We start from the raw sequence: 71,543 nt of genomic DNA on the forward strand, positions 1-71,543 counted from the left end.
GATTACTGCTTCTAAACATGTTTGAATAATATTTCTTAGAATTTTATTGTTTATACGTTTTATATAATGATTTATGCTTTTTATTCAAACATTAATAAGATACTTCATTAGTATTAATGTTTAGCACGGTAGGATACAAAATTCTAAATGTCTAAAATGTAAAGCGTAATAATAAATATTTTTTAAAGGTCAAAATTGTTGAAGTAAAAACCTACAGGGTGTTGTGGGACATAGTGCTTTTAGTTCTTTCCCACATGTAACCAAGCACCGAACTCATAAAAAAATTTCTAATTATGGCGTGCATACGCCTCAACTATATTCCTATTTAAAAAAAAATAGGTGGCGACTCTCTAGTCATGAGGTTATTCTTAATCAAAAAAGTTAAAAAGACTTATGTCAATCTCTCATTAAAATCCCAATCTTAGACGAGATTCGACGGAAATGTTAGTTATGAGGTTGACTATAAAGTCTATTTTTTAATCACTTTATTTTTCGATATTATCAAAAGAATAAATTTCCCACATAAAAATAAATAAAAAGAGCCGTTTAAACCGTGTAAGTTGAACTTTTTTATAGTGTACACTTACATTTCTTTTCACTACACTATCTAACATTTCTCTTTATTGTCTAACATTTCTAACATTTACCATATTAAAACTAGGTCAGCATTCAAGATTTGATTTATCCAATAGAGTTTATAATGAAAGTATAATAGGCTAAAAGAATAATACTTTATAAATCAGAAAAAAATATGTTCAAAATACTCCATTGAACATACAAAATCAACTTGTTAACCATGCTACAAACACCAATTTGCAGTCTTAATAGCTGATATATCAAATACAAACTAGAAAACTTTAAGTATAAAAGGAAAAGTTAAAAGTAAAAGATTATCAGTTTTGAATTAGTTGCTTAGTTTCTAATAGCTTCATTTCTTACAATTTTGAGGTTGAAGAACGGAGAACGCCGAACGGAGATTGAAAATCGAAAATCGTAGAGAACGGGAATGGGCTATGGTTTAAAGAGTCGCGCGATAGGCTAGGGCTAGGGTTTGTGAGAAGGGGAGGAGAGGAAGAAAAAGAAAAAGGCGTTTGTTTTTGTAACGTTTGCTGCCATCCCTATATCACTATTCATAAGAAAATAAAAAGATTTATCCAATTCATTCGCGACTCAATTAGGAAACAATAACACGAGACTTCAAATGACGTCGTTTAATTTACATTTTTCATATTTCAAGTTAGTTAGGATTGCTTTAATTTTTTTTTTTGGATACTATTGTATTGTATATTAGTATATGAATAATCTTTATGTAAGTTTAATTTGAATATATGACTCAAATTAAAAATTTGTGTAATTTAAAAGCGTCAATTTCAATTATATGTTTTCTTCATTCAACATAGGGAAATTTGAGGAAATGACCCCAAACTAATGCCAAATAGCCGATGGTGCGGGCCCATGATTTTTATAGCGCTGGTGACCCCCAAACAATTTTCTGTCGAAAATACCCCCGTTGCGTCACGCACCCTCCCGTTGCGTGACGCACCTGAGGGCATTGTGAAAAGTCCACAATGCCCTTACTATATAATAAAAAAATTGTCAGTTCTTTTCATTCTTTCTTTCTTCTTCCCTTTCTTCACTTCACTTCTCCTCCTTCTATCTAAAAAACCCAACCACCGACCGACGAAGACGACGGCGGAATCCTCTCTTCCTTCACAATGTCTCTTTCTGCTGCTACAGGTATTCTTCTCCTTCTTCATTTATCTCTTGGATTGCTTTGTTTGTTAGGGTGTAGTGATTAGGGAATGAGTAGGTGGAATGCCACCGTCGCGGCGGAAACTGGGTGCGTCACGCAGTTGCGTCACGTAGTTGCGTAACGCAGTTGCGTCACGTAGTTGCGTTACGCAGATGCATAACGCACCCCATACACTTTACTTGCATTTCATTGTTACGGTGTCTCTCGATTGATACTATCATTTTTTCAATTGCAGCTGAAGTATTTGCTGACGTATTTGTTGTGTACAATGGAGAGTGGCAAACTGCAGCCAATGGTACCAGGTCTTTCTCTGCACAATCATGCAAAACCATGGATATACCTCAATGTACTACATTTGCTCAATTAGTTGATACAATCTATGAGACGATTAACGTGCAAAAGTCTGCATATGATTTAGTGATTAAAGTCATGTATGATCCTTCTGCAAAACTTCCCCCTGTTGTTATTGAGGGAGATAAAGATGTGGGCATGTATTTATCACGGTTGATATCGGGTCGAAGTTCGTCATCTTCGTCACCACTTTGTGTCTCATTAGTAGAGAAGTACCCAAGTCAAGATACTACACTACCAATTATTACTCAAAAAAGTATACCCGGCGTTGTTTCTCGAGTTGTTTCTCAACAGATTTTATTTGAAAGTGATAATGAAGGAGGAGGAGAAGAAGATGAACGAGCTCATCATGAACTGATTAATCATGAACGCGTTATTGACTTTAATTATGAACGGGTTAGTGATTTCCAAGCTACTACTAGTCCTGCATCAGTAGTTGCACGCACGCTACACCGGTCAATACCTACACCAATGGGTACACCATCTAGTGCAAGAGGGTCAATGGGTACACCATCTAGTGCAAGAGCGTCAATGGGTACACCATCTAGTGCAAGAGCGTCAATGGGTACACCATCTAGTGCAAGAGCGTCAATGGGTACACCATCTAGTGCAAGAGCGTCAATGGGTACACCATCGACAGACCCTACAGACGTATCACCGACAGACCCTTCATTTGCATTGGCGTTAACTAGTGAAACCGTATTGGAAGTCGGTACGTTATTTGATACTAAAAAAGAACTTCAACTGACGCTATATAAATATGCGATGACTTATCATTTTGAATTCAAAGTGAAAAAGTCTCGAGAACATCTTTGGTATGTGAAATGTATGGATGAGACATGCAAGTGGAGCTTACGTGCTGTGAAAGGTAAGTTTTCCGAGATGTTTGAGATTCGGAAATTCAATCGACAACACTCATGCTCAGTTTTGTCGAGGCCGGAAAAAAAAATGCAAACACCGGCATGGGTTATTGGGCAGTGCATGAAGGGTAAGTACATGGACCATCACCATAACCACTTGCCTAAAAAAATAATTGAAGACATGCAGTCAGATTATGGGATGTTTTTGACTTATAATAAAGCTTGGAGGGCAAGGGAAACGGCTTTAACGGCGGTGCGAGGAACGGTAGAGGATTCCTATGGAAAATTGCCTTCATACCTATACATGTTGGAGAAGAATAATCCGGGTACCATAACAGATATTCAGACAGACGAGCACGGGCACTTCAAATATATGTTCATGTCTCTAGGCCTCTCAATTAGGGGTTTCAAAGCATTCTGTCGTCCCGTATTGTGTGTTGATGCAAGTTTTCTCAAGCACAAGGTGGGAGGTCAACTATTGGTGGCTGTTGCATTGGATGCCAATGAGCAACTGTATCCTGTTGCATTCGGCGTTGTTGATTCAGAGAATAATAACTCGTGGACTTATTTCATGCAAAAACTTAGAGAAGCAATTGGATTAGTTGATGATCTCGTCTTCGTATCCGATAGACACCCAAGTATAGCCAATGCCTTGTGTGTTGTTTTTCCAGAAGCAGACCACGGTGCGTGCACATATCACATAAAGATGAATATTAATGCCAAATTCAAAACTGATAATTGTCATGTCGAGTTTGATTTGGCTTCTCGTGCGTACACTATCCCCCAATTTAATCGGTTTTTTGACAAGATCAGGGTTAAAGATCATAGGATTGCTGCCTATTTGGAAGAGATTGGGTTTCAAAGATGGAGTAGAGCATATTTCCCCGGTAAGCGATACAATCAACTCACAAGCAATTATGCAGAGAGTTTGAATAGTCAGTGCAGGGAAGCCAGAAAGTATCCAATTTCAGCAATGCTTGAGTCTTTAAGAACAACATTACAAGGGTGGTTTAATGATAGAAGAGAAAAAGCGTCCAACCACCAAGAATTTTTATCTCCAACGTATGAAAAGTTATTATGTGATGGTTTTGAGAAAGCAAGATTCTATACCGTATCATCCCTTAACCGATTTGAGTTGTATGTGCATGATAATGAGGCACATTATAAAGTCAATTTGAAGGATAAGGACTGCACTTGTAGGGTATTTGAAGTCTCCGGTCTTCCTTGTACACATGCACTGGCTGCTGCCCGTCACAGGAATGTGGTTCCTTACGACTTATGCTCAAGGTATTTAATCGTTTTGAACTTATTTATTTAACCTATTTTTAATCGTTTTATTTTCCTTCTCATAGGTATTATACAACTGTATCTTGGTTGAATGCATATGCGGAGACATGTTATCCGGTTGGTGATGAAGAGAATTGGGATCTTCCCGATATTATCAAACAACGCGTGTGTCTAAAACCACCTGTGAAGGTTAAGAAAGGTCGGCCACAAACTAAACGTAGGACATCCCAAGGTGAGGTCCGTAAGGTCCCGAGACGATGCAGTTCATGTGCAGGTCTAGGACATAATAGAGCAACATGCAAAGCAGTGATGCCTGCACCGTCTACCGCAAGAGCATCATCTCAGCAGCATGAGCCCTCATCATCTCAGCAGCATGTGCCCTCATCATCTCAGCAGCATGTGCCCTCATCATCTCAGCAGCATGTGCCATCATCATCTCAGCAGAATGAGCCATCATCATCTCAACTGTACGAGCCCTCATCTCAGCTCTACGAGCCATCATCTCAATCTTACGAGCCATTAGCTTAGAATGAACTTGTTAGTGTTGTGTTGTGGTGTTAATGTTGTTTTTGTAGACTTATTACCATATGTCTTGTGTGGAGGTGTTAATGTTGTTTTTGCATCAAGGATTCAAGGATTCAAGGATTCAGTAAAGTGTATTGTATTGTAACAAAGATTCATTTCTGGTATTGTAACAAAGATTCATTTCTGGTGTTTTTGTAGTTTTCTGGTGTGTAATACAGGGACAGGGTTTTTGTACCAAGTGTTTTTCTAGACGCAGCTGCTTGACGAAACTGCTTGACGCAGCTGCTTGACGAAACTACTTGACGCAGCTGCTTGACGAAACTGCTTGACGCAGCTGCTTGACGAAACTGCTTGACGAAACTGCTTGACGCAGCTGCTTGACGAAACTGCTTGACGCAGCTGCTTGACGAAACTGCTTGACGAAACATGGTTTACATGTGCAGAACCTATTACATTAGACATGGTATATATAACTGTGTACTTCAGGCATTTAATTAATTAGAATAACATATATATCATAAACAACATTTGATATCATTAAATCAACCATATTACAAAGGTTTGAGATTAACATTACAAAAATTTGATATCAGTACAGTACAAAAGTTTCATAAATAACCTATGGATCTACAAGTCCATGAAATAACCTCACTGCCCACTTTTCTCTCCAAGCTTTCATCTCATTTGAGGTCACTTCTGCTAGATTCAGACCTGCAGTCAAGTACTCAATATACATTAGTACAAATACACCACAATCTCCACTCTTAGTTGCTTTGGGAACTTCTGACTCTGGACGTCTTGTGTATGGCAAAACGGAATCAGGGTTGAGCAGAGGAAATCTTTTTTTATCTTCAAGAGGCAATGCCTTGTCAAATATAACCGGAATCATTTGGCACATCGGTAGCAGAAACTCATCAAGATTAGCATAACATCCAGGATCGCAGTCATATACGTCTACGCGCCATTGCTGTAGACGGACAACACAAAGTATCCAGTGGACGTCTTTGATGTTGAAAGGAATATATATATCATCGCATACTTTCCAACTATTCCTATAGTTGCTTTCATCGCCCAAGAAGTATTCGAAAAAGTTCTCAATGTCAAACTCAATACGACTTTTGTTAAACGCAGCGTACTCAGCAGTGAACCTGGTGTGGAGCCAACAATCTCCAATAAAGAAGTTCTTCTTATATGTCTTTGGATATACCCAAGCTCTTCTTCTCAGAATGAAGCAACCTGCATCGATTTCCTACACAAGAGAAACACATTTAAAATACAATCTGCAAATCTAAAATTATTCTAACATAAATATTACTTACATCATCAGTCAGCCAGGTGAACCTTTTTAGCATTCGGCGAAATAATGCCTTATCACCTTCTATAGTATGGAGCTCAATTCTGTTGTTGTCAGTCTTTGGATCTTTAAGCCATGTTTGCAATTGATGAAGAAGTTGATCGTCATATTTTAGAAGTGGATTGACGGTGATAGGATCTTTTAACTTGGGCTGTTTCAGATTGGGGTCGGTGAAATCTGGATCATTCTTCGGCCTCCTATTCCTTCTCGTGACCAATATGACTTTCTTAGGAAGAGGAGGAGGAGTATTCACTATTTCCAGTTCATCTTCGTCATTTTCGTCTTTCTTCTTCCCAACCTTCTTCCCCACCTTTTTCTGAAAAGTCTTTTGTATAGGTTTTCTCTTCACTTCTTCTTTCTTCTTCACTTCTTCTTTCTTCTCCACTTCTTCTTTCTTCTCCACTTCTTCTTTCTTCTCCCCTTCTTCTTTCTTCTCCCCTTCTTCTTCAATCTCCCCTTCTTCTTTCTTCTCCCCTTCTTCTTCAATCTCCCCTTCTTCTTTCTTCTCCACTTCTTCAACAGCCTCAACATTCTGGACAACAGCCTCAACAATCTCATTCTCAATCTTCTTCTGCTCCAATTCAACATTGTCTTGCTCCAATTCAACATTATTAACCTTCTCATTCTCCTTTTGCTCCTCTTCTTCATCGAGAATGTCATTCAGACCAATGGCATTCTCATCTTCTTTGTCACGAATGTCATTCTGCTTTTCTTCCTCTTCTTCAACACGAATATCATTCTGCTTTTCTTCCTCTTCATTGTCACGATTGTCATTCAGACCGATGTCATTCTCCTTCTGCTCCTGCTACAAAAGTGAAAAGAATTTAAATTAAGGATGCGTCAAGCAGCTGCGTCAAGCAGCTGCGTCAAGCAGCTGCGTCAAGCAGCTGCGTCAAGCAGCTGCGTCAAGCAGCTGCGTCAAGCAGCTGCGTCAAGCAAGCAGCTGCGTCAAGCAGCTGCGTCAAGCAGCGGGGTCAAAGACATAAAGTAGTAAAAAAACAGAAAGCTCTAACAGAATTACCTGGTTGGTGACATGGCTGGCGAACTGGTGGCTTAGACTGAGAATCATCTTTTCAAACCTCGTAAAGTAGTTTTGTTGATTCAATTTGATGTCTCTTATGTCTCTCTTGATTTCTTCGACATCTTTCTTTATCTCTTCGACATCCTTCTTTATCACTTCGGCATCCTTTATCTGAACATGAGATGCTGGTGCCGGTTCACGTGCAGGTGATGATGGAGGTGTTGAAGTTGTGGATGGGGGACTCATGTTACGCAGGCTACGACGCTTGATGGCTTTGCTGGGGGGGGATATATCATCATATTCAACATTCCTCTTCCTCTTGGAAGGTTGGACAGTAGTAGGTTCTTCATCAACATCTTCATCATCATCATCTTCAGCAACATCTTCATCAGCCTTTCTCTTTTTTCCCCCATCAGTAACTCCCTCAAACAAATCATCGTATGAATTGTTAATGTGTTCAAAATCCTCCCCACTGTACAAACTCGTCTCCTCGGAGGACTCTTGCATCTTAGAAAACACAGCGCTGTTAAAGGCAGATTGCATCTCCTGAAATGTATTCTTCCTTTTCGATTGATACAACAGTATCCTTGGGCGAAAAGGGCCATCAACGTCTTTCCTTGTGGCGAATTTAGGGACCAAGTTTTGAATGATCTCATAGCTCCACACTTGTAGTGCTAGTACAAACCCATACACGTTATAAGCAAAAGAATTAGTAACTCCACTCCCTTTCCTGGACATATATACGGACCTGTGGTGTTTCATGTCCTGGTCAAGACCTCTCATGGTGAATCTAAAGGACACCTTCCCCCATGGAAATCGGAGGAAATCTTCAACATCTTCAACCATATGGATGATTTTGAGATTTAAAAGCCGTTTTGGGTCATATGAGAAGAGGTACTGGTTAATCAAGCAGATCAACCCGATCTTCCATGCGTCTTCCTTATCGGTGCATTTCATGAAAATAGATTCCAAATCCATCATTCGAATTGACGTATTCCTTTTGAAATATTTTATCAGCAAGGGTGGACAACCTCGGCATTCATCTTTGTATTCAGGCAATCTGTCGAAGTTGAGGCCTGTAATCAATGCGTACTCTTTCAGACCAAAAGTATATTCCTCCCCATTAAAGTTGAAAATCATCCTATTCAAATTGGCCTTCACCTTCCGAACCAGCAACTGATGTAAAATGGTCCCTGAGAACAACAAGTCTGGGACTCCTCTCAATAAATACTGAAATTGAGAATTTAGAGCCCTCTCCATAAGACCCAGCGCTTCAAACCTATCAGATACTTTTTTCAAGGCTAGGACAGATTTCAATGAAATCCTACCAGGAAAATCATGAACCGTGAAGTCTGCCATCTACAAAAGGGAAAAGAAAAACAACAATGTTTGTGAAAACATTTCACAACAAATATAAACAAACGAGAAGAAAAGCAACCGTCAAAATAGCTAGAAACAACTGTTAGATGCGTCAAGCAGCTGCTTGACGCAGCTGCTTGACGCAGCTGCTTGACGCAACCCAACCCATAAACCGTGCATGAACCATTTGAAATCAAGAAGCATCCTACCCTAATTCCTAACATAAAACATGCATGAACCGTTTGAAAGCAGGAAGCAACCTACCCTAAAACCCTAACATAAAACATGCATGAACTATTTGAAAGCAAGAAGCAACCCTAAAAACATAACATAAAACATGCATGAAGCATTTGCAAGCATGTAGCAACCCTAAACCCTAACATAAACCATGAATGAACCATTTGCAAACAAGAAGCAACCAACCCTAAACCCTAACATAAACCATGAATGAACCATTTGCAAACAAGAAGCAACCAACCCTAAAACCTAACATGAACATAAACAAACATAACTAAAACTAACCTCATGAAGTCAATGAATGAACGAGAAGATGAAGACGAAGACGAGCAGGAAGAGACGTCGAGGCAGGTGCGTCGTCGAGGCAGGTGCGTCGTCGGGTGCGAGAGAGAGAGAGAGCCTGAATAGTGGTCGAGGCTTATTTGGGTTTTTATATAAAATAAAAATAAATGTGACGCATCGTATCCTACTTGACGCATCCGAGATGACGCATCCGAGATGACGCATCCGAGTTGACGCATCGTATCCTGCTTGACGCATCCGAGATGACGCATCCGAGTTGACGCATCGTATCCTACTTGACGCATCCGAGTTGACGCATCGTATCCTGCTTGACGCATCCGAGATGACGCATCCGAGTTGACGCATCGTATCCTACTTGACGCATCCGAGATGACGCATCCGAGATGACGCATCCGAGTTGACGCATCCGAGTTGACGCATCCGAGTTGACGCATCCGAGATGACGCATCCTTCTTGACGCATCCATCTTGACGCACCCTGCGTGACGCATCCTACGTGACGCATCCTACCAAACAAACAACCTGCATTCAACGAATCAGCGAATCAATGAGGAACGTTCTGTAAATGAAATATACACGAACTGAATAGGAAATCAAAACAAACAATAACGAAATAAAGACAAAATATAGTGGAATGGTCGAATGAAATGTCAATTTGTTCGAAATCCTCAGCGCTGTGCAAACTCGTCTCCATTGGATGTTCTTCGAAGCTATAGGCCGTTGAATATGTTCGAAATCCTCTTCGATTCGTCCTCCAATGGAATGGCCGCTGAAAAAGAAGAGAAAATCTTCTCCGCCACCATTAGGGTTTCACGGCGGAGAAGACGGATGAGAGAGAAACTGAAACGAAAATGAAAAAAAAATTAAGTCTTTATAGGGTTCAGGGTGCGTCACGCACCTGGAGGGTGCGTGACGCATGGGTAAAATGGTCATTAAAAAATTTGGGGGTCACCAGCGCTATAAAAATCATGGGCCCGCACCATCGGCTATTTGGCATTAGTTTGGGGTCATTTCCTCAAATTTCCCTTCAACATAAGGGTATTATTTTATTGTAGAATATACCAATATCTCAATATTATATTTTAATAAAACATTAAACTAAAATTATATCAATACTTTAAAATAACATAAACAAATAGTAGTTTAATAAATACAGGACGAGTTTTGAACAATTAAATAATAAAAATATATAAGAAACTAACAATTTTTGACTATACAGAGTTAAAAGGGTAACAAATAATATTTTTTTTGTTTAAAAATTCAAAACGCCGATAATTTATTATTTACGTGATATGTATAAATAAATAAATAAAAGATATGTGTGACTAATTTAATTACCGGATTTTAGCACTTCGTTATTACCAGAGTAATGATAAAGATCGAGAATTTTGTGTCATAAATGATGTTGGGAATGATGTGGGACACACGAGTGAACTTAAAAAATGAATTTTTTCTCTCATTTTAAATTTTAAGTTCACTCACGTATTGTCATATCATTTCCGACACTATTTATAATATCAAATTTTCGTTTTCTATCATTATTCTTTTAATAATAAGGGAATAAATTGTGAATTTTGAAAGAAAATATCCAAAATTATCTCAATTAGCCTCTCAACAAATTCCTAAAATTTTAGACGGAATGAGAAGGAGCTTCGGATTTGACAATTTACGACCTCGTTTTAGTAACGCATTCAGCATAATTTTAAAACCCGACCCAGTCATCAACCCGGTGAAAGGATTGTGTCACTGGGTTACTAATTCAACTAATGGGTCAACTAGTTCAACTAGTGAGTTTCATATAATAATAAAATAATACAAAATAACAAAATTCCATCAAATTGTTTATACAATAATAGTCAAAATACAGATCAAATTTCAAAATATTGTTTCGTAATTACAATTTGTTGATTGCCTCTATTAGAGACAACACAATTACAATAAACACAAACATAAGTCATAGATTAACACAATTAAAATAAATATCAACTACTAATTATTCGCAAAACGCTCACAGCCTCACACCATTCACCAAAATCATCAATCACTTCATTGCCTTCAATAGTGACATCAATATTGTTCTCTTCGTCTTCTTCCTCAGTAACTAGTTATCCAAATTTACAATCTCAAAATTTACATATACAACGAAATTTATAAAATGAAATTTTAGTAACTTATATTATTGATAAACTAATAAGTAATATAAGAAAAAAATTAATCACCATTATGTGGAGAGATAAACTGAGAGAGTGATAAGTAGAAAAGTAGGATAAACTCGCTGAATTAACCCGGGTTGTTGGATTTCCGGTCTAACCGACGGGTTGATAGAGTTTAACTAAGTTGATTGCATCTTCAATTTTTTCATCAACCTAGCCCGGTCATTGGATTTGCCGGTCTAACCGGTGGAACGGACCGAATTTCAAAACTATGATATTCTGTCTCATTTTTTCAAATCTAGTTCGAACATTAAATTGTGTCACTCCAAATATTATAATTTAAGTTTTTAAGTAAAATTTATTCGATTTAGTATTTTGTTTTTTTATTCAATTTGGTTTCATAAACGGGTCAGGGTCGGTTGCTATCACCTAACCCATATGTTAATAACAGTAGAAAAAATTAGCATACTCAACCGACAGTGAGGCTCTTCTTCTTCTCTCAGATCTCAAGTAGATAACTTTTGCAGCAATCTATCAAGTATCTTGTTCAATAATCTCAAATTTCTCATCCTTAATCCTTATAGACACCTACAAGATCATTTCTTAATGCTTTTCGTTTGATTCTATCCTGTCTAGGGCAGATCAAATCTCAGGACCGGCGGCATTAATACTGAAAAAGATAAATTGAAGCTGAATGTAGTAAGTAATTCCATGTTGTTTCATTACAGTGAGTAAACTTTTCAACTGAGACAGCCACTCAGTTCTTCTCTTGCTTAATCATCGATGGAAAGAGCTTCTTCGTCTTCAGATGTGGAAGAAGATCGAGAAAACCTAATCGATTCTAACCACAGACATTCTCAAAGTAAGTCACCAAAGAACTCCACTTTCCAAATCGACGATTTCGCCGATCCAATTCGTCCCACTCGACGTCTCACCTCCTTCAACAAATGGTACCTCTTAGCAATTTTTCTTCCTATCTTCATATCAATCCTCTATTTTACCACCGATATCAAGACTGTGTTCCAAACAAGCGTTTCTGATGTCAAATTCGATACTTCTGTTAGTCGCATTCGTGAGGCAGAGTTACAGTCTCTGTTTTTGTTGAGGCAGCAACAGTTAGGGCTTTTGAAAATGTGGAATCAGACCTTAGCATCCGGATCCAATTCTTCCAATATCAATCCTCAATTTGAAGATCTGAGATCCGCTGTTCTTAATCAGATTTCTCTTAATAAGGAAATCCAGAAAGTACTTCTTTCATCGCATGATTTCGAAGGGTACTCTACAGATTCGGCTGATAATGATAATAATAATATCACAGATCCTACCCTCCTCCCTGGTTTATCAAACCTAGATAGATGCAGACACGTTGATCAAACTGAAACCCTCTCCAAAAGGAAAACGATAGAATGGAAACCAAATTCTAACAAGTATCTCTTTGCAATATGTGTATCGGGTCAGATGTCAAATCATTTGATTTGCTTGGAGAAGAACATGTTCTTTGCTGCTTTACTCAATCGAATTTTGGTTATACCCAGTTCAAAAGTCGATTATCAGTTCAATCGGGTGCTCGACATAGACCACATAAACAACTGCCTCGGTACAAAAGCTGTAGTCACCTTCGAAGAGTTTGCCGAACAGAAGAAGAATCACTTGCATATAGATAGGTTCATCTGTTACGTTTCAATACCAAAACTTTGCTTTGTTGATGACGAGCATGTTAAGAAGTTGAAGTCACTAGGCATTTCAATGAACAAGATGGAGGCAGCTTGGGTTGAGGATGTTAAGAAGCCAGTAAAGAGGACAATGCAAGATGTTTTGACAAAATTCTCTTCGAACGACGATGTTATTGCAATTGGAGACGTTTTCTTTGCTGATTTAGAGCGAGAAATGGTGTCACAGCCTGGTGGTCCTCTAGCTCACAAATGCAAGACTCTAATTGAACCTAGCCGACTTATTATCCTAACTGCACAACGATTCATTCAGACATTCTTGGGTCAGAGGTTCATTTCTCTTCATTTTAGACGTCATGGATTCTTGAAGTTTTGGTAGGTTTTCTTTCTTTATTTCTGTTCATGATCATGTTCATGTTCATTGAGTCTCTGACTAAAGTTTCTTCTTATGCAGTAATGCTAAAACACCAAGTTGCTTCTTCCCTATTCCTCAAGCTGCTGACTGCATTAAACGTGTTATTGAAAGAGCTGATGTTCCTGTAATATTTCTATCGACGGATGCTGCAGAAAGTGAAACTGGTTTGCTGCAATCGCTGGTTGTTATTGACGGGAAAATAGTGCCACTTGTTAAACGGCCAGCTCTTAATGCTGCTGAGAAATGGAATGCTTTGCTATACAGACATGGCTTACAGGATGATCCACAGGTAGATTTTTTATGGGTTTTGCAGCATATTGAATATAATTTGCTTGAGTTAAGGCCTTTAATCTTGTTTGATGAAAAAGTGAATTGTTTTGATTATTTGAGTTAAACCAACAAATTAAGGGTACTTAGTATTTTCTTTGATGATTCGAATAATTTAATGGAGCTAGGGATTGCTGATGGAATGTTGGAGCTTGTTTGAACTTCGATTATTTTCCAAATAATAGTATTTAAGGTTTGGGTAAAACAAAACAGATTGCTTGTTTTGGTATAAACCTCTAACTGAAAACTGATCATAAATCAATTTTTTGTATGATTTTCCATTGTGATCGTGATTGTGATAGATTTTGTTACAGAATGATAGTTTTCCAAATAGGCATATGTGTTATTTAGGCTCTTACCTTAAATTGTGGATGATTTGAATGATGAGATTAAGAAAGTGATTGTTTAATGGGAGGGGGTGGATTATTTGAAAATCAAATAAGTTCTTGGTTTATTTGGGGCTTGTTCGATGTTGAGCTATTTAGAAATAACATGTTTTGGGTGGCAAAATGGTTTAATTGAGTAAAATGACCAAACTACCCTTTTGCGGTTCTTCCATCATTATTTGACATTTTGATTTTATGAATTCTGATTCTGAAGGTGGAGGCTATGTTGGATAAGACTATATGTGCTTTGTCTTCGGTTTTCCTTGGAGCCCCGGGATCCACATTTACAGATGACATTCTGAGGCTTCGTAAAGACTGGGGTTCGGCTTCAATTTGCGACGAGTCTCTATGTCAAGGGGAACAACCAAATTTTATTGCAGAAGATGAATGAGTTATTTTTTCTTCTACACAAATATTGATTTTTCTTTTTGTAGAAAACTACATTCTTATGTATAATAGAACTATAATCTTTTCCTTGTGATTTTTATTCTTCATTAGTTTCATGATTCCCATTGATTGTTTGATTCATTTGGATGGATGGTTTGAAAATTTCAAGCTCTCATAAAATGGGATGATAGTGTATTTTGTAATACTATTTGATTTTTTATTCATTAAATTTATATATTTATATAATAACAAAGTTTTTACAATATTAGTAAGGATGGAAATTATAATTTGTCCAATTTTCGATCTGAAGTGTCTGGTTATGGTGGTTTTTTTTTAGTTTGATCCATAGTTTCATTAGATTTAATACTAAGAACCCAATTAAATATATAAAATTATCAATATATTTATTTATTTTTTATATTTTATAAAAAAAATTATAAATTTTTAATATATTACTTTTTTTTTTTTAATAGTATGCTATAAATTATGTCTCGAGTAAATTTTCTAAAACGAGAATGATAGTAAACAAAATCTCCAAAATAAAATTTTCGCCGCATTTTCATTTATATGTAAGAATTATTTCATTAAATACTTACAACTATAAATAACCATTGCAATTGTAAAATTTGCATGCCCATAATGATTGAAAGAACTAAATATAGTCAATAATAAAATGATTAATAATAAAGGAAAAAAGCTCAATTAGACTAGCTCACTTAGACGTATGTACTAATAAAAAGGTCATTTAAACATATGTACTATTAAAAATTGGCTCATTTAGCCTTTTTTAATAACCATGGTTAACTTTTATTTTTAAATTTATATATTTATTAATTAAATATTAATATATTTTCTCTCTCTTTCTTTTTCATTAAATAATTTATTTTATTCTTAATTTTTTTTTATTTTAATATTAATTTCTCTTTTATATTTCATCTTTTGTTTTATTAATTTTTATTTCTTATATTTCTTAAATTCTTATTTTTTAAAAACAATTTAACAACTTATTTATGAATTTTATGTTTTCCTGTAATTTTGTTTGTGAAGGGTTTTTTCTTATTTAATTTAATATAATAAAAATAAAAAAGAATTTTTTTCTTATTTAGTTTAATACAAATAAAAATGAAATTAATAATTTTTTATTTAATTTTTATTCACGACTTATATTAGTAGTAAAAGAATTGTTTTGTCTAATATTTGATTATTACTCTTTTGGTGTTTGATGAATAAGTTTTTATTATTATTCAATTCTTAATTATTAATTAATTTATTTTTGTGTTTAAGGATTTTTATTGTTGAAAGAATTTTCATTGTTATATTCAATTATTGGGATCAAACAATTTTAAAATAATTAATAATTAATGTGAATATAAAAAAATATATAAAAAAGAAGAAAAAATATAGAGTTCAAATAATTAATGATGAATGCTCATATATATAAAATAAAATTAAAATAATCAATCATAAATACTCATATAGAAATAATAAAAAATTAGAAATAAAAATAAAAATAGAGGGTTCATTTATTAGTAATAAATGAAATAATAAATGAAAAGGGAAGAGAGAGAAAATATATTAATATTTAATTAATAAATATTTAAATTTAAAAATAAAAGTTAACCATGGTTACTAAAAGAGGCTAAATGAGCCAATTTTTGATAGTACGTACGTTTAAATGAACTTTTATTAGTACATACGTCTAAGTGAGCTAGTTGTACAAGTACATACGTCTAAGTGAGCTTTTTTCCAATAATAAATACTATTTTTATCACAATTTTATAGGTTTGAAAAAGTAATAATTTCATATAAATATAAAACTTGAAGGGTAAATTTAAAAATCTTATACAACTTTTAGGGAAATTGTAGATTTACTAAGCTTACATAAATTTCCCATTAATATACCATCTTCAATTTCTCATCATTTTTAAATTTATTGAAATGTTACTTGTATTATTATTTAACAAAATAAAATCATGATACTTATTTATTAAGTTTTAGAGAAATGATAAGAGAGAATTAAAAGATGCAATGAGAAAATGAGGTGATAAGTTATTTATATATCTAATTATAACAATTTTTTTCTTTCCAATTTTAAGAAGTTAACCATTTAAGACATTAAAGTAAGGATATTAATGGGGGCAGATTGAGATAGGGACGCTCCATTCTACTTCAGGTATTTATTTTTACTATCATTCTAGTCCAGTTCGATTTTAAATTTTTTTTCGTAAAACACCCTTATATCTTATTTAAAAAATATAAAAAAATATTTAATAAAATTATATATACGAATTTTTTAATATAATATATATTACATTATATAAATATATGAATGAAGTTAAATATTTAATTGTGTTTATATGACTTGAACAGAAACGAGGTGAGGAATACAAATACCCTACTCACCCAATTCCCGATCAAACCGTAAAAAATCGTCTCGAAAATCAAGTGCGGTCCCCTACTTCATGACATCAAATTACTAAGAAAAATAAAGTATGAGGACTAATAAAATATTAAAAATAGTTGAAGGATTCATTTATATTAATTGGATTTTGACTTTCTAGGCTTCTAGCTCTTCTTCTCCGAGCCGCCGGACAGTCTATCGCTATCCGGAAGCGGCGCTCATATTATTATAGTTTGTTATTACAGAACGGGGAAGAAGACGCCATAACCGCTTCCTTCATTCTCCTTGAACCCTAGCCTAACCTTGATTTCTCGTCTCCATTCATTCGTCCTCAGATTCCATCGAAATCGTCAGTCATGAAAGCTAGATTGGTCGTCTTCCCAATCCGAGGAAGGAACTGGTGTTTTAGTAGATCCATCGATCGTCATACTTCTCAACAATCATCGAATAACGTTCCTTCAACGCTCACTGATCTCTGGAAGAAACTCTCATCAGGCGATGGAAAATCTGAGTTGTCTAACAACACCGAACTCGTCATTGATTTCGTCTCCAACAAGGTTTCATTACTCTTCCTCTCTGTTCTTATCCTTACTTGTAAATAACTGTTTCTTATGTTGATAGATGAATGGAGCTTGGACTGGTCTTGAAAATGCACCTCCTGGAAGTGTCAAATCTAAGATTCACGGGTGAGTTTTACTAATTACTTGATATCTGTGTAAATGCTTGAAATGTGGTATGATTTTGATACATTTTGTTGTCAGTATTGGAGTGCGGCTTCTATCTCGTGTAAAGCCATCTGAGATTTTCCTGAAATCTATAACTAAGGAGGTTTCGAATGTCCAGATTACATATCCTACCAGGTATGTATCGTTCAATTTCTCCATCCCAGCTATGTTGATTCATGAATTCATTAACTATAATGACTTATTGCAGTCTGAATGATCGGCTCGTACGCAGAAGATTAAGGCATATTGCCTTAAGGTAATTCAACCATTTCATAATAGTGATGTTTATGATAATAACTTCTTACAATTGGAAACTAGTGTCTTATCATTACATTGATGTTTAGATGCAAAATGTGCTCTGATGGGTTAACTCTCTGAATCAAACCAATGGCCATGATGCAACCTGAAACATTTAAATGATTGTTGTTTTATGTTGAAAACGAGAAAGCAAATCTTGATGTTTTGATCATTACATATAAGTGTAAGGACTACCATGAGTTGTTTAGTAAGGTTGAATGAGAGTACTGAATTTGTTTCCTTCCACTATTGTGTTAGAGTTCAAACTCTAGGGTTTAAGCAATCCAACAAAAGGAGCGAGAAACCAAGAGAAATCAGGACGGAAAGTATAGAACCTTCCATAAACTTCAGTCCATAGTTAAAATGATAACATAAGCCTTTATTATATATAATAGGGTATTCCTAACTAACAGATAACTGTACTTCTAATTATAATTATCTTAACAACTAATTAAATATACTAATCGTAATACTATTTCTAAAAAAACCCTAATACTATTAATTCCTGTCACGTGTTATTGTGTGTTGGCCCTTCAGAACCCTAATTTCTGTTCCTCATGCAATTCACATAGGCAAACTAAAGTAAGACTGTGTTTGGATGCTTGGAATTAAAATTAGAAGTATGGTTATAATTCTTATTCCATTTCTATAAGATAAGAATTGACATTGAATTACAATTCAATTCCTATGTTTGAAAAAATTGTGTAATTATAATTCTTAATGATTGTTTGATTTTTTTCTTACTTACAAAAAAAGAGAGAAAAATAGAAGTAAGAAAAAACAAATCAAGAAATAAGCATCTAAACGCATATAACCTCATTTCAGCTAGTTAACAAATAGTTGGAAACATATAACTCCGTTGTAAAACCATTTCCATGATACACTAACATTAGTAAGCATCAGTCTTTAGCTGCTAGAAGAGGAAGAGCCTACTGAGAGACCTTGTTATGAAACAACGGCCGGAAGGGTTATAAATGAAGAACATTTGATGGGTGTTTGAGGAACATGATGTTGAATATGTGATTAAGAATTGAAATTCAAACTAACATACATATACTTGTTTTAATTCCATCATAATTCAAATTTAAATCCAATTCCTTATTTGAAATCCTTAAAACAAGCTACATAATTGAAAATTGCCCCCCTCCAAATCCATTGTCATGTCAATTAACCTCTAACCCACCCCACCCTAAAAAGATTTGTGTGTATATATAAGCTGACGGACTTTTCCTATCGCTACTTTCTTGTTCTTATTTGATAGCCTTTGTATAATATATACATGAATCGTAGGCATCTCCCGGCATGAACTTTACTGATGTATACCATACTGCTGAATCTACCAGGGGTGCTGTCATTCACAGAAAATACTTATATGGATCAGTTACATTACTTCCAATGACTTCAGTATTTATGGTAAACCCAGTTCTTTATGCTTTTCCAAAATTTCTGAAATTTATTTTTCTCATTGTTTGAGCACATGTGCTTAGTAACTCAAAAGTGATTAAATTAGTTTGTTCTGTTTCAATGATCTCTGGATTCATTTGATGTAGGTTCTACCTTTGCCTAACATTCTATTCTTTTGGGTCCTGTTTCGTGCATATTCTCATTGGAGAGCTCTACAGGTGAGTATCACATTCTTTTGGGTTCTGAACTTTATAATTATACAAAATAACACAAACTTTGTTAGAAGGTACAAATGACAATGTTAAATTGTCGCATTCACGAAATAATCTCCATTTATAGTTTTTTAAAAATCACTGCTGCCCTCATCCCCAAATGCACATATGATAATTATTATGACAATTATACAATACATTAAATTATAACTCATTTGTAGTATATATGAGGATTTATTCTAACCCCCTCTTAGCTGTTATATGATGTGTTTAAGTTGAAATGAATATAATTCAATGGAAACTATAAATGGAGATTGAGAAAGATTATTTAAGAATGGAGGGATTTATACTACAAATTATTTTCAGGAGCTTATTTTCACCTTTAGTCAAAATTCAGAGGCATTCCATTATTGCATTAGTTATTACTCAAATCTTATTTTATTCCGAAATAAGAACCAAATTGTAATTCAATTCCAATTATACCCATCTATAGACATGGATTACTTAGCTGAGAAAACTAGTTGATCAATCTTTCTTGTCCCGTGGAGCTGCATTAATTGATCTATACATTTATGTGAATTTCTCTCTAATGGGTTGCTTATAATAATTTCAAGGGAAGTGAAAGACTAGTCCTGTTGGTTAGCGATGATAAAAGTATTGATGATGGGACTGGAAATGTTAAAGAACAAGCGAATCATCCTCTATGGGTAAGGAACTGCGATGCTATACATGTTAAGAGTTATCATTGAAAGTCTATTATTGTGACTAATCCTCATATTTAGGCTTTGATAACATAATTAAATGCTTATTTGAATAACTCGGTAATCTAGTAAGGACTTCTTCGGATTGGGTTATTTAAATGACCTCCAAATAACTCACAATCTTCTTATCCATTCAAATCATCAACCAAAATACAAAAATACCTTATATTTTAACATATATATATATATAGGTAATCTAGTAAGGACTTATTCGGATTGGGTTATTTAAATGACCTCCAAATAATTCACAATCTTCTCATCCATTCAAATCATCAACCAAAATACAAAAATACCTTATATTTTAACATATATATATATATCTTCATTATACATATATACCCTTTTAACATTTTTTACCACACAATTGACACCTTCAACCTTGAAAATTAATCAAATTCCGTCATAATCAGAAAAATACTCTTTTGAATACTTTCTCAACATTAGTTTCATATGTTATCAATTCAACTTATTTTTCAATCTTAACATTGGGCACTTAATTCTGTTTGATCAAACACACTCGTGAAACATTATAATTTGGTTTGATTTAGTTTGATTTGGTTACACTATGAGTCCTCGTGTTTGCAATTGATATATGATGATGATGATCAGGTGTTGCAAGCATCGGATGAGCTTGAGAAACTTATTAAGAGTGGAGATGCCGCCTCAGGCGATGGGCTTAGCAAATGCATAATATCAAATATCTGCAAGACCTATGATTTGAACACCATTGATGTTCTAAAGTACATGAATTCTATGTAGTTTTGAGTTTGTTCTGTTATGATTATATGGCTAGTTGGGATTTAGAAAAGTAATGGGCTAAATGAAAACAATATCATCTTTTTGTAGATTTAGTAGTTTAAATAGGGATGGTAGTCACTAAATATCCATCTTTGCTTCATAACTCAATAAATTGTTATGGCCACTTTTTGGTTTTGGTTTTGTCCATGTTTGTTAAGAGCTAGGTCCCGATGTTTTGGCCCCTTTTTTTAGGTCCGAAGTGACTTGGGTTCCCAATTCTTGAATTCAGAACTTGTTATGTTATTTATCTCATTACAACGTTTTACGACATCACAATTTATTATTATTGTGTGTTCCGGTTTATATTAGTTGTCTATTCATTATAGTAATTTAGACACATTATGTACATAATTATCTAAGAAGTAATTATGCTATTATATTCCTAAGGCTCAATTACTTGCTTTACTTTTTATGAATCATCTATTAAGTAACTCATTTTAAAAATATAGAAATTTACATTTCTTTGAAAATTTGAAGGAAGTCAAATTTTAAATTCTATTTAAATGCATCAACACCAATTATCAATTACAACTGTCTTCTAATACATATTGCTCGTCAAATCAACCACTAATTCTAATGAATTTCTTCATCTCATGACATCAAACTTTTACATGTCTCTTATCTTTCGGTAAATTATCCACTAATATGAAAATAATGAAAATAATATGAAAATAATGAAAATAAAATTATTTTAATTAGAAATGATAAATTAGTTCAATCTTATAAGATAAGTATTTTTAATAATTTAGAAAAAGTTTGTTTTTAATTATGTTGTCTTATTATATATATAAAATAATATATAATATAAAAATTATTTATGAAACAATATATATTTCATTAGTGAGAATATATATATATAATATATATATGATAAGATATAAAATAAAAATAAATTATTTAAAAGAGATGTAAAAAAATTATATTGAGAAAAGATATATATTTATATAAATTATTGATGAAAAATAATATAATATAATGATATTTTATTTTAAATAGTAAATTTAGTTATGACGTATAAATTTTTGAAGCCTTGAACTTTATAGAGAAACTTTAATAAATTATTTTGGAAACAATACTTTAAACATGTATTAACAATTTATTTGATTGATTCTAGTCAAAATTCAGATCCACAAAAAATATTTCTAATTGGGCCTATTATCATAGATGGATTAATTTACTTGACATCCATAGACTAATTAGTTAGTCCATGGACTAATTCGGTCTTGTTATAATAATTAAAGGGCTAATTTGCATCTTCTTCTTTTTCTTGCTTCAAAAGTCTGCAGTCATTCATCGTCTTCCCGTCGATAACCATCAGCACAGCAAAGCAAAGCAAAGCAAAGCAAAGCAAAGCTTGCTTCTTTCCCGTTTCATTCATTCATTCGCCGGCATCTTTCATTCTCCTTAGGTACGTGCTCCGACGACCGCCTCTATTTCTTCTTCACGTTTTCTAGATCTCTTTTTCTTTAATCGAATTTTATTAATATAGTTTTTCACCCAATTTGCACTTGATTGAAGCGAAGATAATCAATATTCAATGGCTCCTGAACCCGAAGATGAGATCAAGGACGAGAAGAACCCTAGACCACTCGACGAGGATGATATCGCTCTTCTCAAGACCTATGTATGTTTTCCTCTTCTAACCCTAATTTATTTACTCTTCAATGCCCATCCTTTGTTTATTGCTGTTTTTCCTCTCCTTTTTCTATTTTAAGCTTTGAAATCATAGATGATAGTAACTAAGTAATTGCTTCTTTTTTTTAACATCAATACTGGGTTTCAACTAAGTAATTGCTATTTTTGATTCGGTTCTTGGTTTTTAGGGATTGGGACCTTATTCTTCAAGCATAAAGAAAGCAGAGAAGGAAATTAAGGAAATGGCTAAGAAAGTGAATGATCTGTGTGGTATATCTCTCTCACTGTATATGATTGTTGTTTTGATTTGTATATGCTCATGGAACATAGTATTCTCTCTCCTTCTGTGAATGTGAATTTAGCAGCTGCATGACTGAGTAATACATTCTTATGATTGTGCCTTAAAAACTTCATGTAATCTTTAAACTACAGGTATCAAGGAGTCTGACACAGGCTTGGCTGCACCTAGTCAATGGGACCTTGTTTCTGATAAGCAAATGATGCAAGAAGAGCAACCTCTCCAGGTGGATTTTGATATAGATTTTCAATACTAGTTCTTTAAGCTTTGTTCTTGTTCTTCCATAAATGATATTGGCCGTTGGTGACAGGTTGCAAGGTGCACAAAAATAATAAACCCCAACACTGAAGATGCTAAATATGTCATAAATGTTAAGCAGATTGCTAAGGTGCAACACATTTTCCTATAACGGTTCCTCATTTTCAATTAAAGATTTATCTTTAACTTCGGAGATAGTTGATATATGTAATCACTATCCTTGTGGTACAATGGTTGAAGATTTGAGTTCTCACTTTGGTGCTAGGGGTCAATCTGTAAGGGTAGTAGTACTAGCCTTGTGGTACAATGGTTGAAGATTTGAGTTCTCACCTTGGTGCTAGGGGTCAATCTGTAAGGGTAGTAGTAGATAATTAGTAGCAGTATAAGGATGGTAGGATAGTATGGAAAAAGTTGATTATTTAGAGTTATGTGGGTTAAATGACTAAATTATTCTTTGTATTTAATATTTTAACCTATAAAAAATTAAGAAAGAGTATTTTAGTTGATGATTTGATTGATGAAGGGGTTATTTGGATTAACCCTTCATCAAACAATGCTTATGTTAGTGGGTTAATAGTTTAGTGGAGTATGTATTATTTGGAGTAATAAATATAGTATTGAATATGGTTTATAATGTAATTCTTCGTCTTAGGCTGGTACTTAACACAATCTATGTTGCATACCTTCCTTAGCGTGGGATTGCTATAATTTTGGGTTAGGAATAGAGTTAGTTTATCCAAGTAGTAGAGACAGAACAATTAAGTTTTAACCTTGAACACGATCATTGGTTTTATTAATAAAGGAAAATACTTGGAAGCTTAAGTGATTCACTTCTGGGGTTAGCTCCCATTTCTGTCTTTTTTATGTGGGAACATTGTTGGATTCTTTGGATTGTATCATATTAAGGCGAATGTATTTCTATTGTACTACATTGGCCTATCATGTGGTGAGATTACAAAGAAAACTATGTTTACCAGAATGGAGATGTTTCACTGTCACTAAATTGTCTTGTATGTTGAGATGCATGATTATGCCTGTTAAAATTTTATTTTCTGAAGCTGTTGTCAACCCAATATAAAGAATGCAGAACTTATCACTTGATCTAAAAGAGCGAGTGCTTATTTTAATTTGATAACTGTTATTTAAAATCACTTTATTATTTTAGATTCAGCTCAAATTTAACTAAAATATCTGACTTAATTCGGTAAGCCATGAATGACTTCACTCGGTAATATAGTAAGACCGTTTAAAGACAACCTTAATCCTTGAAAATTAATAAAAATATGTCACTATAAGGGTAAGATAGGCTTTATGTATTTTCCGACAATTAGTTCCACAACTTCCTTATCAAGTACTTCAAATTTAGACATTAGACATTTTTATTTTTCAACATTTATTTTTCACACACTTAACTAGTTAGGCATTTAGAATTTGATATTTAATTTTCCGCCATTAATGTGTTCCTTTTCTGTCACAGTTTGTTGTTGGATTAGGTGATAAAGTTTCCCCAACTGATATTGAAGAAGGGATGCGTGTTGGGTATGTTCATTTGCCATCTACTCAAGGTTATGAAGTTTATGTGGGGTTATACTGACTTTTGTTTCGGTATTGTACAGAGTTGATCGCAATAAGTATCAGATTCAGATTCCTTTGCCTCCAAAGATTGACCCTAGTGTAACCATGATGACAGTGGAGGAAAAACCAGATGTCACATACAATGATGTTGGTGGATGCAAAGAGCAGATTGAAAAAATGAGAGAGGTTTGCATCCTAACTGATTTTATATTTTTATTTAAGTGCTTATTTGAATAAGTTTCTCTTACTCAATATCACTTAGGTATTTAGAGTCAACTAAAAAATGTGAGTGACTTAATTTGGTAATATAGTAACAATAAGAGGCAAAAGACAACTTTAACCCTGAACATTTATCAACTTACATCATGACAAGGGTAAAATAGTCTTGAAGTACTTTCCCGACTTCCGTTCCTACATTTTATTAAAACAACTTGCATACAAAGTACTTAAAATTTTGATATTTTTCTGGTTTATTCATCATTATTTATTTTAATGTACTTAACTCATTCAACACTTAAATTATATTTCAACACTTAATTTCAGTTTTTTTTCATAAAAATGACGTTTTTCATTTGTTCTTCTCAGGTTGTTGAATTGCCTATGCTTCATCCTGAGAAGTTTGTGAAACTTGGAATTGACCCTCCTAAAGGAGTGCTGTGCTATGGTCCCCCTGGTACTGGTAAAACACTTTTAGCCAGGGCTGTGGCAAACAGGACAGATGCTTGTTTCATCCGTGTTATTGGGAGTGAGCTTGTCCAGAAATATGTTGGTGAGGGTGCTCGAATGGTTCGTGAACTGTTTCAGGTAAATCACAGCAACAATATCGAAACAAAAATTTGCAACTATTTTAGAATCTGATTCTCACATTTATTTTTCTTTTCTTGCAGATGGCGCGTTCCAAAAAGGCATGTATTGTATTTTTTGATGAGGTAGATGCTATTGGAGGTGCCCGGTTTGACGATGGTGCTGGTGGGGACAATGAGGTCCAAAGAACAATGCTTGAAATTGTCAACCAACTTGATGGGTTTGATGCTCGTGGAAATATTAAAGTTCTGATGGCAACAAACAGGTTAAATTAACTGTAGTTGCATTATTAGTACTTGTTTCTTTGTGTATTATCCTAGTCATTAAACATTACTCATGATGCTTTTGTTCATGATAAAATCATCATACTTAACCCATTCAATATAGCTCAAGTCACTCAAAGCACCTTGATTCAAGTGGGTGCCATGGATTATGTGCTATCCTAATTATTTTGTTTATATATTCAGAAATTTCATCATTGGTATATATGGGTGATACTTTTGTTGTTGATATATCCAAACATATAGTGGGCTTTTCTTGATATAGTTACAGTTTGAATCTACGGTTGTGTTTTCTCTGTAGCTAAGATGCTTTTAATTTGCATTTTCAGACCTGATACATTGGACCCAGCTCTACTACGTCCTGGGCGTCTAGATCGTAAAGTTGAGTTTGGTCTTCCAGATATGGAGAGTAGAACACAAATATTTAAGATCCATACGCGAACTATGAATTGTGAAAGGGACATACGCTTTGAGCTCTTGGCCCGACTCTGCCCCAATTCTACTGGTACGATACTTTCGCATCTACTGATAAAATTGAAAGTGATTTTGACGGTTCTTTTCTGGATTTTATACAGGAGCCGATATCAGGAGTGTGTGTACGGAGGCTGGAATGTATGCGATTAGAGCGAGGAGGAAGACTGTAACCGAGAAGGACTTCTTGGATGCCGTGAACAAAGTCATCAAGGGTTATCAGAAATTCAGTGCCACTCCCAAGTACATGGTCTACAATTGATCGTGTTACATTTATTGTTTTTTTACTTAATTCAGTCCCGAGTCTAAGATGTTTGTTTATTACCCCCATTTGGTTATGATGGCGGTTGTTGGTTCTTTCGATTGAGGAAAAGAATTGTACCGAGTTACTTGAGATGTTAAACAGCTTTAAGATTCGGGTTGTTTATTGGTGATTGGTTGGTGTTTTCAATTAACTAGGCAGTAGTTTTCCCAAGTTTATAGGATTGATTCGAAAACACTAATGTACCGGGATCTGGATATGATTAAGAATCGCCAATGAATTTATGGTCTTTTTTCAGATACAATAAGCTCCTATATTGATGATGCACACTTTTATGAACAATTCTTCCAAATTAGTATTTCTAAGTCAAACCATTGTCTTATTTTCCTTTATGTATCTTGAATTTATTTAAGAGACAATATTATCATGACAAAAGGGGAAATATTTGAGAAGCTTCTTTACAGGAAAAAGGATTCAATAATTATTGGCAAGAATTTTAGTTACATAAACTAATATTATCAAAGAATATTGCTATCACTTGGCATACTAAAAGGAAAAGAGGGTCCATTAAGAATTGAATCACCAAAGCAATAAAGATGAAAGAAGAAACCATCTATAAAAGTATTTTTTAAGGCACAAACAGGTGATGATTTGATTGGATTGGAAGTTCGTTTTAAGGCTGTTCAACAACTTCACTACCAGGGCGGCGCATATTGAAGCTGTCACCAGACGATGCACTAGCATGTTCACTTCCGATTGTTCTTTTGCTCATGTTAGCCCTTTGAACCAGTAAAACCAAAGCTTGCACCACTTCTGACATCGGTGGCCTGAATTCAGGCTCCGACTGCACACAGACACAAAGACAGTTAATGAGAATCAAGCAACCAACAAATCTGAGTCACTAAATTCAGATACCACTTTATTTTCCAATGTGATCCTATCTTAGTGAAAAATCTGACAGAAATAATGAATGTACCTGAACGCAAAGGGCAATGACATCTGCAAATCGAGATAGAGATTTAACTGGATACAGTCCTTTGAGTGCGGGATCGACCATCTTGGATAGTGAATCAATGTCATGGAGTTGTGGAGCAGCCCATCGAACCAAAGATTGTTCACTTCTCGGTCTAAAACTGTGTCACAAAGATTATATTTAACTCTCCACGTCAGAAATTTGACAAAAGAAAGAGAAAACAAATATGATGATTTCAGTTCCATTATATATATATACCTATCGTAAGGCTTTCGACCAGAAAGAAGCTCCAACATAACCACCCCAAAACTGTATACGTCGCTCTTTATAGTATATTGTCCAGACATTTCAACCTCGGGCGCTCTATACCCAGACCCATCGTTATCATTCAGGGCCTGTTAAACCAACAATTGTTAGATATTACTTTAATTCAATAATTGCTAACATCTTTCATAATTCAATTTTTAATGAAATCTTAATTTTCAGTATGGTAAAACATATTTAGAAATGATAAATAATAATAACACATGAAATCTGGAGTGTGAGGACCCAAACAATTCAATTCATATATAATCCGGCTTGAAGGGGATTTTCTTTTGTCTTGTCACTACTTGGGACATTAGATACTTAGTATAGGAAAATCTTGTTGTGTGGACACTTTTGATTTTTTCATTTTGTTGATAGCTTATAGTTTTACTTGCCTTTTGAGATCTAAGCCTGTTGATTTATTTCTCATCTGAAAGGTTTTGCTTTATGTGGGTTATTTGAGATTAAATTCCAATAACCCACTATCCAATCAACAATCACATAATGAACGGAAGACGTTTTAAGTGGGAATCGAACTCGAGACCTTTGGTCTCTTAGGCTTAACCAAATACTAAATAACCTCTTTTTTTTATAAAATAATCAATATAATTAAACCCACCTCTTATTTACCCAAATAACCTAGATGTAACTTGAAAATAATCACTTGGTTATTCAAATAACCCTAGATCAAACAAGGCCTATAATCACTTGGCAATACCTTTCCAGAAAAATAGAAAAGAAATCCTACAAAAGTTACCAGATCTGCATAAGGATTGGGAAAATGGTGTAAAAAGTTACCAGATCTGCATCTGGTACAAGATTTGCTAATCCAGAAGCTGACAGATGTGGATTAAGGTCTTTGTCCAATAATATATTAGCTGATTTGAAGTTCTTGTGAACAACTGATGGTGAGCAAACTTCATGGAGGTATCTGACAAAAAAATCAAAAAGTTATCAAGCCAAATTCACAAGACTCAGAAAAGAAAAGAAAAATCACAAGAAACCTCCTCGAAACTTACTCTAATGCTCGAGCAGTTCCAAGGGCGATCTTTACTCGTCCGTTCCATGTCAGTGGCTTTGTATAATCATCATCTGATAGATGCAAGAAATCATGCAGAGAACCATTTTTGTGGAACTCATAAACCAGCAGGTGTTGCCCATGCTCTGAACAGTAACCTACCAATTCGGTTATATTTGGATGTTGCAATCTTGAAATGTCTGACACTATCTCAAGGAAATCTTCAGATGAATCAATTGGAAGAGCGGAAGAGGTGTTTATTTTCTCCACGGCAAGAACCTGCAAAGAGAACCGTTTAACTCCTCGAGTTATGGAAATCTATCAGACCTTTGAAATGACAAATTTTATATTGCCCCATTTGGAAACACTTTTCTTTGTCAGATATCACATTCAGAAATTTAGTGAAGGAGGCCCATTGTTTACGTAATAGTAGATACCTTTCCATCATCAAAATGAGCCCGATAAACACGTCCAGTGGATCCTTCACTGATTAGGTATTCTGTACTGAAGCTTCCTGTTGCAATCTGCAAGTCAGCAATTGAAAATTTTGTAGTATTCACTGGAGGTGCAAAGGCTTTCTTAGGAATCATAGGTTTCTCCAAGACATCTTCGTCAAATGATTGACCACCCTCGGAAGGAGGAGGCTTGATACTTAATGAAGGTTCATATCGTTTTGTCTCGATGGAGGATGAACCTTGAATGGCCTTCAGTTCTGCAAAAAGTTTTTAGAAAAAAATATTAAGAATTAACCATTCAAGCAGTTTAACAATGATAAACCACTATATGGTCTAAATCTAGAAAGGAAATAGCAAACGAAATTATGGATCCAGATCCAAAAGCGTTTAGTGCATGAAATAGCACAACATTTTCAATCACCATAGAATTCGGACTGTTAGTAAATCTCTTCACCACAATCTTTTTTAACCCTAACCGAGCCCAGAGCAATTCTATCACCTAAACATCTTTGTTTTGAAAAAAAACACAACTAAGAGAGAACCTCTTGGTTACATATTTCTTAAAACCAAAATTAGAATTAATGCACCCTAAACAACTTTTTTAGGCATATCTAGATCTGGGCCGGACTAAATTCATATACATCCCATTTACAAACAGGATCCCACACGAATGAAATAATAGATATGGCACACTTTATTTTCGCCTTCTTTTCGTTTTGTATAAGAGGGATTTACACATGTGATAAGACTATAGATAAAATTTGCAAGTATTTATTACCTTCATGTGATGAAAGTGGAGCAAAAGGCTCATTTTCATGCTTTTCTATATCGGCAGATGAACTTTTACTAGCCCGTCTCCTTATTATGACAAAGATTACAATCATTGCCACAACAACTAACAGAGATATTACTATACCAGCTACAGCTCCACCACCTATACCCGATTTCTTTCCACGGAAAGATGAGTTGTTATTGCGGTTTCTATCATTCTTTGGAAGCGGAGGAGTGCCAGGTGGTGGTGGGGGTGCAGCACCTGAATTCCATGAATTACCACCCTTTCTGTTAATAAAAAAAACATAGGAACATAAGAGTTATTCTCGACAACACAAAATAAAAATAATAAGATGAAATGCTTACTGGAGGTTTATGCCTTTCAGCTGTTCTGGAACCCATCCAGTAAACTGATTATTCTCAACATTCCTGAATGAGTAATATGACTCAGTATTTAATTTTCAATGAGAATGGAAGTTTTTTTACAAGTTTTTTTTTGCTAGCACAAAATCCCACCGCCATGACCCTCCACGACTTTTAATCAAGGTGTTTCCAGTGAGAATCTAACTTGAGGCCTCAACCTCTTAAATTCAAGACTCTTACCATCTGAGTTGCCTTGGGTGAGATGGAAAGTTAAGTGTTGCCTTGGCAGTTGATAAATTGGAACTTACAAGTTTCTAAGTGGAAGGTTGGCTAATACATTTATCTTTCCCGTGAATTGGTTGTTCTGCAAATACCTGGGAATTTATAAGATAACATTGACGCCAACAATCAGATTGAACTTCAACAAATCATGAGTGAATTATACGCAAGTCACAACTTTACTCACAAATTTGTCAAACTAGTGAGGGAGCTAAAACTTCCTGGAAGATCACCTGTGAAGGAATTGAAAGAGAGATCCCTAGAACAGAGAAATCAAATGTCAAGTGGATCAAAAACAAAAAGGTGCAATCATTTGAACATAAAAGGGAGCCAAACTGATTATCACTTTTAACCCATTTGTGGATAGAGTTAGAAATACAATAAATGGATGATGTAGATTACATGCTTTAATCATATCTATTCTGGAGCTCATTTCGACTTTTAACCCATTTGTGGATAGAGTTAGAAATACTATATGATGATGTAGATTACATGCTTTAACCCTATTCTGGAGCTAGTACTGAGGCTTGCAGAAAGTGTTTTCTGTATTATAAATAACCATACTCAAGATTTTTTTAGAAAAAGAAAACATGAAACGCGTTTGTATTATGTGTTATTCCAATGCAAAGACAATGATTATATACATGGATCTTACATTGTGGAGAGTGCAGAAAGTTGTCCAAATATATCAGTCAATTGATTAAGTTGATTGCGGCCAAGGTTCCTATAGTCAATGAAATAAAAAACAATAGTTGATCTATTTGCATAAATTAAAGAGAGAAAAAAAAAATCTTGGAAGAATTTCAATACAGGTATTTCAGAGAAGTCATTTGAGATATAGAATAAGGGACGCCTCCATTGAATCCACATCCAGCAAGGTTTCTGCAGATTAAAAAAGATTGATAAAATCTAACATCAAATGAGGAATCTTATCACGCCCCCCAAAACTTAACCCAAATTAAAATAACTTACAATTGCTCCACGTTTGGTGGAAGTTGATAAGGTATTTGGTTTCCAAGGTAATTGTTGCTTATGTCACTGCAGGATTGATCAAATTACATATTATTTGTAGTTACAGAAACCAAAAATTATCAAAATTCATTGATATATATATGACTTTTAATAATCTTACAAAATTTGTACTCCCGTCATACTTGCTAACTGGTATCCCAATCCATTCGATCCACTAAGCCCCAAACCTGATAATTTTCTGTTTGAAAATAACAATACAAGATCAAAATCATCAATGGTGTTAAGTTACAAATCGAAATGATGTAAGAAAAAAGAAAACCCCAGAAAGTTCACATTGCAGTTACTCTAGAACCCGAACATCCTATTCCTTTCCAAGACTCTCCACAAGGATCACCACCAGTTGATGTCCACTTAGTTAGCTGCCCTGGAGAATTTAAGCTACTGTACAATGACCTAAGAGCATTAGCTGCAAAATTTACACACAAACAAGTATCAACTGTCATGACCCATTGGCAAAGGCATACGGAGAAGTCAACAAGACATGTACACAGAGAACCAGCCTTAATTGAAACTTCCTATAGAAGACTCTAGAAGATGAATATAACAGTTATAACACCATTGAGAAGTTTAGAAGATAGGCAAACATATGGTGTAAAATCTATCTCTTCTCCTTTAATGATCATTAAAGGAGAATCATTAAAGAAGAAGAGATCAATTTACACCATATGTTTGAATCTAGATTACTGTTCAGCTTGAGTCTCAATCTCAACAAAAACAAAGAAGGTATAGTAGATAGTACACTGTTCAGTATAAGAAAGATAAAATGAGATCAGAATGATCCAACAAGACGATGTAAAAAACAAACAACACCCTCAAAATCATTTCACACTATATAGATCTTGAATATCTAGAACTAATACTATCTATCAATCGATGGCAAGAAAGAAGCAAAACGAAGGAAGGATAAGTGGACTAGATCCCAGCTCCAGTAACAGATCGATAAATTTCCAGTAAAAATGAATGAGTTCTGCTTGATATAGATCAAATTAATTGTGATAATCAGTAGTTAGTAGATGAATGAATCATTAATAGAGATTGGATTGTGACAGTCTCACGTGTCGAGGCTTCAAGTACATAGTACGTACGTACCGTCAGTTTGATCTGTTTCGCCATTGATGGAGGAAGGCCCGCACATTAAAATGGCGATGAATATCGACACCGCCAACGCCGTATCGTCTCTCATCGATAGCCACATCTTGCTTTCTCTCTCTTTCCCGTTGTTGGTTTGATTGATTGATTAGAGAATTTTGAACTCCATTAATCTTTGCCGAAAACAGTAGTCTAATGATACGCTTCTTCTTCTTCTTCTTCTGCGTGTCCCCACTTTAAGTAAAGCTGTCAACCATTAATTTACAGCTCTTCTTGGAAATTCGAATCCGGAAATTCTTATTTCAAAAGACAATTTGACCGTTTATTACCTTTTTCGTCACTCTGAATTTACTAGTTTGAATTTAGGGTTCCAGTTGTAAGAGAGACATGGATAGAAAAAACTCGACCTTCAATGGAATGGAATGGAAGCAATCTCTATTCACAAACGGTGAAAACAAATCTCTCACTCTCTTTCTCTCACTCTTTCTTCTGTTATCTGTTATTCTTTTTTCTCTCTCATTAATTAATAAAGATGGGGTTTGACTTTCTTTTACATATTAATGTATAATTAATTGTATATAATCATTCTCATGATACATGATATAAACAATTTCAAATAATTTTTTTATTAAACATAAAGTTTAATAAATTATTTAAAAAAAAACAATGTTGTAAAAAAATTAAAAGGTGAATAAAAAAATGATGAGGTTGACAAATGTGTTTGGGAGTTTAGAATTTGTGATATTCCATTAACATACTTTTTTGGTATGTCATTAGATATTAAATTACAATCCAAGATTTTTTAGAACTCGATTATCACTAAAATAGAACGTAAACTGTTTAGATAAAAAAAACAAAATAATCTTGAAAGGAGATAAATTAATACTCATTAAGAGGGGTGAGCATTGAGTGGATTAATCTGAAATCCAATCCGATTCGAATCTGAAATACTAATTCATATTGAAAATTTCAAATTGGATTAAGATCGATCAGATTGAATCCGAATCGAATTAAATTCGAATTGAATTAGGATTATCCAAACTATCTAAATAAAAAATATATTTTTCAATTTATTTTTTTCTTTAAATTACATTTCACCTCAATATAATATATTTTTTACTTATTTCGTTTAGTCAACAAGATTTATTCATTTATAACATTAAAAAGTTTAATACTTATAATTAAACATATTGAACATTAAATAATAAAATAAATTAAGTAATTAGATTTTCTTAATCCAAGAGATGAGATTTTGACGGACTAATCCGAACCAAATCCGAATTACAAAATTAGATTAACTATTTCGGTTTAGATTAAATTCGGATTGAGTTTAATTCAGATTAGATTGGAATAATCTAATAAATATAAAATTATTGAATAATTTCAAGTTGACATTTACAAATATATAAATATTTTTTATTATTATTTTGGATTGTCCAAAACACATTCAATCCAATCCATATTTAATCTGTATTAATTAGTAAAATGGTTTGGATTGCGAATTAGATAAATTTAGTTTGTATTTAATACGAATCGGATAAAATTGTTTGGTTTTACCCGTATGCTCACCCTTATATGTCTTTATTCATTATTTCCAAGAATGTGGCGGTAGAAATAAAGAGAATAATGTGTAAATTTCTACAGAGATATTCTAACTCATCGTTTTGTTATTTAGTTAGTTGGTATAAAGTTAATTATTTTAAACATCAAGAAAGTTTGGATATTCGAGATCTTATTTCCTTTAATAAGGATTTTCTATCAAAATAGTGTTGTAGATTTGCCACATAATTGAATAGACTTTGGGCATCGATGATCAAATGTAAGTATAGTTACGATTGATCTAGTTGGTTCACAAAAATGTCTAATTATCCAGCGGGGTGTAATATTTGGATGAAAATTTATTCTATGTAGAAAAGTTTTCGTGGTAAACCCAACCGACGATTTCCAACAAGTCTTTCATCATTTTAGAGCAAAAGCGGAAATCAAGCTGTCTTTCTCTTTATGGATAACCAATCTATTTTGATTCATTGTGGGGGTTATTTTTCGATTAGTTTTTGGGACGACATTTGGTGTAGTGTCAAAAATCTAACTACGACATATCATGAGCTTGTTTTCACTGCTATATGTAAAAGTGACACAGTTAAGGACATATTTGATCCTCGATCTAGTAGTTTCCCTAGCCGAATTAGATATAGAAGGAGATTAAACATTATGGAGAGTTTGTCCCATAATAGAATTTTACTTGTCTGAACAAGACGTTATGCGTTGACAAGACATTGATAGTTTTCATGCGGGGCATTGCTAAATGTTGTTCGCTAAGATGAATTCATATAATTTTGCTGGGAGAAACTTTGCGAGTCAAAGATTTCATTTCGTTCTTTGAATGAAACGTTATTCACGGTGGAAATCTTACGGATGATATGTGCATGAAAAAAGTTATATTATGGTTAGTCGTATGTGTCACGAGTAAGTTGAATCGACAACTTACTTACTTTTGCATTGTCGATGGGTGATTAGTATATGAAGTCTTTTATGGAGTATTATTAGGATTCATTGGGTGATTCCCGGGTCTTTAAGTAGTTGTTGGGAAATTTAGATTGATGTAGCTAATATGACAGGCATACATAATTGGGTTATCATCTCAATTATTTTTTGGTGGACTATCTAGTTGGAGAGAAATCGTCGATTTTTTTTACTGATTGTAGTTGTTCGATGCGTATCATGTCTCATTGGACTTGGACCCTTGCAATAGCTCATGATGTCTCAAATGAAAAGCTTGGTTGTCTAATTATATTAATTGGTTGTGGGATTAAAAGACAAGTTGGTCTTATCTCGTAAAAAACAAGGTCAATCTTTAAGTGGTCCATACATTGGGAGCATTTGTCTTTCGGGGAATCAATTCCTTTTGGAATTGGGTAAGGATACTAGAAAGTGTCCAAGTCCAATAGCGCCTCCTGTCTTTTCTCAAATATCCTCCTGCTTCTCTACTACACCGGGAGAGCATGACCTCTTCTTCTATCTTATCTATTGCCTTACTCCTGGTAACGTTGTAATATCCAACCTTGATTATCGCAGTTGTCGAGCTTATTTTGGAGTAAGTTGTTGAGGGCTTTGCAATAGCAACAAAGCACCTTCTAAGGGTTTGGAAGGTCTCTATTGGGCATATGTTAACAACTGTCCATGTCCCTCTTCCCTATCGGTCGAGTACTTCGTCTCTGGGACAAAGTCGAGCTTTGTACTTGGAGCGATAGAGATGGAAGCGCTTCGGGAATTAGAATCCCTAGACTGAATAAGAACTCTGAAATGATCTCGATAACTATGAAAATTAAGGTCAGCTCGGTTGATTGATTCAAAAACCGTTCTGTGAGAATCAAATGTTTCTTTTTTCATGGGTGAGGATACTTTAATGGTAACTACTATTTATGGTTTTTTGAGGGATGAACAAAGAAGAAGGCTCGTTCGAAGAGGTTCCATATCAAACGAGAGCATTAAACAAAGTCAATTTCAATCATTCTTAGATCGAACCAATTCACAAGCCTAATTCCACTTTTCAATTACATCTACCTCAATTTTGACTTACCACAATTATGACCCCACTTTTATTCGAATCGCGATTCTTACCACTAGACTATTTTGGTAGTAAAAAAAAAAAATAATTAATTATTATATATATAATATTTTTATTATAATATTAATTAATATATTTTGAATGAATATGAATTTTATTTCATATAATAACTCTTCTATTAATAAATTATTATATATATTTATAATATTAATTAATATATTTTGAATGTATAATGTTATTTAAATAAAAGATATATTCAATTAATAGTGAAACCTTAATAATCATAATGATTTGAAAGGTGTGATTAGTTTAATTTAACTTATTAATTACTTATTCCATTCATTATATTCACTAATCCATATAATATGGATTATAATATAAAGATGAGTTTGACTCTTTTTTTCATATAATTAATGAAGTATATATAATTATTCTCTATGATCTATGTAATAACAATTTTAAATATTTTTTTATTAAACAAAAAGTTAAATAATTTATTTACAAAGTTATGATTTACAATGATTTTGAAAAAGTAATATTTAAAAAAAAAATTAATATATATAATGATAAAATAATAAATAATAATTTAAAATATATAATATATTAATTAATAAATAAATAATGTAAAAATAATGAAAAAATATTTAATTATCTTAAAATTATTTAAATAATGTCAACTAAAGAATAGTAATGAATAATATATATAATCATTCTTATGATTATGTAATAATAATTTAAAATAAAATTTTAATTAAAAAATAATATATATATATATATATATATATATATATATATATATATATATATATATATATATAATATTATTAATATATTTTGAGTGTATGCACTTATAGTATAGATGATGATTTTAATGTTCCAATCCTAATAATAATAATGATTTGAAATATGTGATTAGTTTAATTTAATTAATTTATTACTTAATGCATTTTTTTCACTAATCCATTTAAAGCATAATTATTTCCCTAAGTGTTTCTTTTAATTTACTGGATTCAGATGGTCCAAACTTTGATAATAGGTAATTCACAAACATGATTTATAAGATGTCAAAAAGGCAATCATTAGGAAAAATGTAATGATTTTTTTTTTTTTTTTTTGTTAATCCTTGTAATAATCACAGAAGTAGCAATAATTTGATATTGGTTGGCTTGTTCTAACCTCTTATGTTTATGATCATAATTCAATATATATATATATATTATGTTTTAAAAAATTATAAGAACCAAAAAATATTTTTGATAATAATTTATTAAATATATTTTTATATTAAATAAAATAAAAATTGTAATATAATATGATTCAAGATTTATAAAAAAAATATTAAACTAAATATGTTAAGAATAACATTTAATCTGATATTACGATTCATAAAATAATTTGTAACATAATTTATTAAATAATATTATACCAAATAAAAAAATACTAACTTTAAATTTAAACTTACTTTTTAATTTTTAATAGGATCATAATTATGTTTGATAAATCAACTCTTAAATACTCATAAATTTTATTAATTTTTTTTAAATAAATACATGATTGAGAAGACATGTCATTGTCACATAGTATTAAATGTAGTTGAATTAAAAAAAATAAAAAATTCAATTTTCATTTATAAAATATGAAAATCAAGAGCTACTTTAATATTTGATATTTTTTATTATTAAATATTAAAATTTTAATTATTTAATCACATAATTTATTAATTAAATTATCAAAATATTATTATTTTAATTTTAAAAAATTTAAATTTTAAATAAAAAAGAATTATAAGAATTCAACTTATCAAAATAACATATTTTCAATGAAACTAATATTTCTTTTAAGTCTAATAAAATCATAAATGACCTAATATCAAACAATATTAAATAGTCTAAAATTAAATAGGCTATTTAAAGTGAAAAAAGTCTCTATTAAAATACCCAAATCTCAAATTTATTCCCCACTAAAAACATTGATTTTAAAAGGAAATAAATTAATAAATAAAATATTTTAAATAATGTATTGTCAAATTATTAAAAAGAAAAAGAATAGTCAGACATACTTATTTAAAATCTAAATTATCAAAATTTAAAATTTATTGAAAACAAGTTAACAACTGATCATCAATAGTGTGACAAATTGAAGCAAAATAAAATAAAAATAGAAGCACATGCAAAGCCACAGCCACAGCCACAAGCATTACATTCTATTATTTAATTATGATTTCTTTTTTATAGTGTGGATTATATAAAATCTCAAGTCTACAAGCTGTCACTTATAACTTTCTCAAATAATGAAGGGTTCATTTTTGTTTACTTTATTATATATGAATAATAAATATATGGTTTAATTTGATTTACATAGCATTTAATCAATAACTCATATAAATGTAATAAAATATTTTAATATCTTTAATATATCAAATACGTCAATCAAGCCGACTTAGATGATCTATTTTTGTTGATAACAACATCTAACAATTCTCCAGCTCATTAATTACATAAATTAAAAAAAATGAAATTCCCAGCTCATCTGACGCTGATTGTTTGATTTTTACCCTATTTTAATTTATATAATTTATATAATTTTAGTTTTTAATGTAGTCGAATTTGCATAAATATTTGTATGATGGTGACTGCACAAATTGTAGAAGTTGGGAAGGCGTCTAGTCACTAAAATGTATGTTTAATTTGACTAAACACTAAAACGCAATAAACCCTAGCGGGGTTATGGTGGTCGGCCGATCCTCGTAGTAGGCGAGGAAACTTAGACTCGTCCCTTTGGTGATGATCCCTAACTATAATGTGATATTTGAATGTCATTTTATTTATATTTTATAACTTCACAAGGAAGACTCATAGTTCATTGGTATTGTGATACACCACGATTACTCTTGGTTAGAAATTTGATTCTTCACATCAGGTTCTTTCACAAAAAAAAGAAAAAGAAAAATCACAATATACTATCAATTTACATAACACATTTGCAATTAATTGTTAATTTAACCTATAAATATTTATTGGATCCATATTTGTTTAAACATGTCATGTGAATCTTAAAATTTTCAATTCAAACTTAAAAGTTAATATTGAAGAACTTTTTTCCACCAACTATGTGTTGTGTATATGGACACACAAGATATTATGTTTATGTTAATATTTGTTCAAGTTTAAGTGTGTCTGGTTACAGAAAATAAATGGTATAGTTGGAATTTATGGGGTCACTAGTATAATAAATAATTGTGCAAATGTCATTTTTATTTAATATAGGCCAAAATAATGTCATCTAATATGAAATTAGAATTATTTAAACCATAATAACTGGCATGATGTCGGTTATATGTAATGATAATTGTCCCCCCATCAAGAGAGAGAAACTATTGACATACTCATCATTGGAAGATTTATTCCATCTAAAGAAAGTCTAAGGAAAAATGATATTAAAGATCATTTCCATTCTAAAAAGAGAGATTCATTATTATAATTAAGGTGTGTTTACACTTTCAGATTTTAATTTTTCACCATTTAAATTATGATCTAATTAAGATAATTCTAACCATTGGTATCAGAATCGTCCTAATTAATATTGTAAGAATATATATAATTCGGCTTAAGATATATATGTATGGATTTATGATTATTTGAAATAGATTAGATTGTATATATAATTCGGCTTAAGATATATATGTATGGATTTATGATTATTTGAAATAGATTAGATTGTATGATGTTATTATTCACAAAGAGATATTCACTAGTTAAGTTATTATTATTATTAAGATAAGATCCCTAAAATGATATTTATATATGCATGAATTTAGATAATTTTAAAACATGTATTTGGATTATATATATATATTGGTTTTGATAATTTCAAACCATAACCATAATATTATGAATATATATTGATTTTGATAATTTCAAAATATATATATATATATATATTATATTATATTATGATTATGATGTAATGATACATGGCCCAAAAGCTTTGGTTATATAGGGATTTTTTTTTTCATTTTTGGATTCTTTCTAATACACCCATCTACGTTGTTATGATGTTCCATGTGTGGGGCGTCAGAGACTATTGCCCCGTGAGTAGCCAAGTCAAAGAGGTTGAAGTTCGAGGGGCAGAGCTTTTTGGTTTTAAGTTATAGCAGCCCTGAGCATATATATATATATATATATATTCTGAATTTTTAGATTAAATTTTTAATGTTATGTATATTTTTCGTTAAGGAATTAAATAATATATAATATATATTATAAATTAAAGAGAGAATTAAATAATAATGTTGATTTTTAGGTATATATAAATAATATATATTTATATAAATTTAAATGAATAAAAAATTCATCTATCATTTATTTTTATTTTAGGATTAAAAGATTAAGGTTAATGATTATTAATAAATTAGGGCATACTTGGTATGTGTTTTTTGACTCAGGAATGGGAAAGGGAATGAAATAAGATGTTTGGTTGGTGGTTTTGATTCCAGGATATTTATTTGATTCCCGAATACTCAGGAATCATCCAATCCTCTCTAAATTGGGAGGAATGAATCCCATTCCGGAGCATACACTTTCTCTCCCATTATATCCACTCTCCTATTTTCTCTCTTATAATTATAATAACATATATATATTTTATAATTATATTATACATTATTTTATAATTAACATAATAATAAATTTTATTTATTTATAAATAAATAATTTTAATTATTTAAATAATATTAAGGAATCATTTAAAATAAAATTTTAGTAATAATTACAATAACTAATAATAATATAATTAATTTTATATAATTAATTTTAAATATTATATATTAATAATAAAATTAAAATTAATTAATTAAAATATAAAAATATAAAACTAAAAATAAAATAACAATTTTATATAAAAAATATTAAAAAATTAAATATGAAATATTTTAATAAAAATTATTATTAAAAAAATTATACCATGTTATAATACATGATTAAATAAAATATTATATTTAATTTAAAGTATATAATATTTGAAAGACTTTGTCTTATATTATTTATATTTAATAGATAATTATTTATTTATAATTAGTAAAAAATTGAAATATTCAATATTTTTTTTGTTATAAGTATTTTTATTTTGAAAAAATATTAGATGTTTATATTTTATTAAATTATGTCACTTAAATATTTTATATATATATAAATAATACTATTTTATATTTTTAATTTAATAAAATAAAAATAAAATTAATCATAATTTTAATAACAAAATTATATTTATAACTTTTCTCTTATAAATCCAAATGTTATCAATGGTAATGGGAATGATTAAAACTCTTAACCAAACACTACATTTCTATCAATCATACCCATTCCCATTCCACACACCTATCAATCTCAATCCTATTCTCATTCCTTTATTTGAACCAAGCACACCCTTAATGAATAATTGGATTTACACGTAAGAATATTTAAAATTTGGTCAAATAAAATTTTATTTTATTTAATTAATATAAAATATTATAAATTTCAAATTAAAGAATTAAAATTTAGCTTACAGTATAATTTTATTTTTTATAATAACATAATTACATGTTTCTTTGGTAAATTATATATTATTAATTTTGATTATATACAATAATATGATATTTAAATTCAAATTAATGATATTATTGTTCATTATTTGGATTGTATTGATTGATACAAATAATCATCAAATGACAATGTTTGCTGAAATTGATTCAAGCAAATTTTGAATGATGATATTGTGTAATTAATGTGATTATATTATTTGGTCTAACGACTGATAATTAATTGATAGAATTAAATTAATACTTGTGATGGTAAATATGTAATAATTACAAAATCTTATTTATGTGAATAATTAATTTATCCAAAAATAGATTAATTATTTGAGATATCTTATTATTAATGTTTGATAATTACATCAAAATACTATTAACAATTAATATTACTGTCCAAAGACTTGATACTAATGTTGCATTAAGTATTTTGAGATACGATAAATCATTATTTGAATTTAGTTGTTAAGTTTATAAAAGTGAGCAACTATATATTTTATTGAATATTCTAAGTGATTAAGGGTTATAATTTTTATTATGTCAAGTTAAAGATAATTTTGTTTAGAAGAGACTACAATATTGTTTTTTTAGGATATTGAGTTTGAAGGGAGAAATGATTTTATCTTTAAAAGTGATTTAGATCAATAATTTCTATTGAGGAAGATTTGATTTATCTCTCAAGTATTTTTTGACATTGATAAGGATTTTATTCATATTGATGATAATGTTAAAAAATCAAGAATAACAAGACAATATTGATCAAATTCATTAAGTACAAACTCAACAATCTCAAAATCAAGTGTCTTTCTGACAATTCAGATTAATTGAACTACTCTTTTTTTTGGAAAAACGGTTAAAACAATTTCATTAAAATCCCAAAAGTGGGAGGGTCAAGAATCAAAGCTAGACAAACTCTAACTATGATTAAAAGATGACAATCAAACGACCCTAAAAAATCTGATTAGTAGCAATCAAACATACGAAAAACTGATATTACAAACAAAAATTACAAACTATATCAAATTCTAATTATTTCAATCAGAATTTTTATTTTCATACTAACCTAATGTTTCAACAGGTTGTCTTCCTCTTTCCTTTGTCTTTCCTCTTCCCTTCCCATTCCTCTTGCAATGAAAGAGGATGAACTAAAGAGGTTGATGAATACTGCATATTCTTATTTTGATTTTTTCATTTATATGAACTTGTTCTGATTTGATAGAAAAAATTATTCTTCAGGATTTCTAAGCTTTTCACCTTGTTGTTCTCAACTTGAATTTCGAGATCATTGTCTTTATTTTCTTCAGCTTTAGCTTTAGAATCCTCAACAACTTTGAATTCCACTATATCAACCTTGTAATTCTCTTTTTCCTCTTGATTAGCCTGAGTATTTTCTTCTCCGTTTTCATCAGCAACCACTTCAACTTGATTTGATTGAGAATTCTCAATTATCTCTTCAACATGATTAGGTTGAGGTTCCACCTCCTTCTTCGTACTGTTTTCTTCTTGTACACAATTTTCTTTATCTTCTGTTTCTTGATCTTTAACCACATTTTACTATTTAATAATAGGCACTTATGTTTTATTTTCCTGCATCTTTACTTTATGGCCTTTATGAATTTTCTGATCTTCTTTTTTAGCCAAATCACAATTTGGGCTTGCATGCTGGAAGGTATTGCAAAAGGTGCATCTGTATGGCCTCCACTCATAAGTGATTTCTATGACAATAGATTTTCCTTTTCTGTCTACTACTGTCATACTATTCGGTAGTGTGTTTCTAAGATGCACCTCAATGCTAATTCTAGAAAATGATAGGTGCTCTCCTCCTTCAGTAATTGAGTCCATGTATAATGGTGTACCCAATAAACCTGCAAAATGACTAAGAGTTTCTACATTATACATTTGTGTAGGGATATTCCAAAGTTTAAACCATATCTGAGCTGTTTCTTTAGGCTTGCTTAAAAGGTTCAAAATTTCAGACCATCTTTCCAACTTCATGCAGTTGGATCCAATATATGTATGCCCCTTTTCATAATTTCATCTAGATTTGATCACTTCTTAAATTTCAGAGAGTAGAGATTATGTATATTTGCTGAAATTTGTTGAAAGATGAAATTTTACTAGTAAATTCTCATTTACCTAATTCTTATTATGAGTGTAAGAAATTTATTACAAATATTAGTCTTACATATGAAAAGATCGACGTCTGTAATAATAATTGTATGCTTTACCGTAAGTAGGATAATGATTTGCAACATTGTAAGGTGTGTGGAACCTCGAGATGGAAGATTGATAAGTCAAGTGGTGTAGTTTGGAAAAACTAGAATGAAAAACAAATTTTAGCTAAGGTGCTACATTATTTTTTATTGACACTAAGGCTGCAAAGGCTATACATGTCTTCAAAAACGGCTCCACTGATGAGATGGCACAAAGATAGTCGAGTAGACGACGAATTCTTGAGACATCCCGCAGATTCTATGACCTGGAAGTCGTTTGATGAACACTCCACCGATTTCTCTTCAGAGCCCCAAAACGTAAGACTTTGTTTGGCTAGTGATGGTTTTCAGTCATTTATTAATGAAAAACAATCGTACAACATTTGGCCAATTGTTATAATACCTTACAATGTACTAGCAACGATATGCATGGACTCAAGTAACTTCATGTATCCATGTTGATTCCCGGTCCTAAGAGTCCCCTAATGATGCGATTGATATTTTTTTACAACCGTTAACTGAGGAATTGCAGGCCTTATGGAATACAGGTGCTCGAACTTATGACGCATCCACTTCAGAGTATTTTAACATGCATGCTGCATTGTTATGGACTATTAACGATTTCCCTGCATATGCAAATCTATCCGGTTGGAGTACTAAGGGAAAATTTGTGTGTCCATGTTGTAATAATGGTACCGTTTCAATGAGATTGACAAATTGGAAAAAAGGACGGTAATATAGAATATCGAATCACCCCTCCATTATTCTTAGGTACGGAAGCCTATATGCAAGCTCGGGGTTTAAAAGACGTTGTTTTAAGTTCAAAAAAATAAAATTACGTCATGATGTGCAAGGAGATAATTGAAACAAATTATATATATGATTTACTCTACCATACTGGAAAAGTCTATTGTAGAGACATAATCTAGATGTCATGCATATTGAGAAAAATATTTGCGATAGAATTTTCGGAACAATGATGGATGTGAAAGATAAGACGAAAGATGGACTAGAAGCTCGAAAAGATTTATAATTGATGGGCATAAAACACTCGTTACATCTCGTTGAGGTCGATGGAGTTCTTCAATATCCCGCTGCCCCATATGCACTTTCTCCTAGTCAAAAGAAAAAATTCTGTGAATTTTTGAAAAAAATTAAAGATGTCGGAAGGATTATGTTCTAACATTACGGGCTGTGTTGACTTGGATGAAAAAGGATTATGTTCTAACATTGTGGGCTGTGTTGATGTGGCTTACTTCCGGAAGATGTCTACGATGCGGTTGTGAATCTATCGAAGTTTTTCCAGTTATTATGTTGTAAGTCGTTGAATAAACGTGACTTGGAATAACTTTAACTTGATATTGTTATAACGCTATGCAAGCTCGGAAAAATATTTCAGCCATCTTTTTTCGAGATAATGGTTCATTTCCCGTACATCTGGTGTTTGAGGCTTTTCTTGGAGGACACGTACACTATCGATGGATGTATCCTATTGAGCAGTATATGGGTATATTGAAGAATTATCTTAAAAATAAAATTTTTTCAAGGGTTCAATTAGTGAGAGTTATCTGGTGAATGAAAGTATTAGCTTATATGCAAGATATTTGGAAGATCAAGATCCTCCACGTACATTAGTGCGAAATTCAACTCTATCTGTATTTATATGTTTGGAAGAGTTATCAAAGGGAATTAGTTACACGTACGAACCAGGTGATCGAGAGAGGGCTCATTCATACATATTAAAGAACTGTCTAGAGGCATAATTTATTCGCAAGTATCTTTCAATTTACATGCACGCACTCAAACTTTTCATTCAAATTGATATGTAGTGAGTTCAACCGAGAATATGATAATCATTTCATATCAATTAATGAGCGCGATAGACGTTACGTAGCTTATTTCAAGACAAGAGTGAGTTACAATTGTTATATAATTTTATTGTATTACATTATAATTAGACTAATCTTATTCATTATCTCTTATTAAGTTTCTCAACTTGGGGAAAATATTTTTGAGGATCTAGGAATATTAGGAAGTGGTTCTACTGATATGCAAAGAGATTTGTGTTGTGTCGAATTAATGGATACAAATTCAAAATTGAGAGACACGATGAAGGCTTAACAACTCAAAATAGTGGTGTTGTTGTATTGGGTAACAATGATACCGAAACATTGTTCTACTATGGAGTGTTGACGGATATTATAAAAGTCGAATACTTTAGTGGAAGACGAGTGCTTCTTTTTAAATGCAAATGGTTTGATGTCCATTCGGGAGATCGGGGAATAAAAATAGACAAACATGGTTTTATAAGTGTTAATGTGAACTGCATTTTGAAAAATCAGAATCATGAATCATTTATCTTAGCAAGTTAAAGGAGCAAGTGTTTTACGTTCCAGATATAGAATCAAGGCCTAGATGGAAATTTGTGACGACAATAAACCCACGTTATTCGAGCATCTAATTAAGGTTTCATTGTATTTTATTTAAATTTAATTAGTTAAAATTATGTAACATATTTTTTTAATAGAGATGGAACCTAAGCAGAAGCATAAAGGAGACATGTATGGACAGCTCGACGTTCTCTAAAGGAGAACCAATCTCCTCGAGGCAAGTGGTTCTAATCAGCCAGATGACACACCCGACCATGTAGATCTGACGTTACTGGAGGTTGAGATGATGACGACAACATCCTCCCAGCCTACAAGTATAAGTTATAATCTTTGAATACATAAAATTTCAATTACTAATGCTGTATAATACTTTTGTAGAATCTACATCAAAGAGAAAGGGTCGGGGAAAAAATAAGAACATTGCCCTCTTGAAATTGACCACGGGTGAGAAAATAACAATAGAACTCTCGCCAAATGAGAGAGTGTGTTGCGACAACGGCACGACATGGTCCAGACATATTGGCATCGTGGTTCGAGAGATGACTGTGATATCACACCGTCTACTACATTGGTCAGACTTGAGCTCCACCGACATAGAGCATCTTTGGAAGTCTGTAACGATAAGTGTTAATATCTTATTGTATTAAATTTCATTCTCTAATACATAACAATAATTAATCTTGTGTCTTTGCATAATTGTTTTGAGGTAGTGCCGGAACCTATTGAGTATTATCGGAAATAGATAATGGAACATGTTAAGGTGGTTTGGGATAGGTATCGATGTGATATCAACCAGAATCATGTTAAAGCTCGTGATGGGGATATAACATCTATTAGAGCACACAAATCGAATGAATATACGGAAGATGATTGGAATTACATTTTGAATCGTCACTTTCTCTGAAACGATTTTCGTGTGAATCTTTAAATTTTAAACTTTATACATCTGTGTTTATAATGTAACTAAGTATTAATTGATGTTTTCAAAAATAGGTAAGAAGTGGGCGAAATTCACAAAATCAGAAGAATCTTCGAATGACACATCATGCAGGGAGTGTGTCATTCTCTCAAGTGAAAGCAAAAATGGTAAGTATATTTATTCAAGAGTCATTATAATATGTTAACTATATTTTGATAATTAACAATACTAACATTTAATTTTCACAGGAGAGGACTACCCGACGTTATCACACATTGACCTTTTCTACGAGACACGCGGTAAAAAAGGAGCATGTGACGACTATACTCGTGTGGTGGATCCCCATATACAAGAGAAAATTGTAAGTGTACTTCATATTTCACTTATTTATTGATTTTATAATTAACTAATCAACTTTTGTTTCTTTTTGTAGGATGCGAATTACGATGCGTTAGACGCTTGAAAGAAATCCTGATATGTCCGATTATGATCTGACCGAGAACATTTTTGGACGACAAGGGCACGAGAAGGTCATTGGAATGAGATCCGGTGTGAGACCCACCCAGTTTAGAGGAGATTTACGTGGTGGAAGTCAATCTCAGCGGAGTGAGCAAAAGGTTGAGAAGTTGCGTACTGAATTACAAGAGTAGGCTTTGAAAAGAGAACAACTAGAGGCTATAGTTCTTGAGTCAAAAATAGAAGCACTTGAGACTAAAAGAGAAGCACAAAAGGCAAAAAGACAAGTTCTTGAGGCACAAAGAAAAATGGAAAGACAAGCTCTTGAGGCACAAAGACAAATGGAAAGACAAAGGGATGGATTTCAAAACCAGTTGGCAGCGTTTATGGCGAGATATCCTCCACTTCCACCTCCGGATCAATCTGGTATATGATGCTTTTATATCTTTAAATACGTTGACCGTCATATGGGATAATTGAGATTTTGGTTTATTAGATGATTGTAATTTTGAATGAATTGAGATTTAGGTTTATTGGATAATTGTATTTTTAGATTATTGGGATTTTGGTATTTCTAATTTGTGTATGATTTAGGTCTGAAATTGTTTGGTTTAAAATAGGTAATATTCGGTTTATAAACGTTTTATTTATAAAAAAAATTATTATAGTTGAGAGTAATAGGCTTATGCTCTCGGAAAATATATACAGTAAGCTCTAAGAGCATTGTAAATGCTCTCGTTAATATTTTAAAATAAAAACCGAGAGCAGCGCTAATGCTCTCGTTAATATTTTTAAATAATCTCCGAGAGTCGTTCATTGCTCTCGGTTATAAGTTATTTTCGAGAACCAAATAGTTTTTCCTTTTTTACCGACATCTTTATCACCGAGACGCTGTGAGAACAATATTCGCTCTCGGTGACTTCTTTCACCGAAGGACTGTGGCATTTTTTCAAGGTTTTTTCCCTCCTTAATTATTTTTTAAGTACATATCCAAATTATATATATATTATATATATATATATATATATATATATATATATATATATATATATATATATATATATATATATATATATATATATATATATATATATATATTATACAATCTCTCTTTTCAAATATTTCCTAACTCTTCTCACCTATCATACATTACATCTCACAATTTAGAACTCAAAATACTCAACATAAAAATTAAATACGTCTAATACGATAAATCATACACAAAATTAGGTAGTTCGTAAATTTTATGAAAAATAAATACTAAATCTATCTCTTTTCAAATTTTCTCAAATCTTTCTTCAAAACATATATTTTATTAGACACTTAAACCACATTCAAAATTTTAAAATGTGTAAATCTCAAAAGAATGCCCAATTTAAAAATATATGTCTTAAACTCTTTAAATATCCTTTCATTTAATATATGAAAAATTAATTAAAAAAAATAAAGTTATTAGCCAAAATAAGAAAACAAATGTTTATCTATTTGGGACAAAATCTCACGTATTTAAAATTATGATAGTTCGAGTTAATTTATAAAAAAAAATGACATAGATTCAAATTTAAAATAACAATTAATTCATTAAATAATTAAACCAATTAATTAAATACTTGTGATGAACTTATAAAAAAAATTGAATACTTATCAAATAAAACAAATTTAAAGAATGAAGGAACATTTCTACATTAATATTATGACATTCAACTTACAAAAACATAATATATAGTCCTTAATAATTAAACCAAAAGATCTATACTAGTATGACTACAAATAATAAGATGAATACATATGAAATTGGAGATATCGCTATGATAGTTCAATTATCATTGGCTATTATGTTTTGTTTTATTGTAAACTTATTTTATATGTTTGCAACAAACAAGCCAGTTATCATTTGTTTTTATCTTTCAATTGAGTGACTATTTCTTCTAAGATTAGATTAGTTTGGTTTGTCCGACAATAGAAGTAAGACGTTTATGAATATTTTTGATAAATATATGGTCGAATAACATTTATTTGATACAATTTGAAGTTTCTTTTTCTAAAATAATAATAATTAGTGTGAGTGAGTTGTTTTAAACGGTTTGTTCTTATTATTTAATAAGATAAATTTACAATTTTTTAATAAAAATAAAAGATCATGAATGGGAAATACAAATTCATAAAATCAAAATAAGAATATAATTTAAAAGTGAATAATAATAACCAAGATAACTAAGATTTAAAGGTGAATAATAATAAAAATATAAATATGAACTTTATTTAATGATTTAGATATAAATAGGGGGAAAAAATCCATAATAACACCTTTTGTTAATAAATCAAAATTCAAATATGAAGAACAATTATATGAATGTGAACTAATTTAATGATATGAGAAAGAATAAATTATATATATATATATATATATATATATATATATATATATATATATATATATATGAAATTGAGATTATTTTATAAAAACCCATAAAATAATTATTTAAAAGTTAAAAAAAAAATGATTTTTTAGAGATATATATACATTTACTTTTGACTTTATTAGACTGAATTAGACTGCAGATAAATTATTTTCAAAAAAAAATCTTTTTGGTGTTTGATTTTTGTATGAATTAGTACTACAAATTTATACATAATAAGGTCTAATTTGATTCAGCTTATTTTTATTTAAATTATATGTTTAATAGATTAGTTTGATGTGTTTATTTATACCCTTAATAAATACAATTTATTATTCTTATTTGTTCCACAATTAAAGCTTAATCAAACTGGTCCTTAATTATCAACTGTGTGTGTGTGAGAGAGAAAGAGTGGTGGATGATAGAGAATATACCGTCCATGATAAAACCAGGAGTGATTCCAGAAATGGCCAAAAACCCATCAGCCAACTCTGTAGTAATCAAAAACCCATTTCAGAATCCTTTCGATTCTTCTATAATTCACCACCAGTTGGAGCAATTCGTAGTCTTTCCTTCTTCAATTGCTTAAGCTTTTCGCTGGTATTCGCCTCCCAGAATTCAGGTCAGAGATCGCAAACGAATTGTCCTTTTTAGTTACTGATTTTCTTGTGTATCGAAAAAACAGATGAAATGCCGTTAATTTCATCTTCCTGGTCTTTTGTTTTCTCAATTGGGCGTTTTTATCTAGATGATGAATCTCTTTTTTCAAGTCTATGTTTTGAATTTGCGGTGTTTATTATGATTTGATTAAAGTATCACTTGCTTAACCAGCTGTTGTTGTTCATTGGATTTACTAGAAACATGTCTCAGTTTGGGAATGCTTCTGCTGTTAACATTAGTGGACAAAGCAAAGTCTTGAGTTCTTTAGACTGGCGTTCAACATGGAGAGACAGTTCTTATGCTGTTCAGAGGCAAACCCACAAATTGTCATTTGCAAAGAGTCATTCTATGGGTCATAGACTGAAAACATCTAATGTACACTTTAATGGGATGAGACAGCAGAAGGATGATGCACACTTATTGAAGGTTTTCTTTTTTTATATATGTTCTAACAAATCTACTTCCCATAAAGAGTTTATTATGACTAATTTTTTTTCTTCTTCTTTAATCTTGAAAGGTGGTTTGCATCGACTACCCAAGACCGGAGATTGATGGTGCTGTTAATTTCCTGGAAGCTGCTTCGTTATCTTCATCCTTTCGCTCTTCCACCCGTCCTGAGAAACCATTGAAAATTGTAATTGTTGGTGCAGGTGAAATATGTTGTTCCAGCTTTATTTGACTATCTTTATTATTGTCCGATTTTTGCTATTTGAATTTATGAATGACTTGTGGTTGGTCCTTCAACCTGTGTTTCTTTAACTAGTAATTGTTGTACACGAACATTTTACAAAGGAGAAAAGAAAATAGGCAAACTTATAAGTTAGCTTGTTGCAGGTTTGGCTGGATTATCAACAGCAAAGTATTTGGCCGATGCTGGCCACAAACCTATATTGTTAGAAGCACGAGATGTTTTAGGTGGAAAGGTATATTTGTTTAAACTTCTTTTGTTTCTGACTTACAAACATATGCAATGTCTTCTTTACAATTTCTGAATAATTGGTTTTATTTTTCTTGTCTTGGTTGAAATTAGTTCAATGAAATTACACTACCTAAGCTGCAAAATGTGAACATGTTAAAGGTTGAGAAACTCATGTGTAATTGCCATAAACACTGCATTTTTTAAGCATAATAAAACTTGTAATCATTTTTTCCTCTCTGCAAAATATCCAAGGTAAATGACATTAGGTATGAAAAAGAGTTGTTTGAAATTTACTGATAAATAACAGAGTCCCAAATCCACCAAGATGCTCTATAAAACTGTTTAGCTAACCTTCTTTCTTGTGAGCACTATTCCTTTGTTATTCATTCCCAATGTTTGTTTATTATCCTCATTATCACTCGTTGATATTAATCTTCTCGAGATTAAGAAGGATCTTTTCAATGGCAGTTGGCTGCATGGAAAGATGAGGATGGAGATTGGTATGAGACAGGACTACACATATTCTGTAAGTTAAAGACAATGCTACAATTCATTTATCCCTAAATTGATTTTTAGTGTGTCTCTTCCATGGCCTTTTTATTTCTCACCTCAATTGTGTCTTCTTTTTGTTTGCATGATGAAGTTGGGGCTTACCCAAATGTGCAGAATCTTTTTGGAGAACTTGGCATAAATGACAGACTTCAATGGAAGGAACATTCTATGATTTTTGCAATGCCAAATAAGCCTGGAGAATTCAGCCGATTTGACTTCCCAGATGTTTTGCCAGCACCATTAAATGGTTAGTGAATGATTATTATCCCAATAACATGAAGATGTTCTTCACTTGTCTACCGAAAGTATTGCCCTAATGAAGTTCCTGTCAAGAAACAAAATCTCCTGTGTGCAATATTTGTAAATGATCTCATGATTGATTTTCTAGCATCTCAGGTCACTTTTTATTTTTTTGAAAAAAAGATATAGGATGACCATGAGATTGACAAGGTTTTTTTTTTGCTTAAGTTACAAAATAAAGGATGAATAAACATTTCAGAGTCTTATCAATTTTATGGTATCTCGTGTGCATTTCTTTGATTTTAGTCAATTTCATTTTGCAGGGATATGGGCCATCTTAAGGAACAATGAAATGCTTACATGGCCTGAAAAGGTCAAATTTGCAATTGGTCTGTTGCCAGCTATGATAGGTGGACAAGATTATGTGGAGGCTCAAGATGCTTTTAGTGTTAAAGAATGGATGCTAAAACAAGTATGATTCTTACTTCCTTTTAGAATGTGAAGTTTTCCTTTGGTTGTCATGTCTTCTTTTATCTGGAGTAGACAAATGCTATAATTTATTCTCTAAACTTCTCCTATTGATTCTTAGGGTGTACCAGAACGTGTAACTACTGAAGTTTTTATTGCCATGTCAAAGGCTTTAAACTTCATTAACCCTGACGAGCTCTCAATGCAGTGTATTTTGATTGCTCTTAATCGGTTTCTTCAGGTTTGTTATTTCAATACATTACAAGCTTGTTTGAGGAGCAGATTTTAAAAAAAAAGTTTGATAAGGGATATGAGATAAATGTGTTTATTGTGTGTATTGTCCAATATGCCATTTGAATTGTGTAAGTGAAAAGACAAGACTGCCCTTCAAATGCATTTATAAAGAAAATTAAGATGAAAGGTATTTTAATGTTTTAGTTGATGATTTGAATGATGTGATTGATGATGGATAAAGGATAATTGTGGTCCAATATTGACTAGTTTTTTTTTAACTTTTTTCCTGGACTAATAATTGGTTTATATATTAAGATTTTTGGAATGATAAAGACACAGTTATTCTACACTTCTATGCATATATTGATTAGATAAGAATACAGTTATTGCCTTTTTTATTATATGCATCTGTTTAAACTTAATATATTCCAGGAAAAACATGGTTCAAAAATGGCTTTCTTGGATGGTAATCCTCCCGAAAGGCTCTGCATGCCTATTGTTGATTATATTCAGTCACTTGGTGGTGAAGTTCGACTGAATTCACGAATCCGCAAGATTGAGTTAAATAGTGATGAAACTGTGAAGAGCCTTATACTAAATGATGGAAGTGTTATTGAAGGAGATACATATGTATTTGCTACCCCAGGTACTTCTTTAATTACATCATCTAACAGGTTTCATGATTATCTCTGCATCAAAAACATTTATGTTCCTAATAAATTATTTCCTCTTAGTTGACATCTTCAAGCTTCTTATACCTGGAGAGTGGTCAGAGATTCCTTACTTCAGAAAATTGGATAAGTTGGTTGGAGTACCTGTCATTAATGTTCACATATGGTGCGTAATGAATTTGAATTGATGTTCTTTTGTAGTCAATATTTTTTGTTATTTTCTTTCTGGATTTCTTTCGGGAATTGTTGCTTACTTTGTTGGTGATAAATAATTTATCTTATTTTTTCTTCGGAATTAATTTGTTAGTGAAAAAATGAAATTTGATGCTGATACCGTCCATCAACTTGGCAGGTTTGACCGAAAACTAAAGAACACTTATGATCATCTACTCTTTAGCAGGTTTGTTTTAACTTTCTGTTCTTCCTTCTCATAAGAGATGTTACTTTAACTTGTATTTACTCCCACAAAATGGATTAGGTGGGGAAGTTTGGTCCATCTGAACAGGAAGTGGTACTTTTGTTGATAAAGTGAGAATAATATTAAAAGCATGTTCATAAACCTACTCTTGTCCATTGAAAAACGCAATACAGATCTCCTTGACAGACATTGAAAAATAGTTTGATAGGAGCCTCTATTTTGAGGGTTTCTTTATAAATTCATGTAATTTGTTTTATTTTTATGCATGCTTGAATGAAATGGGCCTTAAAAAAAAGTATTTTTCTTTTCACTCAAAATCCATTTCATTAACCATTTCACTGGAGAACTTACATTTCTTGATTTGTGATGCAGAAGTCCGCTTCTCAGTGTTTATGCCGATATGTCATTGACATGCAAGGTAATTTTTCAGTGATTAATTTGAGTGGTAGTAACTTTACTATATTATATTAAATATTTTCTTGGTTTAATGGTAGAATTGTAATACTTGTTCAACATGAGCAGGAATATTACAACCCGAATCAATCCATGTTGGAATTGGTTTTTGCCCCTGCTGAGGAATGGATCTCACGCAGTGACTCTGACATTATTGATGCCACAATGATGGAGCTTGCAAAGTTATTCCCTGATGAAATTGCCGCTGATCAGAGCAAAGCAAAAATATTGAAGTACCATGTGGTCAAGACACCCAGGTTAACTATTTCTGTTGGATTTCTCATTCAGGTGTGAATCCAAATGGGATCACATTTGAAAAATATATGTTTATGAACTTAGTGTGACAAATTCAGTTTTTTCTATTTTTATAACTGCTCTACTAGATTCAGATCCAGATCTAGATATAGAAATCAAAGTGTAGTGTTTCTTATTCTTGGACATCGGTTGTTTCTTCTTTGATACAGGTCTGTCTATAAAACTGTCCCAGATTGTGAACCTTGTCGTCCAATTCAAAGATCTCCAATAGAAGGATTCTATCTAGCAGGTGATTACACAAAACAAAAGTATCTGGCTTCAATGGAAGGTGCTGTGCTCTCGGGAAAGCTATGTGCGAAAGCCATTGTACAGGTATATTTTAAAGATTCTTCAACTTTGATTTTTCTTTTTTACAGTTCAATCTTGTTTGGTATTGAAAAAAAGGTTAGAAATTGTGTTTATTTATTGGGAATTTGGTCTTTGTGCTAAACAATGCAGGATTACGAGTTGCTTAATTCTCGGAGGCTAAAGAAGATAGCTGAACCGAGCCTTGCATGATCGAAAGGTCTAGTGGTGCAGTAAATTAGTGCTAAAAGATAGAACAATAATAATTTATAGAAGTTAAAATTTCCTGATTTCATTTCAAAATTGATGAAGTTTGGTTTTGGATATTTATATTGGATGCAAAATATGTTTCCCCTTTTGGCTAAATGAATCTGTCATATAAAAGATCCGTTGGCTAAATGTTTAAGATTGTTTATGATAAGCTGGCATGTCTCAAAAACTTGGGAAATTTTGAAGAACAATCATAGATTTTATTTTTCTTTCTTGATAATCTCATGATCAAATTGAGTACATAAAACATTAAAAAATTTATCTTTAAGATTTTTTTTAATAATAAGATGTTTGTGCAAAGGAATCTTTTGTGAGAGAGAATAATGCCCATGTGCATTAATTTGTTTATTTGAAAAAAAATTTGATATGATTGTATAGCTCATTTGATCTTATCTCTTTGTCTTCCATTTTTTAAATGCATTCAAGTTTGGTGGAAGCATTTCAAATGAAAAAAAAAAAGTGATCTTTCAACAAATTTTTAGATTATGATAAAAAAAAATGTTTTAGATGACTTTTTTTCTTTTCTTTTTGGGTTGAATTAAGTTTAGTGGAGGCATTTGAAATGAAAATGAAGTGATCTTTTAACCATTTTTTATAGGATACATAAATTCTTGGCTTTGTTTTTTTCAATCATAGTCATAATCATCTTCTCTTTATATCATTTAATTAATTAAAATATTAAAAAAACAATTACTTAATTTTTTTTATCATTATATATTAATATATTGTAAAACTTTTTATCAGCAAAAAATCTAATTTCTCAAAATCACCTCCCATCAATCTTTTTTTTAAATATCAAAATTTATTTAAATAATCCTAACTAAACAAGTTCTTAGATGATGTTTTTTTTCAAATGACCATTTCTTTTTAAATTTGATTGACTAAGTTTGGTGGAAGCATTTCAAATGAAAAAAAAAAAGTTATCTTTTAATACTTTGGAATAATGGTATCGATTGGTATTTGATACTTTTAGACTATTATTTATTTATTTATGAAATAAGGAGAACTCTCGTTATATTGTCAATTAAACCCACTCTAAATAATATATTTTTTGTTTAATAAATTTTATAAAAATTATTAAAATTGTGAACTCAAACTCCTTGCCCTAAACAAGATATGTTCTAAAAAAACAAGATAGTAAACTCAAATTCTAAGATATGTTTTGGTTGCATTAAGTTTGGTGGAAGCATTTCAAATGAAAACAAAATTATATTTTATTAAATTTATAAATTATTATACAAAAAAAAAAATTAAATGACTTTTTTTCCCCTTTTAAGCTGCAAACAAGTATAATCAACAATGTGTTGTGAATTAAACTCGTCTCTAAATAATATATCTTTTGATTAATAAATTCTATAAAAATATTAAAATTATGAATTCAAACTCTAAGATACAATAAATAAGACTAAAAATTGGATAAAAATTATTTGTTGAGAAACTGAAAATTATATTGATGCTTTATATAGTAGAGCAATGCACAACTAAACAAAACAAAAACAAAATGGTAAAATAACATAATTGTACATTACTCTTCTAAAAGATGATTAACTTATCAATGTTTCAAAAATAATTCCATCAATGTTTGAAAAAAATTATCAACATTTTGCTTTACAAGTATTGAAAATTATGTTGAAATAAAAAAAGATTTAGAATGTCTACTTTTCTAACTGGTTTGGCTTGCATTACAATTTTTTTGTAACAAATTGGTGATTGGAAAACTTGGTTTGTATACTCAACATGAATAACAATGGATTTTGCAAATGTTTTATTTTCAAGGGTTTTACATAATTATAGTTTCTCACTAGTTTTTTTATATGATTTAGAAAATATGAGTTCCAAAACTGTTAAAATATCAACTCTATGGACTAGGACCGTGAATGGAAAAACATGACAAAAAAATATATGTTGACAGTGGGATTTGAACCCACGCCCTTTCGGACCAGAACCTTAATCTGGCGCCTTAGACCAACTCGGCCATATCAACATTTTGATTATAAAATTATATTTTCTCGACCATATCAACATTTTGATCCTAAAATTATATTCCATATGATTAACTGTTATCATTCTACATTCTCTACTCCATTTCTCTTTTCCAACACCAAGACCTCTAACAATATAAAGAATAGAAAAACAAATATTTACGAGTTTTTAAATAACTGAATACAAATGCAAGTTTAGAAGCTCTAACAATATAAGGAATAGTCCATTTGATCCATTGATTTGAAGATTTTGTATTCTCCTTGGAGATATACGGTTCCTATATAGGAAGGAGAATTAAATAATAGTATTGTTTGGTTCATCAAGTTCATGGAATTATCAATGAAGTTTTGCTCATCCTGTAATTTTCATATTCACCCTTTCACAACTAGTCCAATGAAGAATAGTGTTTGGTTCATCAAGTTCATGGAATTATCGTTGAAGTTTTGTTCATCTCAAAATATTCATATTCAACCTTTCACAAGAACCTTAATCTGGCGCCTTAGACCAACTCGGCCATATCAACTTGTTGTTAAGAATAAACCATTTCGACAACTAGTCCAATGAAGAATAGTGTTTACCTTATGTTTATCTTCAAAGTTTTGCTCACCCAAAAATATTCCAACATTGACAACTAGTACAATGAAGAACTAGTCCAACAAAGAATAGTGTTTGATTCATCGAGTTCATGAAATTATGATATGATTATCATTCAAGTTGTGCTCCACCGAAAATATTATCTCTTTTGACAACTAGTTCAATTAATAACTAGTCCAATAAAAAATGGTATTTGATTAATCAAGTTCATGGAATTACAATATGATTATCATTCAAGTTTTGTTCACCCAAAAACATTCCTCTTTGACAACTACTTCAACAAATAATAGTGTTTGATTTATGAAGTTCATGGAATTACTATTGGATTATCATTCAAGTTTTACTCACCAAAAATATCTCTTTAACAAGTATTTTAACGAAGAAAAGTATTTGGTTCATAAGTTCATGAAATTACCATATGATTATCATCAAAGTTTTTCTTACCCAAAAATATTCCCACTTTGATAACTACTTCAATGAAGAATATTATTAGTTTTGTTTGGTTCATCAAGTTTATAGAATTACCATTTGATTATCATCTTGTTCACACAAAAATATTTTCACCTTGGACAACTAATTCAATGAAGAATGAAGAATAGTGTTTGAAAATATAAAATAAAAGTATCATAAAGCAGGAAAAAAAATAATATTAAAAGATTTAGACTTTAAAAATATATCTTATACTTATAAAAATCCATTAAAAAAAGATTTTCTGATATTTTGAAGAGCATATTCAATGAAAGCCGCAGGAAAAAAGAAAAAAAGAAGATAAGAAAATAAAACTTTTGTATCCTTTCGTCTTCTCCAACTAATCCAAGCACAATCTGAAATCCTAAAGAGAAAAAAAGAACAACAATGATGATGATTACAACAACAATGAAAACCTCTACATTGAGATCTCATTTCTTCTCTCTTTCCCCAATTTCACCTCCATATCTCATCCCCAAATCACATTCAAATCTTTCTCGCAAGACTTCCCAAATAATCTTGAACACAACCCAGAAACCAGAAGAATCATACAATCAGTTTAATCCTCTAAACCTACAAATCCCCACATATGAAGATCCCTTCGATAATCTAAGCCTAAACCCATTTACTGAATTACCTCTTTCGAACAATAACCGTCCCAAGATTATGGTAGCCGCCGCCGGCGCCATATGGGTTGGACTTGCTCTGTTTCTGATTGGTGTCGACGGCGAAAAGGCACTGGCTTTAGGTCCGGAAGGTCCATTAATGGAAGAATTTTGGGATAATATGAGAAGATATGCTCTTTATGCACTCACTGTGAGTACTGGAGTAGCTTATGCTGTTTTTCAACCAATTTGGGAACTTTTAAGGAATCCAATTTCTGCAGTTCTTGTTTTGGTTATCTTAGGTGGAAGTTTTTATATTGTTTCTCAAGTTCTTTCTGCTATGGTTGGTGTTTCTGAATTCAGTTATCAATACAGTTATTAGTTTTCCTTTTGTTTAAGGTTTGTTTCAGATTTCAAATGTTGTTGTTGTTCATCTTGATTTTGTAGTTAAGGGGAGGATTGAAGTTTTTATTTGATCTCTTTGTTCTTTTCATTTCATACCCTTTTCACATATACTCATATTTTCATGTCTTTTGAGGGATTTGGAGGTTTCTTGGAAGTTACAATTTGGAAGGGAGAGTGAACTTCTAGGAAAGTTTGCAAAATTGTACTTCTTGGAGTCTTTGTTAAGGTTCTTCCAATGTCAAAACTAGCATTCAACCCCCCTAATCTTGGAAGTTTCAATTTTAAAACATTATTTTGACCTAATTTCATAGGATTATGATTGGAAACATCTTAGTTGCGAACAATATGGTGCCTTTTGGAGAGTTTAACGAGAAAATAAGCATGATTAGTAAAACAAAACTAAAAAGAGTTCTCTCAAAGTGTTCTAACTTTAAAGACTAAGAGATTGATGCTACTAGAGATATTAGTTTGGAAGTCAACATCGCTAATTTACAGATTTTTGCTACATCGGGGTCGAGCATCAATGTTTCTTGTCATCTGTATTTCTATGTTGGTGATGACTTATTGATGCATTTTTGTTTTGAAAATTGTATTAATACATTACTTTTAAATGTGTGAAACTTTTGATTCTATTACGTAAAGCATGAAAACTATGGTACAAATGAAAGAGATCGAGATTTTCAAAAGAACTTAACTCAACATAAATCTTGATACCCTTTCATGATTAAATTTTTTAACTTTCACTCAACTAACGTCAATGTGAATTATTATTTTTTATCTTACTATTAGGTTATTTGAAAACTCATATAGACTCTTAAATAAGACTTTGTGTTCTCCTTACCTTCTCCACCAGAGTTTTCTCCTTCTCAAAAATCCCCCCCACTCGACGAATGCTTCTCTAGGGATCCACATTTTCGAAAGATGGTTATATAGGGTTTCATCTCTCGACACTCGTCTATCTATGAGACATTTTTTTCTACAAATGCCAAAATACCCAAACATGAGAATGAGATGAACATGCATCCTACAAAAGCAAGCATTAGATATTTTGCAAAGATTAATTAATACCCACAATTATGTAACTTGGAAGCATAACTCATGTTGTGTTTTTAATTAATGTATAGATATCTATGAATGGTCATTAAATGGGAGCTAGCTAACTAGCTAGGCTTATCATATAATGTTGAAAAATAAAAGAAAGATCTCAACATATCTCATATGAGATTTTGTGTTTTAAGTTGGTTAGGCCAATATAAGATATGATTGAATACTTTATAAACATTACAATATCTTATATGATCAGTGCTATTGCAATTGGAACTCACCCATCTTCCCCAACATATATGAGATTGTGTGAATCTTCATCTTTCTTTCTTTTTCTTTTCTCTGGTGGATCTTGTGTGTGTTTGAATCTTCATTTCTACACATATTACAGCCTAGCTAAATCATGAACATACATTAAGAGCTTCATTTTATGATTTTTATCTTGCCTTCTTCTCTAATTATCATATACACCCCTTATCTTCTCATGCATTTTCTTTTTTGAATCTAATTTATTTTAGTGTTTAAAAAAAAATAAAAGTCGGGTATGAACTGAAAAGAGTGAAACAACTTTCACTAGATCACAAAAGTCTTTGTTAAGAAAATTTGGAATGAAAAACCATTACAATGTTCAAATAATGCAATTCTAAATTGAAGAAAATTAAGAAGGTGAAATATCAAAAACAACATCAAAAGTCATAGAAGATTATAGAACTCTTCATAACATGAAGTTGAAATTTAGGAGACAATTTTTTCCCAAGTAGTTTAAGGTGATAAATCAAATCATGTTATTTTAAATTATATATATACACATGTATATCACAAATATATAATGAATTGTGTATATAAATATATAATGATTTTAGTATGAATAATATTATCCAAATGTTATTTGGGACTCGAATTTGAGTTATTTTCATCAAATTAATGTTTTAAACTTTAAATTGTGTCATATAAGAATTAACAAATCACACTTTTAATAATTTGAGATTTTGTCCCAAACAAAAGAACACCCCGTATTCTTATTTTAACATTGTATTTTTTAATTCATAACTAATTTATCACATTTATAAAAAAAATATCATTTCTCTTTTTATTTTCTCATCTCTTCCTACACATCACATACTTTTTTAAGGCATTCAAACTACTACATCCGACAATTCAAAACGCGTATATCTTGAAAAAAATACTCAATTTAAAAAAATAAATACGTTCAAATTAGTAAATCATACACAAAATTATATCGTTCCGAATTTCGGTGAAAAATAAATACTAAATCAATTTTTTTCTCACATCACACATTATTTTAGTCACCAAAACCACCTTCGATAAATTGTAATGCATGAATCTCGAAAAAACACTCAATTTGACAAACTACGTTCACGTGTAGGAAAAAGAGACGAGTCGATTAAGCTCGACGACCGGGAGAAGCAAAACAAAAAAAGGATTTGACCGAAAATAAACAAGGAGAGGAGTGAAAGGTCGCATACTGAGTGGCTAGTTCGTTTGAGTTGCTTCGGGGACTCAATTTCCTTGCTCCAAAGGAGATTTCGACATTCTTCTTGTCATCGGCCTCAAATGAATGGGGTAAACAAATTTTGGACTTTATGTTGTCAGCTCTTTTACTGTCCTTAGTCCGACTAATTGTCTCTTTTGTCTATTTATTAATATAGCACAAATTCGATCATTTTATTTAAAACTTTTACAAATTAATTAGAAAAACAAAAATAATACATTATCAGTAATATTTTATTCATTTCAAATAGTTAAAATTTGACATTTGAAGTCTTAAAAAACAATTTGAAGAGAATAAAATTTGAAAAGTTTTGTCTTTAAGTATAAATTTCTTTAAACTAGTTAAGTTTAATAATTAAGTAATTTAAAGCCCACCAAAATCATACCACCTTGGTTCACTTCAACACATAAATCCATGCAAATCCCACAATTCTCGAAGCTGGCCATGTTCAATGTCTCACTCTTCCCCTAATTAATTAATGAATTAATCAAAATCAAACATGATACACCCTTTGGTTAACTTCTAAGTACAAGTTGACCAAATATCCTCTCCTTTAATTGCATTGATAGATCAAACCATATTATTATATTTATACATTCAAAAATCCTCATTGATCTCCTATAAAAACATCATCTCCCCCTCTTCATCCCTTATAATCAAAATCTCATTTCAGGGTATTAGCTATAAGCTTTTTTTCCCCTCCCAAATCCCCATCAACTTTCCTTAAAAAACAAACAACAAAATCATATACATGGCTAAAGCAAAAGGAACTGGATTCACTAGAAAATGTGCTGCACTCTTGAAACAACAAAGAGCCAGACTTTATATCCTTGGCCGATGTGCCTCTGTTCTTATCTGCTTGCAAATTCATGGTCATGATGATTAATCTCCATCCATCCCTTTTCATTTCTTACCTTCTACAGCTAATTTCATGTCATTATTGGCTTGCATCTATCTAATATTGGTCTCTCTATCTCTGTTTCATTCCCTTTTCTCTCCCATTTCTCTCATTTTTTACCCAACTGGTGATCAATGATCATAAAACCAGTTGGGTTTTTGTTGTTTTGGATCCATTTTTGAAGGCTATTATATGGGTTCAATTTCACATCCATTTGGTATCATCATTTGAAGAGAAAGAAATAGAGAAAGAGTGACAAACAATTAGAAAGATGCAGTCTTTGAAGGATTATGTAATCTGATTGATAGAAGAAGAGAAATCTTACCCTGCTGCAGTTCAGTCCTACTCCTAGAAGAAGGCAATTAACTATAATAATAATAATATCTACTTATTGGATAATAAGAATATTGTATAATTATACTTATTGTTATTCCTTATGATGTTAAGTTTGTTGTAAAATATTGCACTTATACTACTAATTGTGTTTCTAAATGTCTACATATATAAATGATTAATAATGACAATAAGAATAATCTGTATTATTATTATTATTAGTAAGTTTTCATTATTCATTTATCTTCCCTTTTTTATTTTGAAGGATAATACGATTCTTTAGAGTTCCGACACATTTAAAATATGGTATTATGATATTACTATAGTTTGGTTTATCGGAATTGGTACATAAATTTTCTTATTCGATAATGTAGCATTATTATACACAATAAAAATCAAGATTTGAATTGGATTAGAAATAAATTGCAAAATTATTTTATGTAAAAAGTTGATTATTAATGTGGTAAAACAATAATTTAAATTTACTTTCAATTCATCTCCCATTTTTTTTACTTTTATTTTTTTTATATGGTATAGATATATGCATGTTTAAAAAATAAATAAATAAGAGATAAATTTAAAACTTTATTAATTTTCTCCTCTAAATTGGGTAATAATAAAAACTGTTTATAGAGCCTTCAGGGTTTTTCTAAAAAAAAAAAAAATTGAGTTCTAATTTAAAAATCTTGTTTCATGAAAAGTGAATTATTAGTGTTAAATTATTAAAAAAATCAAATAAAAACAATTTATTATTTTGATTGTTGATTGAAATAATAAATAACTGATGATGGAATTTAAGTTATTTGGTTTAAAATAAACCCATATCAAACAGGACCTAAGTCAATGATGGAAATTTGAAAATTGTATCTTCATGTGTCACCAATCAAGTCATGTCATGAAACAAATGACAAACAAATATTCTTATACGTAATTATATATAATTAAATAATGAATAATTTTAATATTTAAATAAATAAAAGACTGATTAAATAGTTAAAATGATAATTAAATTTTGAGATAAAAAAAACTTTAGACAAGGCCTAAGAACATCTTTGTCATTATTTATTTTTTTTAATTTTTTTTCATTCAATATTTATAATCATAAATTCAATTTTACAAAAGAGATTTTTTTTTATAAATATTAATATATATATAAATAAAATAAAATAATAATAAATTAAAAATCAATGATATTTTAGTGATTTAATTAATAAATTAATTTAATGAATGAAAATAAAATAATATTTAATTTGTTTGAGTTATTAAAATAAGAGGAGTGATAGAGTAAGGGAATTTGGTGAGGGAATTTGGTAGGGAATGACGTGTCATCACATTCATTGGTTAGAAAATGTAAAAGTGGGAGGAAAGAGAGAAAAGAGAGAAATTATTTGATTTTTTCAGCGAATAAGATTATGCCACATCATTCCCCACCAAATTCCCTCACCAAATTCCCTCACCTAATCATTTCTCTTAAAAATAATTCAAATCAAATTAAAAACTTTTTAAACAAATCATTTCATTCATTAATTAAAATAATATATATTTCATTTAAAAAATTATTTTATTATTATATATTTATACTATTTAATTTTTTTACCAAATTAAACATCTTCTCAAAATCACCCCTCAAATTTTTTTTTAAAAAAAAAAATTCCTATCCGAAAGTTATTTAAAAATAACATAATGGGTTGTTATCCAAACAACCCATAATCAAACAATACCCTGGAATCCTTCAAAATCAATATATTTTATTATTATAAAATTTTGCCCTAAACTTTTGCTACAACAATTACTTTTAGAAAAATACATAATGCATAATATGGTCTTAAATATTTTATTATACTATTCTAAATTATACCTTTAATGTCATATCATTCGTTACCTTCCCTAGCAAAAACAAATACTAATCCTAAATATAGACACCAAAAAAAGACAACCAGAAATAAACAACCAATATCCAGATTTCAAAACATAGGAATCAAAGGAATGGTCAAGGCATATTCTTAATAGACGAAAAAAAAAGGTATAGAATTTGTTTCTTTTATGTCTATCATCAGTTCTTGTAAGCTTTTTTCTGTAATTCAAGTTCTAAAAAAACAAAAAAAAAACTGAAATAATCTATGGTGAGCTATTCATTTGAAAAGTTGAAAGAAGTCTAGTAAGCTTACTTAACGTTTCTCTAGCCGCAACCGTGCCAGGATGATCCTCCCCCGATATCGCACTTCTAATAAATATCGCCTTCCGAATTAAATCATCCCCGATATCAAACAGGCCTCCTCTCATCATCAACTTAGCCCTCGTTTCCAAAACCGTAGCTCTCGAAAGCGCCAATTCTTGCCAAAGACACGGATTCAACTGAGCACTTGTCTGAATCGGTTTCCAACACAATGATCTATCCAACCACTTCTCAACCGGAGCCAAAAACGCCTCATCAACCGCCTCCAACGCGTCCGTGCAAAGCCTCAACAGCTCAAGCCCCGCCCTGCAACGCGAGAACGTGACAAAGGCCTTTATCGCGAGAGGCAAAACTACTTCCCTCACCAAGAAAAGCATGTCGGAAACCTTCAAATCCACAACAATCGGATCATTCCCAAACCCGAATAGAAGAAAACACGCCCCCCATATCTGCTCCGAATGTTCAGCAATCGAGCCGCGACTAACCACTGCTTGAACCGTCGCTTTCGCAACCCCCATCCCGCCTCTCCTTCGAGTGTAGGCCCTGAGGACGTCGTGGATCTGAATGCGGCCTTCTTTACTACATCTTCTCGCGATGTTAAACCTTAAAAGAATCGAACCTGCTTGTTCTTCTGATTTCTTTACGTAAGTTAACCCGCCACAAGCTAAGGACTGAACGAGCTTCTTCCAAGTTCGGGTGTGTCTATGTTTGTCAGGTATTTTGAATGCAGCCATAGCTAATAAGGAAACCGGAATAGGTTCGGGCGAGAACCAACCGCTCGCCTGAACCATCCTAGTCGCAAGACTTCTCGAACCATCCGCATGATCGAAAATCGAGAAACAAACCTCGAATAGTTGCAATAGGAATAAGTTGTTTCTCCTTAATAACGAGCTGTTGTTTTCCGATAGTAACGGGATAGGCATTCGGTTGATAGTGTCGAGAAGTCTACTCGGAGTTATCGGGAGCTCGGAAAGAATAGCTCCGACGATTGAGAATCCTAAGGTGAGTCTTCCGAGTTTCGCTTCAATGACTCTCAATGCATCAATTTCCGAAACAGGATAACTGACAGCAGTTAAGTTTCCTTGCATTAACGACATCGCTTCGATTTCGGATAGGAATTCGAGTTTTAGCGTTTCCAAATTCATCACGCGAGACAAGTTAGTGGATATGAGAATGTGGGTTTCGCCTCCGAAACGCGGGAGAAGGTCCATTATGAGTTTCCTGTCCCACCAATCCTTTTCGTTTTCTAGATTATCTATTACTATCAAAAATGGAATGTTTCTCATGAGCTCTTTCCTAATCCTGGCTATCGCGGACTCTTCCTGTTCTTCAAAGCTCTTAATCCTGCTTTTCTCGTTCACATTTTCGACACCAACATCCACCTCCAGAAACTGCCACAAGTTTAAATAATTCTGTCGTATGTATCTGCTTTCCCCTCCTACCCATAAAACCGACTTGTACCTTTGATGGAATCTATAAGCAAACTCGAGAAGCAGTTCTGTTTTTCCAATTCCAGATTCCCCAGAAACGCAAGCAATCCCTTTTCCATACACGATTTTCGTCGATCGTTTCCTCCTTCCACCGGTCTTCGCCTTGGCATTCTGCATCTCGATCTCCTTCTCTGATTCCTTCCACACAACGGGCTCCTTCCCTTTCCTATGTCCACCAATCGTCGTATTCTTCCTCCTCCTCTGTTTCGCCTTTATTTCAAAGTAGTCTTTTTCAGCCTCCCCAGTTATTACATCTCCGAAAAGCATGAACTCAAGCTCGGAAAGTTCCTTCTTCCTACCAACAAAATTCTCGTTTCGACTCAAAACAAACTCCTCCCTTGCCAACTTTTCCCTCCACCTCGTTATCCTATCAACAACGCTCCTTCTCCCTAACCGCAAAGCCAATAAGGTAACCGTTTGGAGTATGCAATCCCTCCAGTTACCATCATGAGCCTCGAGTTTCCATTCGTCGACGTGCAAAAGGGAATTAATAGCGTCTCTCCATTCCTTCTCCACTCCACCATAAACAAGCCAGACTTCTCCACCGTACTTCTCCCACAACTCCCCTCTTCTCTCGACTATGTCCCGAACAAGACAATCATCAGGACTCAAATCAAAATAAATCGGGACCAAATTCTTCTTTCCCGCGAAAAACAAAAGTTCCTCAATCGTATACGGGTTTCTGAAAGATTTTCGTGTTAAGATAATAACTCCATAACTACAAACATCCATCGCTTTCTCCACCACACCATGTTTACGAGAGTTGCGACAACGCGATCGATCAGTTACAAAGCAACTAACACCTTGAGCTTCTAGCTCAGCGCGAAGCCAGTTAGTGAATCTGATTAGTAAAGGTTTACGATCATTAAAACCTATGTACACGTCAGAGCTCCTCGGCCTATTAGAGGAAAAGATTGGATTAGTAGTAAACGACATCGCATTGAATCTTTGAACCTTCTTTTGTTTTTCTCTTTGCCTTTGGTATTCATTGCCGCAGCCTATACCATAACAGGAGAGTTTTCCGTTGGGAATGGCGGGGGAAGGTGACGGTTCGTCAAAGTTCTGAATGTCGCTGGAAGTGGATGCTGCTGGCATTACCGAACCATTTGATGAAGATAACCTGACGTTTGTAAGCGATTGTGGCTCTGGAATTGCAGGAAGAGATCTTGATGCCTGGGTTGTTGGTGACTTTGGAGAGAAGAATGGCGACTCTTTTGCAGAACAGAATGCTGAAGAAGAAGACGATAGGTTCCTCAGAGAGGCGCCGCCTCGCAGAGAACCCAATCTAGAGCTCTCTTCAAGAGTATCCATGGCGATGATCATAGAATCTCTTTATAACCATGATTTCTGCATTTAGACAGCTTTGACATTCTATGATGGTTCATAACCTGAAAATTTTAGTGAAAATTAAACAAATTTGAAACCAGAATCTGCATATTATTTGTCATGAGTAATGAAAACCTAGCTTTTCTGCAAACATCATATATTTCTTTACACAAGCATACAGGACAAACATGATTTACACTAAAACCTAGAACCTAGCAATCAAGTTCTATGCCAAACATCTAGATTCTAGGGCGAAATGCAAGGAGAAGCGAGCGGGCGAGCGAGAGCGAGAGAGAGAGAGAGAGAGATAGTATATGAACACATCATAAGGGCTAGGGCAATGTAGATTCAAATCAAAACTAACAAGAACTAAAATGGCAGATAGAAAACCAACTCAGATCTGATAACTGACACCAAAATCATGAACATTACCTTTTCTTTCTCATCAGTATATTAAAGTGAGAAATTGATCGCGAAACGAATATCCTCTTGATGAACCTGCTGAAGGAGAAAGAGACTAAATAAAGAAATCTTCATCGTCTATCTATCAATCTATCAATCAATCTATCTATGAATCTTTGAATTCAAAACTAAACAAGCAATGGAAAGCAACATTCACGGCCGAAGAAGAAGCAGATTCATTACCAAAATAAAGGTAGATTTGATTGAGGAATGTATTGAGCGGGGAAAACGAAAAGGAAAAAAGGAAAGAAGGTAACAGAGGAAACGGACTTTACCTTACCTTTTCAAAATCAATGAATTCTGGATTTTCAAAATATACTGTCCGCCGTCGACCAGAACAAGTTCCTTCTTAGTCCAAATCCAAATCCAAATCCAAATCTCTCTCTTTCTCTCTCCTTTTCTTCTTCAGACCTTGGAAAAACCTCTTCTTCTTCCTCTTCTTCTTCTTCTTCAGCGTGCCTGAACGACGAATTCAATCAATAATAATAATAAATCAATCACATATAAATTATGTTTGATGAAACATGTGAATGAAAAGTAAAAAAGAGAAAGTAATAAATGCTAATAGCTCCCTTGGGCTAAGTAAAAGCTGATATTTATCTATTTCTTTTTTAAATTTTTTTTGTATTTATCTATTTATTTTTCTTATTCATTTCAAAAAAATATCATCTATAACGAGTTTACGATAATTAATAATGTACGATCTCGAACTTTAGAAATTTAATCTCTAATCGTTCCAATAGTTGACCATACGTAATCAATAAATTTCCATACATAAGTAGTCGTAACCCCGTTTCAATTTATGCACGTTAATTTTGTCGGATATGCATAAAACGTCCTCTAATCCCTAATTCTATAAAGAAAGGTGTAGACCGACTCCACTTCAATTTATGCACGTTAATTTTGTCGCACATGCACAAAACATCATCCAATCCCTAATTCTATGAAAAAAAAGGTAGAATGCCTCCACGCAGACATGATCCACACTTCAATATAAGACGTTCTTATTGGGAATCGACACAAGAGACATATAGTTGGAAAACAAAATCCCGAGCAAGAAGAAAAGGCAAAATCCCGAAGGGAGAGGATTAAAGAACCATTGGTTCACTAATTTGAGTTTGGGAATCCATTTGTTGAATTGAATCATCTTGATCTAACAATGTGTTTAGATTAGATTCAACAAAATTTACAAGGATTTTAAACAACTTATAGAACAATGAGTTAAACAAATTTTCAGAACATTTGATCAGATACATTGCAAGATATGATCAAAACACTTATGATCAAAGTCTCAAATCAATTCAATCTACACTATAGTCCATAGATAGAGCTTATATATATAACACATCATCTAACAGTCTTAAATCAGAATAAAAGCCAAAAATTCATCAAAATCATTTCATTGTATTGATGATTGAAGATTGAAGATCTATTACAAGCAAATCATAAACTAGTTCATAACTTCATCCTATTCTAGTTATAAAAGCTGTAAATAGACCTTGAGTTGAAGATTTCGAATCGAAATTGAAGAAGACAATCTTCTTTCATCCAGCAGCAGCATGAGAGGTATCAAGAAGAGCATTTCAATTCAAGTATCGAAGATTTCTTAACAATGGAGGTTAGGTTTAGCTAGATTCAGCGGTTCTAGAGTAGAAAATTGAAATCAGAAATCGAACCGCTATCGATGATCAACTATGGATGGATTAGATTCGATCTCGTGGCGTTCTTCTTCCGCCGTCGTTGATCTTGAAGATCAAAATCCATAGAATCGTCGCCGCCGTGGCCTTCTCTTCTCCCTGTTTTCTCTACTCTTTCTTCTTCTTTCTTTTCTCCTTCAGCTTATTTCTTTTTCTTTATTAATCCTTCAGTTTCTTCTTTTGTATAATTTGAGACATAAACTTCTTAAGGCCTTGTTTGATACTTTGATTCATGGCTGCACAATATATAAGTAACTCCAACATATTACTGACTTATTTAAAATAAGTCTATTTAATAATGCATATTTATAATTACCTATTTTTATAAACTTAACTACTTAAGTAAAAATATGAAGCTTATTTTTTTTAAGTAGAAAAATATTAACTTTTATCATTTTAAATTTAATAAAATTCCTCTTGTATACCAAGTTGTATTAGATTTATTTTTCTCCATACAAGAACAAATAATTTATTTAACTTTTATGAGATTAATAAAAAAAAATATGATCATATCTAAATTAATTATAAAATAATATATATATAAGAAAATAATGATATATAATAAATTATAATTTAATATATAAGTTAAAAAAATATTAGTATTTATTTTAATTATTTAATATATTAAATTATATATTTCAATATAATGAATATACTAATATAATTAATATATATGTGTAGAATAGCTTTGATGT

General features: G+C 32.0%; 7 protein-coding genes and 1 non-coding gene across 12 annotated transcripts; 5 read left to right on the top strand and 3 right to left on the bottom strand.

Annotated features, from left to right (window-relative positions):
- The first annotated feature begins 11,684 nt into the window (after positions 1–11,684).
- On the top strand, positions 11,685–14,477 carry LOC124945374 (O-fucosyltransferase 36-like). The gene is made up of 3 exons (XM_047485801.1): positions 11,685–13,247; positions 13,327–13,576; positions 14,215–14,477. The coding sequence occupies exons 1-3, from the start codon at positions 11,986–11,988 to the stop codon at positions 14,389–14,391; spliced, it is 1,689 nt and encodes a 562-aa protein (XP_047341757.1). The 5' UTR covers positions 11,685–11,985; the 3' UTR covers positions 14,392–14,477.
- A 2,502-nt stretch (positions 14,478–16,979) lies between these two features.
- LOC124944654 lies at positions 16,980–21,142 on the top strand. Its single transcript, XM_047484966.1, has 8 exons — positions 16,980–17,345; positions 17,410–17,474; positions 17,550–17,648; positions 17,722–17,769; positions 19,154–19,223; positions 19,361–19,432; positions 20,041–20,133; positions 20,797–21,142. The coding sequence occupies exons 1-8, from the start codon at positions 17,145–17,147 to the stop codon at positions 20,944–20,946; spliced, it is 798 nt and encodes a 265-aa protein (XP_047340922.1). The 5' UTR covers positions 16,980–17,144; the 3' UTR covers positions 20,947–21,142.
- Positions 21,143–22,255: 1,113 nt separating this feature from the next.
- LOC124944653 (26S proteasome regulatory subunit 7) lies at positions 22,256–26,866 on the top strand. Of its 2 annotated transcripts, none has more exons than XM_047484963.1 (11): positions 22,256–22,393; positions 22,504–22,609; positions 22,809–22,890; positions 23,053–23,144; positions 23,229–23,306; positions 24,654–24,715; positions 24,793–24,937; positions 25,337–25,555; positions 25,639–25,820; positions 26,166–26,341; positions 26,412–26,866. In XM_047484963.1, exons 2-11 carry the CDS (start codon positions 22,523–22,525, stop codon positions 26,567–26,569), a joined length of 1,281 nt encoding a protein of 426 aa, XP_047340919.1. In that variant the 5' UTR covers positions 22,256–22,393; positions 22,504–22,522; the 3' UTR covers positions 26,570–26,866. The 2 variants fall into 2 exon arrangements, with proteins under 2 accessions (XP_047340919.1, XP_047340920.1); XM_047484964.1 differs by having other exon boundaries at positions 22,298–22,393; positions 22,509–22,609.
- A 160-nt stretch (positions 26,867–27,026) lies between these two features.
- Positions 27,027–33,317, bottom strand: LOC124944762 (protein STRUBBELIG-RECEPTOR FAMILY 7-like). The gene is made up of 17 exons (XM_047485099.1): positions 33,185–33,317; positions 32,856–33,101; positions 32,040–32,172; positions 31,867–31,944; positions 31,707–31,772; positions 31,545–31,616; positions 31,390–31,458; positions 30,922–30,993; positions 30,764–30,829; positions 30,459–30,521; positions 30,100–30,380; positions 29,304–29,578; positions 28,868–29,145; positions 28,647–28,779; positions 27,801–27,937; positions 27,546–27,702; positions 27,027–27,413 (listed from the first exon to the last, which is right to left on the bottom strand). Exons 2-17 carry the CDS (start codon positions 32,959–32,961, stop codon positions 27,243–27,245), a joined length of 2,157 nt encoding a protein of 718 aa, XP_047341055.1. The 5' UTR covers positions 32,962–33,101; positions 33,185–33,317; the 3' UTR covers positions 27,027–27,242.
- A 17,513-nt stretch (positions 33,318–50,830) lies between these two features.
- On the top strand, positions 50,831–55,944 carry LOC124944795 (15-cis-phytoene desaturase, chloroplastic/chromoplastic). The gene is made up of 15 exons (XM_047485138.1): positions 50,831–50,991; positions 51,227–51,455; positions 51,547–51,679; positions 51,864–51,952; positions 52,417–52,474; positions 52,592–52,747; positions 53,064–53,212; positions 53,330–53,449; positions 53,875–54,088; positions 54,177–54,279; positions 54,466–54,513; positions 54,904–54,949; positions 55,054–55,241; positions 55,449–55,611; positions 55,738–55,944. The coding sequence occupies exons 2-15, from the start codon at positions 51,231–51,233 to the stop codon at positions 55,795–55,797; spliced, it is 1,752 nt and encodes a 583-aa protein (XP_047341094.1). The 5' UTR covers positions 50,831–50,991; positions 51,227–51,230; the 3' UTR covers positions 55,798–55,944.
- Positions 55,945–57,757: 1,813 nt separating this feature from the next.
- On the bottom strand, positions 57,758–57,838 carry TRNAL-AAG. Its single transcript has one exon. It is a non-coding gene; the product is annotated as a tRNA-Leu (tRNA).
- Positions 57,839–59,177: 1,339 nt separating this feature from the next.
- LOC124945130 lies at positions 59,178–59,902 on the top strand. Its single transcript, XM_047485511.1, has one exon. It carries the CDS (start codon positions 59,287–59,289, stop codon positions 59,884–59,886), a length of 600 nt encoding a protein of 199 aa, XP_047341467.1. The 5' UTR covers positions 59,178–59,286; the 3' UTR covers positions 59,887–59,902.
- A 5,773-nt stretch (positions 59,903–65,675) lies between these two features.
- LOC124945028 lies at positions 65,676–70,667 on the bottom strand. Of its 4 annotated transcripts, none has more exons than XM_047485394.1 (4): positions 70,650–70,667; positions 69,432–69,610; positions 69,122–69,187; positions 65,676–68,751 (listed from the first exon to the last, which is right to left on the bottom strand). In XM_047485394.1, exon 4 carries the CDS (start codon positions 68,684–68,686, stop codon positions 65,816–65,818), a length of 2,871 nt encoding a protein of 956 aa, XP_047341350.1. In that variant the 5' UTR covers positions 68,687–68,751; positions 69,122–69,187; positions 69,432–69,610; positions 70,650–70,667; the 3' UTR covers positions 65,676–65,815. The 4 variants fall into 4 exon arrangements, with proteins under 4 accessions (XP_047341350.1, XP_047341348.1, XP_047341347.1 ...); XM_047485392.1 differs by having other exon boundaries at positions 69,427–69,610; XM_047485391.1 differs by lacking the exon at positions 69,122–69,187.
- Between the last annotated feature and the right edge of the window lie 876 nt (positions 70,668–71,543).

The sequence above is a fragment of the Impatiens glandulifera genome, chromosome 7 (genome assembly GCF_907164915.1).
Source record: "Impatiens glandulifera chromosome 7, dImpGla2.1, whole genome shotgun sequence".
Classification (NCBI taxonomy): domain Eukaryota; kingdom Viridiplantae; phylum Streptophyta; class Magnoliopsida; order Ericales; family Balsaminaceae; genus Impatiens; species Impatiens glandulifera.

Excerpts from the sequence above, each read along its gene's own strand:
- LOC124945374 (XM_047485801.1), top strand. The coding sequence starts at position 11,986 with ATGGAAAGAGCTTCTTCGTCTTCAGATGTGGAAGAAGATCGAGAAAAC. Across the intron at positions 13,248-13,326 it reads CATGGATTCTTGAAGTTTTG|TAATGCTAAAACACCAAGTT; the intron begins GTAGGTTTTCTT and ends CTTCTTATGCAG. Across the intron at positions 13,577-14,214 it reads GCTTACAGGATGATCCACAG|GTGGAGGCTATGTTGGATAA; the intron begins GTAGATTTTTTA and ends CTGATTCTGAAG.
- LOC124944654 (XM_047484966.1), top strand. The coding sequence starts at position 17,145 with ATGAAAGCTAGATTGGTCGTCTTCCCAATCCGAGGAAGGAACTGGTGT. Across the intron at positions 17,475-17,549 it reads GTCAAATCTAAGATTCACGG|TATTGGAGTGCGGCTTCTAT; the intron begins GTGAGTTTTACT and ends TTTTGTTGTCAG. Across the intron at positions 19,433-20,040 it reads CTCATTGGAGAGCTCTACAG|GGAAGTGAAAGACTAGTCCT; the intron begins GTGAGTATCACA and ends AATAATTTCAAG.
- LOC124944653 (XM_047484963.1), top strand. The coding sequence starts at position 22,523 with ATGGCTCCTGAACCCGAAGATGAGATCAAGGACGAGAAGAACCCTAGA. Across the intron at positions 23,307-24,653 it reads ATGTTAAGCAGATTGCTAAG|TTTGTTGTTGGATTAGGTGA; the intron begins GTGCAACACATT and ends TTTCTGTCACAG. Across the intron at positions 24,938-25,336 it reads AGATTGAAAAAATGAGAGAG|GTTGTTGAATTGCCTATGCT; the intron begins GTTTGCATCCTA and ends TGTTCTTCTCAG.
- LOC124944762 (XM_047485099.1), bottom strand. The coding sequence starts at position 32,961 with ATGTGGCTATCGATGAGAGACGATACGGCGTTGGCGGTGTCGATATTC. Across the intron at positions 29,579-30,099 it reads TCCACTTTCATCACATGAAG|AACTGAAGGCCATTCAAGGT; the intron begins GTAATAAATACT and ends AACTTTTTGCAG. Across the intron at positions 28,780-28,867 it reads GGAACTGCTCGAGCATTAGA|ATACCTCCATGAAGTTTGCT; the intron begins GTAAGTTTCGAG and ends TTTTTTTGTCAG.
- LOC124944795 (XM_047485138.1), top strand. The coding sequence starts at position 51,231 with ATGTCTCAGTTTGGGAATGCTTCTGCTGTTAACATTAGTGGACAAAGC. Across the intron at positions 51,456-51,546 it reads ATGATGCACACTTATTGAAG|GTGGTTTGCATCGACTACCC; the intron begins GTTTTCTTTTTT and ends TAATCTTGAAAG. Across the intron at positions 53,213-53,329 it reads AAGAATGGATGCTAAAACAA|GGTGTACCAGAACGTGTAAC; the intron begins GTATGATTCTTA and ends ATTGATTCTTAG.
- LOC124945130 (XM_047485511.1), top strand. The coding sequence starts at position 59,287 with ATGATGATGATTACAACAACAATGAAAACCTCTACATTGAGATCTCAT.
- LOC124945028 (XM_047485391.1), bottom strand. The coding sequence starts at position 68,686 with ATGATCATCGCCATGGATACTCTTGAAGAGAGCTCTAGATTGGGTTCT.